Genomic DNA, 72,089 nt, shown 5'->3' with positions numbered 1-72,089 from the left:
AAGGCTGCAGCAGAACCAGGACCTTAAGGAGACAAGGAGCCCGTTGAAGGCTGCAGCAGAACCAGGACCTTAAGGAGACACGGAGCCCGTTGAAGGCTGCAGCAGAACCAGGACCTTAAGGAGACAAGGAGCCCGTTGAAGGCTGCAGCAGAACCAGGACCTTAAGGAGACACGGAGCCCGTTGAAGGCTGCAGCAGAACCAGGACCTTAAGGAGACAAGGAGCCCGTTGAAGGCTGCAGCAGAACCAGGACCTTAAGGAGACAAGGAGCCCGTTGAAGGCTGCAGCAGAACCAGGACCTTAAGGAGACAAGGAGCCCGTTGAAGGCTGCAGCAGAACCAGGACCTTAAGGAGACAAGGAGCCCATTGAAGGCTGCAGCAGAACCAGGACCTTAAGGAGACAAGGAGCCCGTTGAAGGCTTCAGCAGAACCAGGACCTTAAGGAGACAAGGAGCCCATTGAAGGATGCAGCAGAACCAGGACCTTAAGGAGACAAGGAGCCCGTTGAAGGATGCAGCAGAACCAGGACCTTAAGGAGACAAGGAGCCCGTTGAAGGATGCAGCAGAACCAGGACCTTAAGGAGACAAGGAGCCCGTTGAAGGCTGCAGCAGAACCAGGACCTTAAGGAGACAAGGAGCCCGTTGAAGGCTGCAGCAGAACCAGGACCTTAAGGAGACAAGGAGCCCGTTGAAGAACAGTCTGTGGTGTCCAGAAGAAACTACACAGAGTTCATGTGATGAGGCTCGTTGGTGTATTTCACCACATTTTGTCCTTTTTAGGGACGCTGGAGCCACCTGACACCTGGACAGGGTTCACCTGGATAGGGGTCTCCTGGACAGGGGTCACCTAGACAGGGGTCACCTAGACAGGGGTCACCTCGATAGGGGTCACCTCGATAGGGGTCACCTGGACAGGGTTCACCTGGATAAAGGTCACCTGGATAGGGGTCACCTGGACAGGGGTCACCTAGACAGGGGTCACCTGGACAGTGGTCACCTGGACAGGGTTCACCTGGACAGTGGTCACCTGGACAGGGGTCACCTGGATAGGGGTCACCTGGACAGGGTTCACCTGGATAGGGGTCACCTGGACAGGGTTCACCTGGATAAAGGTCACCTGGATAGGGTTCACCTGGACAGGGGTCACCAGTCCATCTCAGGGCTCACATAGAGACAGACAACCATTCACGCTCACATTCACACCTAGGGGCAATTCAGAGTCCAGTTGACCTGAGAAGCAGACTTTGGACTGTGGCAGGAAGCCGGAGAACCCGGAGGGAACCCACGCTGACACGGGAGAACATGCAGACTCCACGAAGGAGCGCCCAGACCGGGATGCCCTTGTGCCAGCCACCACAGCAACGTGATCCCATTTTGTTGATTCTTTTCACATGTTTTTCAGATTTTTTTGTTTTACATTATTATAGTTTAATGAATTATGATTATAAATGTGCCAAAATGAGTAAGTAAAATATCGGAAGATATCGGAAGCTGAAAGCTGTTCTTTCTCCAGGAGTGACATGGATGGAGCTGCTGATGAGTCTTAAGATGCACAGTTGTCGAGTTATTGAACTAACACACACACCTTTACTGTTGTTTGAGTCAAACACAAAGAAACCTCCCACAATACTCTCCTGGGTCTCACCTGGCTCCAGGTAGCTGCTGTCGTCCTCTGAGGTGCTGAAGTCCAGAGAGCGAGACAGAACAGCCACGAAGCCTTCTTTAAACTCCTCAAAGTTCACCTGAATGGACAAGACAATTCAATTCACTGTTTGGCCACTTGGGGGCAGAAGAACCAATTAGGATAAACCAACGAAACAAGGTTTAAATGTTTCTGAGCTATCACAGTTACCAGTGACTACTAACCAGTCACAGTGACCAGTAATAGTGACTACTAACCAGTCACAGTGACCAGTAATAGTGACTACTAACCAGTCACAGTGACTAGTAACCAGTGACCAGTAACAGTGACTAGTAACCAGTCACAGTGACCAGTAATAGTGACTACTAACCAGTCACAGTGACTAGTAACCAGTGACAGTGACAGTGACTACTAACCAGTCACAGTGACCAGTAATAGTGACTACTAACCAGTCACAGTGACTAGTAACCAGTGACCAGTAACAGTGACTAGTAACCAGTCACAGTGACCAGTAACCAGTGACCACTAATAGTGACTAGTGACCAGTCACAGTGACTAGTAACCAGTGACCAGTAACAGTGACTAGTAACCAGTCACAGTGACCAGTAACCAGTGACAGTGACCACTAATAGTGACTACTAACCAGTGACAGTGACCACTAATAGTGACTACTAACCAGTAACAGTGACCAGTAACCAGTAATAGTGACTAGTAACCAGTCAGTGACCAATAACCAGTGACAGTGACCAGTAACAGTGACTAGTGACCAGTCACAGTGACCAGTAACCAGTGACAGTGACCACTAATAGTGACTAGTGACCAGTCACAGTGACTAGTAATAGTGACTAGTGACCAGTCACAGTGACTAGTAATAGTGACTACTAACCAGTCACAGTGACCAGTAATAGTGACTACTAACCAGTCACAGTGACTAGTAACCAGTGACAGTGACCACTAATAGTGACTAGTGACCAGTCACAGTGACCAGTAATAGTGACTACTAACCAGTCACAGTGACCAGTAATAGTGACTACTAACCAGTCACAGTGACTAGTAACCAGTGACAGTGACAGTGACTACTAACCAGTCACAGTGACCAGTAATAGTGACTACTAACCAGTCACAGTGACTAGTAACCAGTGACCAGTAACAGTGACTAGTAACCAGTCACAGTGACCAGTAACCAGTGACCACTAATAGTGACTAGTGACCAGTCACAGTGACTAGTAACCAGTGACCAGTAACAGTGACTAGTAACCAGTCACAGTGACCAGTAACCAGTCACAGTGACCAGTAACCAGTGACAGTGACCACTAATAGTGACTACTAACCAGTGACAGTGACCACTAATAGTGACTACTAACCAGTAACAGTGACCAGTAACCAGTAATAGTGACCAGTAACCAGTCACAGTGACCAATAACCAGTGACAGTGACCAGTAACAGTGACCAGTAACCAGTGACAGTGACCACTAATAGTGACTAGTGACCAGTCACAGTGACTAGTAATAGTGACTACTAACCAGTAACAGTGACCAGTAACCAGTGACCAGTAATAGTGACTACTAACCAGTCACAGTGACCAGTAATAGTGACTACTAACCAGTCACAGTGACCAGTAACCAGTGACCACTAATAGTGACTAGTGACCAGTCACAGTGACCAGTAATAGTGACTAGTAACCAGTCAGTGACCAGTAATAGTGACTAGTGACCAGTCACAGTAACCAGTCACAGTGACCAGTAACAGTGACTAGTAACCAGTCAGTGACCAGTAATAGTGACTACTAACCAGTCACAGTGACCAGTAATAGTGACTAGTAACCAGTCAGTGACCAGTAATAGTGACTAGTGACCAGTCACAGTAACCAGTCACAGTGACCAGTAACAGTGACTAGTAACCAGTCACAGTGACCAGTAACCAGTCACAGTGACCAGTAATAGTGACTACTAACCAGTCACAGTGACCAGTCACAGTGACTACTAACCAGTCACAGTGACCAGTAACCAGTGACAGTGACCACTAATAGTGACTAGTGACCAGTCACAGTGACCAGTGACAGTGACCAGTAACAGTGACTACTAACCAGTGACAGTGACCAGTGACAGTGACTACTAACCAGTGACAGTGACCAGTGACAGTGACTACTAACCAGTGACAGTGACCAGTAACAGTGACTACTAACCAGTGACAGTGACCAGTGACAGTGACTACTAACCAGTGACAGTGACCAGTGACAGTGACCAGTAACAGTGACTACTAACCAGTGACAGTGACCAGTGACAGTGACTACTAACCAGTGACAGTGACCAGTGACAGTGACTACTAACCAGTGACAGTGACCAGTAACAGTGACTAGTAACCAGTCACAGTGACCAGTAACCAGTGACAGTGACCAGTAACAGTGACTAGTAACCAGTCACAGTGACCAGTGACAGTGACTACTAACCAGTGACAGTGACCAGTGACAGTGACCAGTAACAGTGACTAGTAACCAGTCACAGTGACCAGTAACCAGTGACAGTGACCAGTAACAGTGACTAGTAACCAGTCACAGTGACCAGTAACCAGTGACAGTGACCAGTAACAGTGACTAGTAACCAGTCACAGTGACCAGTGACCAGTAACAGTGACTACTAACCAGTGACAGTGACCAGTGACAGTGACTACTAACCAGTGACAGTGACCAGTCACAGTGACCAGTCACAGTTCCCAGTACCCAGTACCAATACCAGTGTAACCAGTACCTTGCTGTAGGCCCGTCCTCCCAGCAGCCGGCCCAGCAGCAGGTGGGCGTCCAGCTGCAGCTTCCTGCAGAGCGCCGTCAGCTCGTCTCGGTCCAGGAAGCCGCTGGCCGTCGTGTCGCAGCTGTCGAACTCCACCTTCAGCTGGGCGACGTGGTGGCTAAGCTCCGCCTCCTCCATCACCACATCACGCTGCAACCACATGCATGTGTGTAATATACATTATATACATGTATCATACTACATGTGCGTAATATACATTATATACATGTATCATACTACATGTGATTAATATACATTATATACATGTATCATACTACATGTGATTAATATACATTATATACATGTATCATACTACATGTGCGTAATATACATTATATACATGTATCATACTACATGTGATTAATATACATTATATACATGTATCATACTACATGTGATTAATATACATTATATACATGTATCATACTACATGTGTGTAATATACATTATATACATGTATCATACTACATGTGATTAATATACATTATATACATGTATCATACTACATGTGATTAATATACATTATATACATGTATCATACTACATGTGCGTAATATACATTATATACATGTATCATACTACATGTGATTAATATACATTATATACATGTATCATACTACATGTGCGTAATATACATTATATACATGTATCATACTACATGTGATTAATATACATTATATACATGTATCATACTACATGTGTGTAATATACATTATATACATGTATCACATGCATGTGTGTAATATACATTATATACATGCATATGATACATGTGTGTAATATACATTATATACATGTATCATACTACATGTGTGTAATATACATTATATACATGTATCATACTACATGTGTGTAATATACATTATATACATGCATATGATACATGTGTGTAATATACATTATATACATGTATCATACTACATGTGTGTAATATACATTATATACATGCATATGATGATGTTCTTCTCATTCTTCCCAACATCACTGGTTGTATATACATTATAGATTCCTAATATGTATATACACATTAGGAATCTATAATAATACATCTTTATTTATTATGTACTGTATATTAAGAGTACTTTCTTTAACTCAAGGATGCTAATACTTTTGTAAGACAGTACTTGTACTTGTAGCTGAACACTGTAGAAGTACAAAGAAGTTAATACCAAAGTACCACATAAAACTGTAACATTGATGACGTCACAGTCTGACGCCACGTGAGTCTCTCGCGAGCTGATGGAGCTTCACCATGGCAACGGAGCCGCGAGGAACAAAGGGCTCGCGGGGCAAAAACCACAACACAGACACGCACGCGCACAGACACGCGTGCACACGCACACAACTAGTTTTCTTACGGCGGGAAAAGTTCTCCTCCTCTTCCTCCTCTTCCTCCTCTTCCTCCTCTTCCTCCTCTTCCTCCTCTCCGGTTCCCCGTCACGGTTCCCCCTTGAACGTGCCGCTGGAGCTCCGGACAGTCCGCCGTTAACTCGCCGCCACGAACTGAGAGTAACGGACGGAGAGGTACTTCCGGCCGAGTGTTTCAAAATAAAACGTTTATTCCGGTCAGATTAAAATCCGAAATGTAATAATGTAAAATATTGAGAGCAACTCTCGGTCTGACTCTTGGTTTAAGACGTGATGACGTCACATTTTATCATATATCTTTTTGTATTTGCACAAGTACATGATGAATATACATCCCATAATATAAATAACTGTAATTTAGACAACATGGAAGTGCAGTGGGTTAATTCCCATGAAATAAATAAAATAAAGTAAAGTAACTACACAGACAAGATATGAAGGGTTACGTTTTATTTAATTGTCTAAACTTAAAGGGCAAAAGGTTTAAAGCAACACGTTTTAAAATTCACGATTATTCCTCTTGAAAAGACTATAAAACATTATTTATACAATATGTTGTTAAAGGTTTAGTGCATTTGTATTGTTTGGAAGGATAACATAAGAACACAATGTGTTTTTGAGTTTGTTTTGTTTGTTTTGAGTTTGAAGCGCAGATTCAACAACTTTATGTTTTAATCTGGCTTTTGTTTCTTTGTTATATAAATATAGTTTCCTGTTGTGTCCATTATTGATGACAAAATAAATTCAACTTCAATAGCTTTCTAAGTCTCTGAATCCTCTTGAATTCCAAACTTTCAAGAAATAATCGAGAATGAAATGTGATGAATAGAATATTAAGTAAGACCATTAAGGACAAATTCACTTTAAAAGGAATGTCGTAGAAAAAAAAAAATTGTAAACTAAAAGCCGCTGGAAATGTTTTTAAAAACAAAAAGGATCCACCACAGAAAAGATCCTGCATTCTGATTGGTTCTGACACCGGAGGAGCCCCACTTGGAGCCCCACTTGGAGCCCCACGTCGAGCCCCACTTGGAGCCCCACTTGGAGCCCCACGTCGAGCCCCACTTGGAGCCCCACTTGGAGCCCCACTTGGAGCCCCACGTCGAGCCCCACGTCGAGCCCCACTTGGAGCCCCACGTCGAGCCCCACTTGGAGCCCCACTTGGAGCCCCACGTCGAGCCCCACTTGGAGCCCCACTTGGAGCCCCACGTCGAGCCCCACTTGGAGCCCCACGTCGAGCCCCACTTGGAGCCCCACTTGGAGCCCCACTTGGAGCCCCACGTCGAGCCCCACGTCGAGCCCCACTTGGAGCCCCACTTGGAGCCCCACTTGGAGCCCCACTTGGAGCCCCACTTGGAGCCCCACTTGGAGCCCCACGTCGAGCCCCACGTCGAGCCCCACGTCGAGCCCCACTTGGAGCCCCACTTCGAGCCCCACTTGGAGCCCCACTTGGAGCCCCACTTGGAGCCCCACGTCGAGCCCCACTTGGAGCCCCACTTGGAGCCCCACTTGGAGCCCCACTTGGAGCCCCACTTGGAGCCCCACGTCGAGCCCCACGTCGAGCCCCACTTGGAGCCCCACTTGGAGCCCCACGTCGAGCCCCACTTGGAGCCCCACTTGGAGCCCCACGTCGAGCCCCACGTCGAGCCCCACGTCGAGCCCCACGTCGAGCCCCACTTGGAGCCCCACGTCGAGCCCCACTTGGAGCCCCACGTCGAGCCCCACTTGGAGCCCCACTTGGAGCCCCACTTGGAGCCCCACTTGGAGCCCCACTTGGAGCCCCACTTGGAGCCCCACTTGGAGCCCCACTTGGAGCCCCACGTCGAGCCCCACGTCGAGCCCCACGTCGAGCCCCACTTGGAGCCCCACTTGGAGCCCCACTTGGAGCCCCACTTGGAGCCCCACGTCGAGCCCCACTTGGAGCCCCACTTGGAGCCCCACTTGGAGCCCCACTTGGAGCCCCACTTGGAGCCCCACGTCGAGCCCCACGTCGAGCCCCACTTGGAGCCCCACTTGGAGCCCCACTTGGAGCCCCACTTGGAGCCCCACTTGGAGCCCCCACTTGGAGCCCCACTTGGAGCCCCACGTCGAGCCCCACGTCGAGCCCCACGTCGAGCCCCACTTGGGAGCCCCACGTCGAGCCCCACTTGGAGCCCCACTTGGAGCCCCACTTGGAGCCCCACTTGGAGCCCCACTTGGAGCCCCACTTGGAGCCCCACGTCGAGCCCCACGTCGAGCCCCACTTGGAGCCCCACTTGGAGCCCCACTTGGAGCCCCACTTGGAGCCCCACGTCGAGCCCCACGTCGAGCCCCACTTGGAGCCCCACGTCGAGCCCCACTTGGAGCCCCACTTGGAGCCCCACTTGGAGCCCCACGTCGAGCCCCACTTGGAGCCCCACTTGGAGCCCCACTTGGAGCCCCACTTGGAGCCCCACGTCGAGCCCCACTTGGAGCCCCACTTGGAGCCCCACGTCGAGCCCCACGTCGAGCCCCACTTGGAGCCCCACGTCGAGCCCCACTTGGAGCCCCACTTGGAGCCCCACTTGGAGCCCCACGTCGAGCCCCACGTCGAGCCCCACGTCGAGCCCCACGTCGAGCCCCACTTGGAGCCCCACTTGGAGCCCCACTTGGAGCCCCACTTGGAGCCCCACGTCGAGCCCCACTTGGAGCCCCACTTGGAGCCCCACTTGGAGCCCCACTTGGAGCCCCACTTGGAGCCCCACTTGGAGCCCCACGTCGAGCCCCACTTGGAGCCCCACGTCGAGCCCCACTTGGAGCCCCACTTGGAGCCCCACTTGGAGCCCCACTTGGAGCCCCACTTGGAGCCCCACGTCGAGCCCCACTTGGAGCCCCACTTGGAGCCCCACTTGGAGCCCCACTTGGAGCCCCACGTCGAGCCCCACGTCGAGCCCCACTTGGAGCCCCACTTGGAGCCCCACTTGGAGCCCCACGTCGAGCCCCACGTCGAGCCCCACGTCGAGCCCCACGTCGAGCCCCACGACGAGCCCCACTTGGAGCCCCACTTGGAGCCCCACTTGGAGCCCCACGTCGAGCCCCACGTCGAGCCCCACGTCGAGCCCCACGTCGAGCCCCACGTCGAGCCCCACTTGGAGCCCCACTTGGAGCCCCACTTGGAGCCCCACTTGGAGCCCCACTTGGAGCCCCACTTGGAGCCCCACTTGGAGCCCCACTTAGAGCCCCACTTAGAGCCCCACTTAGAGCCCCACGTCACCGGCTCTGACGCCATCGGTGCTGCTCAACGTGTCGTGTGATCGCGAGAGGATGAAACACGATTCAGTGAAGCCCACTGCTCCTTAATAACTAAGGTGACGTAAGATGCATCTGAGGCCTGGTGGTGCTTTAGGAACCAGTCCTGTGTGCTCCTCAGGTGGAGGTGAGATGCACCACCTGCCCGTTCCCTCAGTAGCAGATGATCATTATTTTCTGAAGCATATTGGTCATCTTGGGGAGCGGTAGAGCATAGACTACACAACACTATCCATCATGTACCCCGGCATCCTCATGGAGCTAAAGGTCCTGGTGCAGGTAGAACCGGTTGAGCTGACTTTAGTTGAGTCATTGGTCATCTTAACTGCCCTGCAGTGGGAGGAGGAGGTTCAGGTCAGGAAGGTCATCATCTGTTCAGATGATCATTACAATCATTCACATGTCATTAACCTTCTGGGTACAGAGAGGGCTGAAGGGAACGCTGGCAAAGCATTGGACGGTCACAACGAGACGGACATGTTGATCAGCAAATCAGATGATCAATAATCAAAGGGAACATTATTGAGGAATGGCAGCACAGTTGGGACGCAGGAGGACATCGGCTCTCCAGAAGGAAGTGGGCCCAGGTAGGAAGACCAGAGGAACATGTAGGAACCAGACTGAGGATCAATTATTATTAATATTAATGACCATATGTAATAGATTTACTATTATTATTATTAATCAGGAGAATACGACCCCTTCTCACTCAGAAGGCGGCACAGGTTCTGGTCCAGGTCCTGGTCATCTCACATCTAGACTACTGTAACTCCTCCTTCAGGTCTACCTGCTAATGTCATTCGACCTCTACAGCTACAGGTCTAACCTCACACCAGGACATGGTCTAACCTCACACCAGGACATGGTCTAACCTCACACCAGGACATGGTCTAACCTCACATCCAGGACATGGTCTAACCTCACACCAGGACATGGTCTAACCTCACACCAGGACATGGTCTAACCTCACATCCAGGACATGGTCTAACCTCACACCAGGACATGGTCTAACCTCACACCCAGGACATGGTCTAACCTCACACCCAGGACATGGTCTAACCTCACATCCAGGACCTGGTCTAACCTCACATCCAGGACATGGTCTAACCTCACATCCAGGACATGGTCTAACCTCACACCAGGACATGGTCTAACCTCACACCAGGACATGGTCTAACCCTACATCCAGGACATGGTCTAACCTCACACCCAGGACATGGTCTAACCTCACACCAGGACATGGTCTAACCTCACACCCAGGACATGGTCTAACCTCACACCAGGACATGGTCTAACCTCACACCAGGACATGGTCTAACCTCACACCCAGGACATGGTCTAACCTCACACCCAGGACATGGTCTAACCTCACACCCAGGACATGGTCTAACCTCACACCAGGACATGGTCTAACCTCACATCCAGGACATGGTCTAACCTCACACCAGGACATGGTCTAACCTCACACCAGGACATGGTCTAACCCTACATCCAGGACATGGTCTAACCTCACACCCAGGACATGGTCTAACCTCACACCAGGACATGGTCTAACCTCACACCCAGGACATGGTCTAACCTCACACCAGGACATGGTCTAACCTCACACCAGGACATGGTCTAACCTCACACCCAGGACATGGTCTAACCTCACACCCAGGACATGGTCTAACCTCACACCAGGACATGGTCTAACCTCACACCCAGGACATGGTCTAACCTCACACCCAGGACATGGTCTAACCTCACACCAGGACATGGTCTAACCTCACACCCAGGACATGGTCTAACCTCACACCAGGACATGGTCTAACCTCACATCAGGACATGGTCTAACCTCACACCCAGGACATGGTCTAACCTCACATCCAGGACATGGTCTAACCTCACACCAGGACATGGTCTAACCTCACACCCAGGACATGGTCTAACCTCACACCCAGAACATGGTCTAACCTCACACCCAGGACATGGTCTAACCTCACACCCAGGACATGGTCTAACCTCACACCAGGACATGGTCTAACCTCACACCCAGGACATGGTCTAACCTCACACCAGGACATGGTCTAACCTCACACCCAGGACATGGTCTAACCTCACACCCAGGACATGGTCTAACCTCACATCCAGGACATGGTCTAACCTCACACCAGGACATGGTCTAACCTCACACCAGGACATGGTCTAACCTCACACCCAGGACATGGTCTAACCTCACACCCAGGACATGGTCTAACCTCACACCCAGGACATGGTCTAACCTCACACCCAGGACATGGTCTAACCTCACACCCAGGACATGGTCTAACCTCACACCAGGACATGGTCTAACCTCACACCCAGGACATGGTCTAACCTCACATCCAGGACATGGTCTAACCTCACACCCAGGACATGGTCTAACCTCACACCCAGGACATGGTCTAACCTCACACCCAGGACATGGTCTAACCTAGCTAACGATTTTGTCAACATTTTAAAAGTTAAATGGTGTATTTAGCTGAAAGTATGCAGACATTGGACGGTTTTAAAGTTGAAAAAGTTTAAGCGGATTTTAAGTTTTCCTCCATTGGATCCCATTCATTTTTTATTCCATAAAGAAATTAATTATTTGAAGATGTGAAAAGATAAAACATATCAGAAGTAATAGCTGAAGGTTCTGTCAACATTTAAAAATGTTAATGGTGTCTTTAGTTGAAAGTATGAACATCTTATAACGTTTTTAAAGTTTAAGACTGTCTCTATTGTGATCCCATTTAAAATAAAAAACATGAAAAGATTTAAAATATGAACATTTGAAAAATTAGAAATATGACCGCATATGAAGGACTAGTGAATGTTTGAAATACGTACAGAAGAAATAGTGGAAGAATAATAAGTTGAAGAAAGATTGGATTGGGGTGAAGCAGTCCAACTAATTAATATTAATAACCATGTGTAATAGATTTACTATTATTATCAAGAGCTGCATTGTATAGAGAGAGCAGGGTGGAGGTGAGAAGATGGATTTAAAGGGTTCGATAACTCACACGCCATACAGCAGGTGGCGGTAATGCACCTTTGGGTGGATGCCTTGCGCCATAAAGCCTAAAAATAAGAAGAAGAAGAGGAGGGGGAGGAGGAAGTAGCCGTAGAAGAAGAAGAAGAAGAAGAAGAAGAGCTGCTAACCCTGACTGCCACACAGCGCAGCGGAGCTCCGGTGCACCAAACACACAGCAGCACGTTGGGGCGGAAGAGAAAGCAGCGCGAGGGGGAACACCGAGACCGGGGGGACGTCTGTGACGCGCCAGGTAAGCTCACCTGAGCGGCTGTTCGGGGCCCGGGTGTGTGTCAGCGGGGCGGCCTCCCTGGCTGACCCGGGCGGGTGGGTGTGTGTCAGCGGGGCCGCCTCCCTGGCTGACCCGGGCGGGTGGGTGTGTGTCAGCGGGGCGGCCTCCCTGGCTGACCCGGGCGGGTGGGTGTGTGTCAGCGGGGCGGCCTCCCTGGCTGACCCGGGCGGGTGGGTGTGTGTCAGCGGGGCGGCCTCCCTGGCTGACCCGGGCGGGTGGGTGTGTGTCAGCGGGGCGGCCTCCCTGGCTGACCCGGGCGGGTGGGTGTGTGTCAGCGGGGCGGCCTCCCTGGCTGACCCGGGCGGGTGGGTGTGTGTCAGCGGGGCCCCGCTCCTCCTCCGCCCCTCACCAGACTGCACTCTGAACCGCGCAGATATGCGGTTAACCCGCTGAACGTTGTCTGGAGGCATTGCCTCTTCAGGCGGCCATGAACATTGTGTGTCTGTGTGTGTGTGTGTGTGTGTGTGTGTGTGTCTGTGTGTCTGTGTCTGTGTGTCTGTGTGTCTGTGTGTGTGTGTGTGTGTCTGTGTGTCTGTGTGTCTGTGTGTCTGTGTGTGTGTGTGTGTGTGTCTGTGTGTCTGTGTGTGTGTGTGTGTCTGTGTCTGTGTGTCTGTGTGTGTGTGTGTGTGTCTGTGTGTCTGTGTCTGTGTGTGTGTGTCTGTGTGTCTGTGTCTGTGTGTGTCACACCATACATCTGGAGGTTTCTGAATGTGTGTGAAGTTTAACCAGGAGTGAGATGGTTAAATATTAAAGATGACGGTGCAGACCATGAAGAAGGCTTGTGTTGTTTATTGACCTCTAATAATGGCGTGTGTGTCCTCAGTGACCATGGTGGGCGAAAGCCGCAATGGGAACCTGCTGGTCCAGCTGGGCCCGAGGCTGCAGGCGTATCCAGAGGAGCTGATCCGCCAGCGCCGCAACCATGACGGACAGACGGAGTACCTGATTCGCTGGTGCCTCGTCACCATCGACGACGGCTCCGTCGGCGGAGCCGACGAGGCAGGCGGCGGCTCCGGGTCGGACGGGTCCGGCGGCTCCACGTCAGGAGAGAGCAAGCTGGAGAACATCCTGATGTGGATGTCCACTGAGGACGTGTACGCCAACTGCCCCGGCCTGCTGGGCAAGAGGAAAGCGGACGCGCAGGAGGCGCCGGACGGCGAGGCCTCCAACGGGAGCGCCACCGAGTTTCCCGTGGACGTCACCTTCGACGAGGTGGAGCTGTCGGACATGAAGGAGGACGTGAAGAACCTGGTGCGTCGAGCCAGAAAGCAGATGGCCAAGAAAAGCGACTTCTCCATCAGCATCACGCATACCATCCACGTGCTCAGCGCCTACGCCGGCATCGGGTCGCTGGTCGGCGTCTTCAAGGAGACCGGCGCCCTCAACCTGCTGATGGAGCTGCTGTGCAACAAGGAGACGCAGACCCGCCGCAGTGCCGGCAAGATGCTGCGAGCGCTCGCCTCACACGACGCAGGTAACCTCAAGCTGCTCTCTGATTGGCCGGCAGGTGTCTGACGAGGTCACGCGGACGCTCGATCAACAGATTGAATACAGCTTTGTTGTCTCCTGGTCTGGTACTGTGTTCGATCCTCTGTTAGACACAGATGCTGCTGTCAGATCTCTTTTGAAGCAGCTCTTCAGGTGCCGAGTCATCCTAGATCTGGTCTACGTGTCACAAACATATCAAACTACTAGTTATTATAACGACAGCAACAGTTGACTCTGTGTCCTCTTGTCTCTCTGACTCTGTGTCCTCTTGTCTCTGACTCTGTGTCCTCTTGTCTCTCTGACTCTGTGTCCTCTTGTCTCTGACTCTATGTCCTCTTGTCTCTGACTCTGTGTCCTCTTGTCTCTGACTCTGTGTCCTCTTGTCTCTCTGACTCTATGTCCTCTTGTCTCTGACTCTATGTCCTCTTGTCTCTCTGACTCTATGTCCTCTTGTCTCTGACTCTGTGTCCTCTTGTCTCTGACTCTGTGTCCTCTTGTCTCTCTGACTCTGTGTCCTCTTGTCTCTGACTCTGTGTCCTCTTGTCTCTCTGACTCTATGTCCTCTTGTCTCTGACTCTGTGTCCTCTTGTCTCTGACTCTGTGTCCTCTTGTCTCTCTGACTCTGTGTCCTCTTGTCTCTGACTCTGTGTCCTCTTGTCTCTCTGACTCTGTGTCTTCTTGTCTCTCTGACTCTATGTCCTCTTGTCTCTGACTCTGTGTCTTCTTGTCTCTCTGACTCTATGTCCTCTTGTCTCTGACTCTATGTCCTCTTGTCTCTGACTCTGTGTCCTCTTGTCTCTCTGACTCTGTGTCCTCTTGTCTCTGACTCTGTGTCCTCTTGTCTCTGACTCTGTGTCTTCTTGTCTCTCTGACTCTATGTCCTCTTGTCTCTGACTCTGTGTCCTCTTGTCTCTCTGACTCTGTGTCCTCTTGTCTCTGACTCTGTGTCCTCTTGTCTCTCTGACTCTGTGTCCTCTTGTCTCTGACTCTGTGTCCTCTTGTCTCTCTGACTCTGTGTCCTCTTGTCTCTCTGACTCTGTGTCCTCTTGTCTCTGACTCTGTGTCCTCTTGTCTCTGACTCTGTGTCTTCTTGTCTCTCTGACTCTGTGTCTTCTTGTCTCTCTGACTCTATGTCCTCTTGTCTCTGACTCTATGTCCTCTTGTCTCTGACTCTGTGTCCTCTTGTCTCTCTGACTCTGTGTCCTCTTGTCTCTGACTCTGTGTCCTCTTGTCTCTGACTCTGTGTCCTCTTGTCTCTCTGACTCTGTGTCCTCTTGTCTCTGACTCTGTGTCTTCTTGTCTCTCTGACTCTGTGTCCTCTTGTCTCTCTAACTCTGTGTCCTCTTGTCTCTGACTCTGTGTCCTCTTGTCTCTCTGACTCTGTGTCCTCTTGTCTCTCTGACTCTGTGTCCTCTTGTCTCTCTGACTCTATGTCCTCTTGTCTCTGACTCTGTGTCCTCTTGTCTCTCTGACTCTGTGTCCTCTTGTCTCTCTGACTCTGTGTCCTCTTGTCTCTGACTCTGTGTCCTCTTGTCTCTGACTCTGTGTCCTCTTGTCTCTGACTCTGTGTCCTCTTGTCTCTCTGACTCTGTGTCCTCTTGTCTCTCTGACTCTGTGTCCTCTTGTCTCTCTGACTCGGTGTCCTCTTGTCTCTCTGACTCTATGTCCTCTTGTCTCTGACTCTGTGTCCTCTTGTCTCTGACTCTGTGTCCTCTTGTCTCTCTGACTCTATGTCCTCTTGTCTCTGACTCTGTGTCCTCTTGTCTCTCTGACTCTGTGTCCTCTTGTCTCTCTGACTCTGTGTCCTCTTGTCTCTCTGACTCTATGTCCTCTTGTCTCTGACTCTGTGTCCTCTTGTCTCTCTGACTCTATGTCCTCTTGTCTCTGACTCTGTGTCCTCTTGTCTCTCTGACTCTGTGTCCTCTTGTCTCTGACTCTGTGTCCTCTTGTCTCTCTGACTCTGTGTCCTCTTGTCTCTGACTCTGTGTCCTCTTGTCTCTGACTCTGTGTCCTCTTGTCTCTCTGACTCTGTGTCCTCTTGTCTCTGACTCTGTGTCCTCTTGTCTCTCTGACTCTGTGTCCTCTTGTCTCTCTGACTCTGTGTCCTCTTGTCTCTGACTCTGTGTCCTCTTGTCTCTGACTCTGTGTCCTCTTGTCTCTGACTCTGTGTCCTCTTGTCTCTCTGACTCTGTGTCCTCTTGTCTCTCTGACTCTGTGTCCTCTTGTCTCTCTGACTCTGTGTCCTCTTGTCTCTCTGACTCTATGTCCTCTTGTCTCTGACTCTGTGTCCTCTTGTCTCTGACTCTGTGTCCTCTTGTCTCTGACTCTGTGTCCTCTTGTCTCTCTGACTCTGTGTCCTCTTGTCTCTGACTCTGTGTCCTCTTGTCTCTGACTCTGTGTCCTCTTGTCTCTCTGACTCTGTGTCCTCTTGTCTCTGACTCTGTGTCCTCTTGTCTCTCTGACTCTGTGTCCTCTTGTCTCTCTGACTCTGTGTCCTCTTGTCTCTCTGACTCTGTGTCCTCTTGTCTCTCTGACTCTATGTCCTCTTGTCTCTGACTCTGTGTCCTCTTGTCTCTCTGACTCTGTGTCCTCTTGTCTCTGACTCTGTGTCCTCTTGTCTCTGACTCTGTGTCCTCTTGTCTCTCTGACTCTGTGTCCTCTTGTCTCTCTGACTCTGTGTCCTCTTGTCTCTCTGACTCTGTGTCCTCTTGTCTCTCTGACTCTATGTCCTCTTGTCTCTGACTCTGTGTCCTCTTGTCTCTGACTCTGTGTCCTCTTGTCTCTCTGACTCTATGTCCTCTTGTCTCTGACTCTGTGTCCTATTGTCTCTCTGACTCTGTGTCCTCTTGTCTCTGACTCTGTGTCCTCTTGTCTCTCTGACTCTATGTCCTCTTGTCTCTGACTCTGTGTCCTCTTGTCTCTCTGACTCTATGTCCTCTTGTCTCTGACTCTGTGTCCTCTTGTCTCTCTGACTCTGTGTCCTCTTGTCTCTCTGACTCTATGTCCTCTTGTCTCTGACTCTGTGTCCTCTTGTCTCTGACTCTGTGTCTTCTTGTCTCTCTGACTCTGTGTCCTCTTGTCTCTGACTCTGTGTCCTCTTGTCTCTGACTCTGTGTCCTCTTGTCTCTGACTCTGTGTCCTCTTGTCTCTCTGACTCTGTGTCCTCTTGTCTCTCTGACTCTGTGTCCTCTTGTCTCTAACTCTGTGTCCTCTTGTCTCTGACTCTGTGTCCTCTTGTCTCTCTGACTCTGTGTCCTCGTGTCTCTCTGACTCTATGTCCTCTTGTCTCTCTGACTCTGTGTCCTCTTGTCTCTCTGACTCTGTGTCCTCTTGTCTCTCTGACTCTGTGTCCTCTTGTCTCTGACTCTATGTCCTCTTGTCTCTGATTCTGTGTCCTCTTGTCTCTGACTCTGTGTCCTCTTGTCTCTGACTCTGTGTCCTCTTGTCTCTCTGACTCTATGTCCTCTTGTTTCTGACTCCGTGTCCTCTTGTCTCTCTGACTCTGTGTCCTCTTGTCTCTCTGACTCTGTGTCCTCTTGTCTCTCTGACTCTGTGTCCTCTTGTCTCTCTGACTCTGTGTCCTCTTGTCTCTCTGACTCTGTGTCCTCTTGTCTCTGACTCTGTGTCCTCTTGTCTCTCTGACTCTGTGTCCTCTTGTCTCTCTGACTCTGTGTCCTCTTGTCTCTGACTCTGTGTCCTCTTGTCTCTCTGACTCTGTGTCTTCTTGTCTCTCTGACTCTATGTCCTCTTGTCTCTGATTCTGTGTCCTCTTGTCTCTGACTCTGTGTCCTCTTGTCTCTGACTCTGTGTCCTCTTGTCTCTCTGACTCTATGTCCTCTTGTTTCTGACTCTGTGTCCTCTTGTCTCTGACTCTGTGTCCTCTTGTCTCTGACTCTGTGTCCTCTTGTCTCTCTGACTCTGTGTCCTCTTGTCTCTGACTCTGTGTCCTCTTGTCTCTGACTCTGTGTCCTCTTGTTTCTGACTCTGTGTCCTCTTGTCTCTGACTCTGTGTCCTCTTGTCTCTCTGACTCTGTGTCCTCTTGTCTCTCTGACTCTGTGTCCTCTTGTCTCTCTGACTCTGTGTCCTCTTGTCTCTGACTCTGTGTCCTCTTGTCTCTCTGACTCTGTGTCTTCTTGTCTCTCTGACTCTATGTCCTCTTGTCTCTGATTCTGTGTCCTCTTGTCTCTGACTCTGTGTCCTCTTGTTTCTGACTCTGTGTCCTCTTGTTTCTGACTCTATGTCCTCTTGTCTCTGACTCTGTGTCCTCTTGTCTCTGACTCTGTCCTCTTGTCTCTGACTCTGTGTCCTCTTGTTTCTGACTCTATGTCCTCTTGTCTCTGACTCTGTGTCCTCTTGTCTCTGACTCTGTCCTCTTGTCTCTGACTCTGTGTCCTCTTGTCTCTCTGACTCTGTGTCCTCTTGTCTCTGACTCTGTGTCTTCTTGTCTCTCTGACTCTGTGTCCTCTTGTCTCTGACTCTGTGTCCTCTTGTCTCTGACTCTGTGTCTTCTTGTCTCTCTGACTCTGTGTCCTCTTGTCTCTGACTCTGTGTCCTCTTGTCTCTCTGACTCTGTGTCCTCTTGTCTCTCTGACTCTGTGTCCTCTTGTCTCTCTGACTCTGTGTCTTCTTGTCTCTCTGACTCTGTGTCCTCTTGTCTCTGACTCTGTCCTCTTGTCTCTGACTCTGTGTCCTCTTGTCTCTCTGACTCTATGTCCTCTTGTCTCTGACTCTGTGTCCTCTTGTCTCTGACTCTGTCCTCTTGTCTCTGACTCTGTGTCCTCTTGTCTCTGACTCTGTGTCCTCTTGTCTCTCTGACTCTGTGTCCTCTTGTCTCTGACTCTGTGTCCTCTTGTCTCTGACTCTGTGTCCTCTTGTCTCTCTGACTCTGTGTCCTCTTGTCTCTGACTCTGTGTCCTCTTGTCTCTGACTGTCCTCCACAGGAAGCCGGGCGTACGTCCTCCTGTCCCTCAGCCAGCAGGACGGCATCGAGCAGCACATGGACTTTGATAACCGCTACACTCTGCTGGAGCTGTTTGCTGAGACCACGTCCTCTGAGGAGCACGGCATCTCCTTTGAAGGGATCCACCTGCCGCAGGTAAGGTCCACCTGTACGTTCTTCATTCATTATATAGTCAATAATAATGTTCCTTAGCAAACTTTTGATTTCTTTGTTTAAAGGTTTGTAATGTGATGTGTTATATTTATTAGAAAAATATGATTGTACACTTTATTGACCCCGTGGGTAACTTCTTCTCTGCATTGACCATCCTTAGTTATTAAGGAGCAACTGGGGGTTCAGTGCCTTGCTCAAGGAACTCTGGGGAGAGCGGGGATCGAACCGGAGACCGTGTGGTTACGGGACGACCACTTTCCCCATGAGCCGATCATTATTTTAAAATGTATTATTATACAAATTATTCCTTGAATGTGTTATTATTATGATTATTGTTATTCATATTGTTATGATTAAAATGATGAGTAAAGATTATTATGAATATTGTTCCTATTGTTAATATTGTGTTATAATTATTAATATGATTATTGTTCTGGTTTTTGTCCCGTCTGGGCTCAGATTCCTGGGAAGCTGCTCTTCTCTCTGGTGAAGCGTTACCTGTGCGTGACGTCGCTGATGGACAAGCTCAACACGGCGGGGGTGGAGCCAAACTCTGACAGACAGGACACCAGCCCCTCTCCCGCCTCCTCCTCCAGTACCGCCCACCAAACTGATCAACTCCGCCTCCAGCGAGAGTTCGACTTCACCATGGCCATGGCCAACCTCATCTCAGAGCTGGTCCGTGTGATGGGCTGGGACCGGAACCGCCAGTCCCCGGATGGCTCCGCCCACAGCCCGGGAGGAGGCAGGGCCTGCAGGGAGGAGCCGGGGGAGGAAGCGCATCGCCCCGTCCTCAGGTCCATTTTCCAGCCTCGTTTCTGCGCCTCCCCCGTCATCCTGACCAACACCTTCACAGTAGCCGTTCCTGTCGCCTCCGCAGCCGCCGCCGTCGCCGCCACGGCACCAAAGAAGAAGACAGGAAATGGATACAAAATGCGCTCCGACTTCGCCAGCCGCTCGGCCTACGTGGAGTACGTCCAGGACAACCTGAAGAGCGGCATGATGGTTCGTATGCTGGAGGACTACGAGGAGGTCAGCGCCGGTGACGAAGGAGAGTTTCGCTACAGCAACGATGGCTCGCCACCTGTTCAGGTGAGGAAACTGTTAGACTAAATAAATAAATGTGTGTGTGTGTGTGGATAGATAGATGGCAAGCTAGAAGGGGCAAAGGGACTGGACCCAGGACCAGCTCCAGACACCTCCAGGTCCAAGTCACAAAGACTCCGGGGAGGAAGCAGAGTTAATAAGGTGCAATGGAGAGATGTAAATTCATCCATAAGGAGAGAGAGAAGAGGAGATAGGTGCTCAGTGTATCCTAAAACATCCCCCAGCAGCCTATAAGCCTATAGCAGCATATCAAGGGGCTGGACCAGGGCAAACCTGATTCAGCCCTAACTATAAGCACTATTAAAGAGGAAAGTCTTAAGTCTATTCTTAAATGAGGTGACTGTGTCTGCCTCCAGGACTGAAAGTGGAAGCTGGTTCCATAAAAGAGGAGCTTGATAACTGAAGGCTCTGGCTCCCATCCTACTTTTTAGGACTCTAGGAACCACAAGTAGCCCCACATTTAGTGAGCGCAGCTCTCTAGTGGGGCAATATGGTACTACAAGCTCCTTAAGATATGATGGTGCATCACCAATCAAGGCTTTGTAGGTGAGGAGAAGAATTTTAAATGTGATTCTTGATTTTACAGGGAGCCAGTGCAGAGCAGCTAATACAGGAGTCATGTGATCTCTTTTCTTAGTTTTTGTGAGTCCACGAGCTGCAGCATTCTGGATCAACTACAACATACAAATTGAGATTGATCTGATAAATAGGATTTAAACCAACTTAGTGCGGTACCTGAAATGCCAATCGACTGATCCAGTCTCTGTAATAGGATGTCATGATCAATGGTGTCGAACGCAGCACTAAGGTCTAATAATACCAGTACGGAGATGAGTCCTTTATCAGCACTAAGGTCTAATAATACCAGTACAGAGATGAGTCCTTTATCAGCACTAAGGTCTAACAAGACCAGTACAGAGATGAGTCCTTTATCAGCACTAAGGTCTAACAAGACCAGTACAGAGATGAGTCCTTTATCAGCACTAAGGTCTAACAAGACCAGCACGGAGATGAGTCCTTTATCAGCACTAAGGTCTAACAAGACCAGTACAGAGATGAGTCCTTTATCAGCACTAAGGTCTAACAAGACCAGTACAGAGATGAGTCCTTTATCAGCACTAAGGTCTAACAAGACCAGTACAGAGATGAGTCCTTTATCAGCACTAAGGTCTAACAAGACCAGTACAGAGATGAGTCCTTTATCTGGTGCATTAGGAGGTCTGTCTCTGTGCTGTTTTCTAAATCCTGACTGAAACTCCTCAAATAAACTATTCTGATGTAGAAAGTCACACAACTGATTTGCGACTACTTTCTCAAGGATCTTAGAGAGGAAGGGAAGGTTAGAGATCGGTCTGTAGTTAGCCAACACCTCTGGATTAAGAGTGGTCTTCTTCAGGAGAGGTTTAATTACAGCTACTTTGAAGGAATGTGGTACATGGCCTGTTAGCAAAGACACATTAACAATATCCAGCAGAGAGGTGCCAATTAAAGGCAACACGTCTTTAATCAGCCTCGTTGGGATGGGGTCTAAGAGACAGGTAGACGGTTTAGAAGTAGAAACCGTTGAGGACAATTGGTCTAGGTTAATGGGAGAAAAGCTATCCAAATATACACCAGGGCATACAGCCGTTTCCAAGGCCACTCCTCTTGATGACAGATCGGCAGTAGTTGAGGGCAAGAGATCATCAATCTTGCCTCTAATAGTTCAAATCTTTTCATTGAAGAAGTTCATGAAGTCATTACTACTGAGGTCTATAGGAATGCACGGCTCCACAGAGCTGTGACTCTCTGTCAGCCTGGCTACAGTGCTAAAGAGAACCCTGGGGTTGTTCTTATTTTTCTCTATTAATGATGAGTAATAGGCTGCTCTGGCATTACGGAGAGCCTTTTTATATGTTTTAAGACTATCTCTCCAAACTAAGCGTGATTCTTCCAGATTGGTGGAACGCCATATGCTTTCAAGCTTTCGTGAAGTTTGCTTTAGGTCGCGGGTCTGAGGGTTCTACCAGGGAGCAAACCTCCTTTGCCTCACTGTCTTCTTCAGAGGGGCTATCGAGTCTAGTGTCATTCTCTGTGAGCCTGTAGCACTATCGACAATATGATCAATCTGGGACGGACTAAAGTTAGCACAGGAGTCCTCCGTCACATTGAGACGTGGTATTGAATCAAATGCAGAAGGAATCTCTTCTTTAAATGTAGCTACAGCACTGTCAGTTAGACATCTGGTGTAGAAACTTTTGACTAACGGTGTACACTCCGGGAGTATAAACTCAAAAGTTATGAGGTAATGGTCAGTTGTAAGCGGGCTCGCCCTTCAATCAGATGACCGGCGGTTCGATCCCCGGCTCCGCTAGTCCATGTTGATGTGTCCTTGGGCAAAACTTCACCCCAAATGTCTCTACGGTGTGTGAATGTTAGTTACTGCTGACGGTCGCACCTGCATCATCAGTGTATGAATAGGTGAATAATGTCATGTAGTGTTATATTGCCTTGAGTGGTCGGAAGACTAGAAAATCAGTTCCATTACCATACAGACCATAATAACCTGGTTCTGTTCCCGTGATTCTTATACAGACCATAATAACCTTGAATTTGTTATGGAGATGAGAGGATCGTACTAACAGAATGTGTGTTTTACTTTTGGATCGTATCGGAGCCATGAGACTCTCTCCAGACCCTGACCCATGTCTGTGTTCAGGTGTACTGGAACTCCCTGTCCAGGACCTACTGGGTCCACTGGCAAATGGTGGAGATCCAGGGCGGCGGCAACAGCAGTCAGGCTGAGAAGGAGACGCAGGAGAAGGCGTCCACCCTGACGGAGACTCTCAAACTCACAGCTGGTAAGATCCTATCCCACCTGAAGTTTCAACCTGGCTCTGTGACTTCAGGAAGTGAACAGGTTTCTTGTTCTGCTCTCCCAGTGAGTCAGACGTTCTTTTCCAAGCCCCCCGGTGGTCTCTACTCCTTGCCCTACCTGTCCGAAGGTCTGAACCTGGAGACGCCGGCTCTGAGTCGGGCCGAGTGGTGGGAGATCCTCTTCTTCATCAAGAAGCTGGAGCTCAAACAGCAGCAGGACGTCAACGGCGTCCTGCTTCAAAGCCTCGATGACCAGGTGAGGAACACAGATGCCAAGGAGCATGCTGGGAAACTCAGGCTTTCGTCTTTGTTTTAGAGTCCCGTGTAGATCATTAAGTATTCAGGAAAATAAATAACAAGTGAAATTCACTGTAAAAAGTCTCTCACCTGTTTATAAAACACTGTCTGCCTGTCCTGAAGGAGGTGGAGCTGGACGATTCGTCTCTGATTGGTCTGTCGGTCCCTGGAGACGTGACTAAGAAGCTGCTTCACTACCTGAAGCAGAAGCTGCCGTCGTCGTGTCTGAACGACCTGCTTTGTTCTCACACCTTCTCCAAACACTACCTGAGAAGAGGAGGAGGGAGTCTGGAGGATGAAGAGCTGCTGGGTGAGGACACAAGGAGACGTCTATGTTTCTATATAAAGCAGTGAGGACACAAAGAGACGTCTATGTTTCTATATAAAGCAGTGACACAAAGAGACGTCTATGTTTCTATATAAAGCAGTGAGGACACAAAGAGACGTCTATGTTTCTATATAAAGCAGTGACACAAAGAGACGTCTATGTTTCTATATAAAGCAGTGACACAAGGAGACGTCTATGTTTCTATATAAAGCAGTGACACAAAGAGACGTCTATGTTTCTATATAAAGCAGTGAGGACACAAAGAGACGTCTATGTTTCTATATAAAGCAGTGACACAAGGAGACGTCTATGTTTCTATATAAAGCAGTGACACAAAGAGACGTCTATGTTTCTATATAAAGCAGTGAGGACACAAAGAGACGTCTATGTTTCTGTATAAAGCAGTGACACAAAGAGACGTCTATGTTTCTATATAAAGCAGTGACACAAAGAGACGTCTATGTTTCTATATAAAGCAGTGACACAAAGAGACGTCTATGTTTCTATATAAAGCAGTGACACAAAGAGACGTCTATGTTTCTATATAAAGCAGTGAGGACACAAAGAGACGTCTATGTTTCTATATAAAGCAGTGACACAAAGAGACGTCTATGTTTCTATATAAATCAGTGACACAAAGAGACGTCTATGTTTCTATATAAAGCAGTGAGGACACAAAGAGACGTCTATGTTTCTATATAAAGCAGTGACACAAAGAGACGTCTATGTTTCTATATAAAGCAGTGAGGACACAAAGAGACGTCTATGTTTCTATATAAAGCAGTGAGGACACAAAGAGACGTCTATGTTTCTATATAAAGCAGTGAGGACACAAAGAGACGTCTATGTTTCTATATAAAGCAGTGACACAAAGAGACGTCTATGTTTCTATATAAAGCAGTGACACAAGGAGACGTCTATGTTTCTATATAAAGCAGTGACACAAAGAGACGTCTATGTTTCTATATAAAGCAGTGACACAAAGAGACGTCTATGTTTCTATATAAAGCAGTGACACAAAGAGACGTCTATGTTTCTATATAAAGCAGTGACACAAAGAGACGTCTATGTTTCTATATAAAGCAGTGACACAAAGAGACGTCTATGTTTCTATATAAAGCAGTGACACAAAGAGACGTCTATGTTTCTATATAAAGCAGTGACACAAAGAGACGTCGATGTTTCTATATAAAGCAGTGAGGACACAAAGAGACGTCTATGTTTCTATATAAAGCAGTGAGGACACAAGGAGACGTCTATGTTTCTATATAAAGCAGTGAGGACACAAAGAGACGTCTATGTTTCTATATAAAGCAGTGACACAAGGAGACGTCTATGTTTCTATATAAAGCAGTGACACAAAGAGACGTCTATGTTTCTATATAAAGCAGTGAGGACACAAAGAGACGTCTATGTTTCTATATAAAGCAGTGACACAAGGAGACGTCTATGTTTCTATATAAAGCAGTGACACAAAGAGACGTCTATGTTTCTATATAAAGCAGTGACACAAAGAGACGTCTATGTTTCTATATAAAGCAGTGACACAAAGAGACGTCTATGTTTCTATATAAAGCAGTGACACAAAGAGACGTCTATGTTTCTATATAAAGCAGTGACACAAAGAGACGTCTATGTTTCTATATAAAGCAGTGAGGACACAAAGAGACGTCTATGTTTCTATATAAAGCAGTGACACAAAGAGACGTCTATGTTTCTATATAAAGCTGTGACACAAGGAGACGTCGATGTTTCTATATAAAGCAGTGACACAAAGAGACGTCTATGTTTCTATATAAAGCAGTGAGGACACAAAGAGACGTCTATGTTTCTATTTAAAGCTGTGACACAAGGAGACGTCTATGTTTCTATATAAAGCAGTGAGGACACAAAGAGACGTCTATGTTTCTATATAAAGCAGTGACACAAGGAGACGTCTATGTTTCTATATAAAGCAGTGACACAAGGAGACGTCTATGTTTCTATATAAAGCAGTGAGGACACAAAGAGACGTCTATGTTTCTATATAAAGCAGTGACACAAAGAGACGTCTATGTTTCTATATAAAGCAGTGACACAAAGAGACGTCTATGTTTCTATATAAAGCAGTGACACAAGGAGACGTCTATGTTTCTATATAAAGCAGTGAGGACACAAAGAGACGTCTATGTTTCTATATAAAGCAGTGACACAAAGAGACGTCTATGTTTCTATATAAAGCAGTGACACAAAGAGACGTCTATGTTTCTATATAAAGCAGTGACACAAAGAGACGTCTATGTTTCTATATAAAGCAGTGACACAAAGAGACGTCTATGTTTCTATATAAAGCAGTGACACAAAGAGACGTCTATGTTTCTATATAAAGCAGTGACACAAAGAGACGTCTATGTTTCTATATAAAGCAGTGAGGACACAAAGAGACGTCTATGTTTCTATATAAAGCAGTGACACAAAGAGACGTCTAGTGTTTCTATATAAAGCAGTGACACAAAGAGACGTCTATGTTTCTATATAAAGCAGTGACACAAAGAGACGTCTATGTTTCTATATAAAGCAGTGACACAAAGAGACGTCTATGTTTCTATATAAAGCAGTGACACAAAGAGACGTCTATGTTTCTATATAAAGCAGTGACACAAAGAGACGTCTATGTTTCTATATAAAGCAGTGACACAAAGAGACGTCTATGTTTCTATATAAAGCAGTGAGGACACAAAGAGACGTCTATGTTTCTATATAAAGCAGTGACACAAAGAGACGTCTATGTTTCTATATAAAGCAGTGAGGACACAAAGAGACGTCTATGTTTCTATATAAAGCAGTGACACAAAGAGACGTCTATGTTTCTATATAAAGCAGTGACACAAAGAGACGTCTATGTTTCTATATAAAGCAGTGACACAAAGAGACGTCTATGTTTCTATATAAAGCAGTGACACAAAGAGACGTCTATGTTTCTATATAAAGCAGTGACACAAAGAGACGTCTATGTTTCTATATAAAGCAGTGACACAAAGAGACGTCTATGTTTCTATATAAAGCAGTGACACAAAGAGACGTCTATGTTTCTATATAAAGCAGTGAGGACACAAAAGAGACGTCTATGTTTCTATATAAAGCAGTGACACAAAGAGACGTCTATGTTTCTATATAAAGCAGTGACACAAAGAGACGTCTATGTTTCTATATAAAGCAGTGACACAAAGAGACGTCTATGTTTCTATATAAAGCAGTGACACAAAGAGACGTCTATGTTTCTATATAAAGCAGTGACACAAAGAGACGTCTATGTTTCTATATAAAGCAGTGACACAAAGAGACGTCTATGTTTCTATATAAAGCAGTGACACAAAGAGACGTCTATGTTTCTATATAAAGCAGTGACACAAAGAGACGTCTATGTTTCTATATAAAGCAGTGACACAAAGAGACGTCTATGTTTCTATATAAAGCAGTGACACAAAGAGACGTCTATGTTTCTATATAAAGCAGTGACACAAAGAGACGTCTATGTTTCTATATAAAGCAGTGACACAAAGAGACGTCTATGTTTCTATATAAAGCAGTGAGGACACAAGAGACGTCTGTGTTTCTATATAAAGCAGTGACACAAAGAGACGTCTATGTTTCTATATAAAGCAGTGAGGACACAAAGAGACGTCTATGTTTCTATATAAAGCAGTGACACAAAGAGACGTCTATGTTTCTATATAAAGCAGTGACACAAAGAGACGTCTATGTTTCTATATAAAGCAGTGAGGACACAAAGAGACGTCTATGTTTCTATATAAAGCAGTGACACAAGGAGACGTCTATGTTTCTATATAAAGCAGTGACACAAAGAGACGTCTATGTTTCTATTTAAAGCAGTGACACAAAGAGACGTCTATGTTTCTATTTAAAGCCGTGAGGACACAAAGAGACGTCTATGTTTCTATATAAAGCAGTGACACAAAGAGACGTCTATGTTTCTATATAAAGCAGTGACACAAAGAGACGTCTATGTTTCTATATAAAGCAGTGACACAAAGAGACGTCTGTGTTTCTATATAAAGCAGTGACACAAAGAGACGTCTGTGTTTCTATATAAAGCAGTGACACAAAGAGACGTCTGTGTTTCTATTTAAAGCAGTGACACAAAGAGACGTCTATGTTTCTATTTAAAGCCGTGAGGACACAAAGAGACGTCTATGTTTCTATATAAAGCAGTGACACAAAGAGACGTCTATGTTTCTATATAAAGCAGTGACACAAAGAGACGTCTATGTTTCTATATAAAGCAGTGACACAAAGAGACGTCTATGTTTCTATATAAAGCAGTGACACAAAGAGACGTCTGTGTTTCTATATAAAGCAGTGACACAAAGAGACGTCTGTGTTTCTATTTAAAGCAGTGACACAAAGAGACGTCTATGTTTCTATATAAAGCAGTGAGGACACAAAGAGACGTCTATGTTTCTATATAAAGCAGTGACACAAAGAGACGTCTATGTTTCTATATAAAGCAGTGAGGACACAAAGAGACGTCTGTGTTTCTATATAAAGCAGTGACACAAAGAGACGTCTATGTTTCTATATAAAGCAGTGAGGACACAAAGAGACGTCTATGTTTCTATATAAAGCAGTGACACAAAGAGACGTCTATGTTTCTATATAAAGCAGTGACACAAAGAGACGTCTATGTTTCTATATAAAGCAGTGAGGACACAAAGAGACGTCTATGTTTCTATATAAAGCAGTGACACAAGGAGACGTCTATGTTTCTATATAAAGCAGTGACACAAAGAGACGTCTATGTTTCTATTTAAAGCAGTGACACAAAGAGACGTCTATGTTTCTATTTAAAGCCGTGAGGACACAAAGAGACGTCTATGTTTCTATATAAAGCAGTGACACAAAGAGACGTCTATGTTTCTATATAAAGCAGTGACACAAAGAGACGTCTATGTTTCTATATAAAGCAGTGACACAAAGAGACGTCTGTGTTTCTATATAAAGCAGTGACACAAAGAGACGTCTGTGTTTCTATTTAAAGCAGTGACACAAAGAGACGTCTATGTTTCTATTTAAAGCCGTGAGGACACAAAGAGACGTCTATGTTTCTATATAAAGCAGTGACACAAAGAGACGTCTATGTTTCTATATAAAGCAGTGACACAAAGAGACGTCTATGTTTCTATATAAAGCAGTGACACAAAGAGACGTCTATGTTTCTATATAAAGCAGTGACACAAAGAGACGTCTGTGTTTCTATATAAAGCAGTGACACAAAGAGACGTCTGTGTTTCTATTTAAAGCAGTGACACAAAGAGACGTCTATGTTTCTATATAAAGCAGTGAGGACACAAAGAGACGTCTATGTTTCTATATAAAGCAGTGACACAAAGAGACGTCTATGTTTCTATATAAAGCAGTGAGGACACAAAGAGACGTCTATGTTTCTATATAAAGCAGTGAGGACACAAAGAGACGTCTGTGTTTCTATATAAAGCAGTGACACAAGGAGACGTCTATGTTTCTATATAAAGCAGTGACACAAAGAGACGTCTATGTTTCTATTTAAAGCAGTGACACAAAGAGACGTCTATGTTTCTATATAAAGCAGTGACACAAAGAGACGTCTATGTTTCTATTTAAAGCAGTGACACAAAGAGACGTCTATGTTTCTATTTAAAGCCGTGAGGACACAAAGAGACGTCTATGTTTCTATTTAAAGCAGTGACACAAAGAGACGTCTATGTTTCTATTTAAAGCAGTGACACAAAGAGACGTCTATGTTTCTATTTAAAGCAGTGAGGACACAAAGAGACGTCTATGTTTCTATATAAAGCAGTGACACAAAGAGACGTCTATGTTTCTATATAAAGCAGTGACACAAAGAGACGTCTATGTTTCTATATAAAGCAGTGACACAAAGAGACGTCTATGTTTCTATATAAAGCAGTGACACAAGGAGACGTCTATGTTTCTATATAAAGCAGTGAGGACACAAAGAGACGTCTATGTTTCTATATAAAGCAGTGACACAAAGAGACGTCTATGTTTCTATATAAAGCAGTGACACAAAGAGACGTCTATGTTTCTATTTAAAGCCGTGAGGACACAAAGAGACGTCTATGTTTCTATATAAAGCAGTGACACAAAGAGACGTCTATGTTTCTATTTAAAGCAGTGACACAAAGAGACGTCTATGTTTCTATTTAAAGCCGTGAGGACACAAAGAGACGTCTATGTTTCTATTTAAAGCAGTGACACAAAGAGACGTCTATGTTTCTATTTAAAGCAGTGAGGACACAAAGAGACGTCTATGTTTCTATATAAAGCAGTGACACAAAGAGACGTCTATGTTTCTATATAAAGCAGTGACACAAAGAGACGTCTATGTTTCTATATAAAGCAGTGACACAAAGAGACGTCTATGTTTCTATATAAAGCAGTGACACAAAGAGACGTCTGTGTTTCTATTTAAAGCAGTGACACAAAGAGACGTCTATGTTTCTATATAAAGCAGCGTCCATGAGTCTGTTTTGTTTCCAGCTGAAAGCTCTCTGGGTTCGTCCAGCCTGGGAGGAGAAGGAGGACAGAACTCATCCTCTTCGTCATCGGCCTCTTCCTCAGCGATGGGTTCCGTCTCCAAAAAAGCAAAGAAGGAACCGCCCGCTGACGCCGGCTGCGGCAGCCCGGAGACGGAGAACGAGCTTCTTTCAGAGGACGACAGCAAATACCCCGAGGACCTGGAGGACAAGATGAAAGGTAGGAGACTTCGATTAGCTACGTCCATGAATTGTGGTTGTCGGGACCGTCTGTGGACTTGCTGTCCTGTCCTCCCTTAGTGTTCAACAACCCGCGGGTCCAGGGCAAGAAGACGGTGCTGGAGAAGCTGGGGGAGGTGGTGGACATTCTGAAGAAGGCGGGGTCGGGCTCAGACCCAGATCAGCAGTTGGCCACTGTCCTCTTCCTCACCAGGCTGGTACAGGAGATGGGAGCCCAGGAGAAGAACTCCATGAGGAGCGATTCTGCCCAGACCATCCGGTGAGGAACCATCACGCTCCAGGACATACACGGCGCCGGAGGGTGGTTCAAGTCTCCTGGGAAGTCGTGTGTTCCAGAAAATAGACCATTTCTCTTTGGCGTATAGGACCGTTATTAATCCTGATAAGTTCTTATGATGTGTTCAGGCTCTGCTCAGTGAACATGAGTACTCGCTGAAGGTAAATATTAACGCTCAGGTGTAATCTAGGTGTAGTGTTGGTGATGAACTAGAATGAATCCAGGTGTTTTACATGAATATAAAATAGATATTAGTTTTAACTAACGCGCTCTCGGCTTATTATTACATTTCATGAAGCACATTTCTGAAACGGTCTGTCCTCCGTCAGGGACAAGGTGCTGAAGCTGCTGGTGGAGCTGCTGGCCTCGTCCTCCAAAGACCTGGTGATCGGCACGCTGAGACTCACTCGCCTCCTCATGCTGAAGTACGAGTGGAGGGTTTCCTTCGCTACCGAGGGCGGAGTCAAAGCCGTCCTGTCCTGCATGCAGGAGTTCTCCACCGCCGCTCACGTCCAGCAGCTGGCGCTCGCAGTGAGACCCCTTCCCCATGTCTACTGAAGTCTAAGGGTTAAAGGTCCAAGTCCTAAAAGCTACTAGAAACCCCTCAGCCTTTCCGCTGCATTCTGAGAGACCTGCTAGAGAGAGACCCTAGCTGCTAGAGAGAGACCCTAGAAACCTGCTAGAGAGAGACCTGCTAGAGAGAGACCCTAGAGACCTACTAGAGAGAGACCGTAGAAACCTGCTAGAGAGAGACCCTAGAGACCTGCTAGAGAGAAACCCTAGAGACCTGCTAGAGAGAGACCCTAGAGACCTGCTAGAGAGAGACCCTAGCTGCTAAAGAGACCCTAGAAACCTGCTAGAAAGAGACCCTAGCTGCTAGAGAGACCCTAGAAAGAGACCCTAGCTGCTAGAGAGAGACCATAGAAACCCGCTAGAAAGAGACCCTAGCTGCTAGAGAGAGACCCTAGAAACCTGCGAGAGAGAGACCTTAGCTGCTAGAGAGACCCTAGAAACCTGCTAGAGAGAAACCCTAGCTGCTAAAGAGAGACCCTAGAAACCTGATAGAGAGAGACCCTAGCTGCTAGAGACACCCTAGAAACCTGCTAGAGAGAAACCCTAGCTGCTAAAGAGACCCTAGAAACCTGCTAGAAAGAGACCCTAGCTGCTAAAGAGACCATAGAAACCTGCTAGAAAGAGACCCTAGCTGCTAAAGAGACCCTAGAGACCTGCTAGAGAGAGAGAGAGAGAGAGAGAGAGAGAGAGAGAGAGAGAGAGAGAGAGATAACCACCATCAATATAACACTTGGCTGAGGCAGCCAATCAAATGAAGCTGTTCTACATTAGCTCTGTTGATGGTGGTGGTGGTGATGATGATGATGATGATGATGATGTTTTCAGACCCTGAAGGTGATCTCTGGAGCCAGTAAACACGACCTGCGCAGCGTCGGTTCCAGCCTCCCGCTCTCCGAGTCCGGCACTCAGATGATGTTGGAGCTCTTCTCCAGCATCGGCTCGGCTACGCCTGAAGGCTCACGAGGCCTGCTGGGAGCCGTCCCCGCCGCCATCGACCTCATGCTGCAGACTAAAGGGTAACTTCCTGCCCGCACGGCTCAGCCGCCGGTGTCTCGGACCTCTTTGTTAATGCTCGTCCTCTGTGCAGCTGCATGCTGTCGGTGCGTAACGGCCTGCTGGTCGTCATCATGCTCATCTCCAACCACAAGAGCCTGGCGGAGCAGCTGGTGGCCGCCGGCGTCACCGCCGTCCTCAAGAAGTGTCTGACGCTGTCCAGAGCCGAGACCATGCTGGCCATCATCGCCCTCAACCACATCTCCATGGTGCACAAGCTGGAGAGCAAAGGTCCTGGTCCTCTATAGACCTCGGTGTAGTCCTGGTCCTCTATAGACCTGTGTGTGTGTGTGTGTGTGTGTGTGTGTGTGCATATATATTGAGTCGTTCTTCTTCTGTGGTGCTCAGAGTGCCGTGAGCAGCTGGACTTGAAGGACACAGAGCTGCAGATGTTGGTGGTGAGTCTGAAGGAGCTGACGACCACCAGAGAGGTGATCCACACTCTGGAGCAGCTGCTGTGTGACGACGCCTCCCAGCTGGAGGAGGAGCGCAGCCAGGTACTGGTCCACTTGTGGACTGGGTCATGTTGGTGGGGGGACCTCCGTTGGGTCAGCATTACATGAGGATGTCGATGATGTCATTCCAGGTGACTCGCAGTCGGGACACCTATCAGGATCTGGTCCGGCTGATGGAGCAGCACCGAGCCGACCGAGCCGTCCAGCTGTCCATCCTCAGGTACTGAGTGACCCCGACGATGACGATGGTGATGATGAGCTGGTCTAATTGGCTCTTGGTTTCCTGCAGGATCCTGAACAAGTTCCTGGACCACTACCAGGAGGACACGCTGCCGTGGCACGAGAGCATCGAGCCCTGTCTGTCCTCCATGACGGCCTTCATCAACGACAGAGAGGTGGGTTCGGACCGGAGGACTGGGATGGGGGTCGCCGAGGCCGTTCGGGGTGTCCCGCTAACCTCCGGTCATTGGTTGTTCAGGTGGTCCAGCTGTTTGTCCGCTTCCTGTGCCGGCTGGCGTCCCTGAACAAGGATTACACGGTGGTGATGTGCCGCCTGGGCACCAAAGAGGTTCTGGTGAAGGCTCTGGACAAACACAGCACCAACCTGCTGCTGGGCCCCGAGCTCAGGGACCTCATCAGCGACTGTGAGAAGTACGCCAGCCTCTACAAGAAGATGACCACGAGCGTGCTGGCCGGATGCATCCAGGTACGGAACCACAGAACGCCTTGAAGGTTTTGGAGTCTTCTCAAGGGACGAGAACCGTGAGGGTCCTTCATTATTTTATGAGGAAAAAAGTTAATTATTGAAGAAAAGAATCCGCATTTCTTTATTTATTCTTGAATGTAAACAAATAGTTCTTCTTGTGTCGTAAAATCGATCAACTTCATCCTCAGCTCATCGATGATCTCTGTGATTATCTCTCATGATCAGACTCCGTATTACATTTCATTTAACTGAATGAAATGCTTTTATCCAACGCAATCGGCTACGGGGAGCAATTCAGGGTTAAGCGTCTCGCTCAAGGAGACATCGACTTGGGCCGTGAGCGGGGATCGAACCGCCGATCCTCTGATTGAAGGACGACCTGCTCACCACTGAGCCGCAGTCGACCCACTAACGTTACCTTTTACAGAGAGAGGAGCTTTGAGACAAGGACGTCTCAATCCGGGAATAAAGTACCGATAGCAGAACCGGCAACTCTGGACCTCATCAATACTAACAGGTTCTACTAGTTCAGGACCAGTTTCTGGGGGGGCGTCACTAGCCCTCAGTAGTAAGGTTCAGCTCAGAAAGGAGTCGAGATTTAAACAAAATGTTCAGTGAAATGAGATTAACAGTTTTTAATTGGTTAATCCAGTCTTTCTGGCCACATTAGTGAATTAATTAAATTAAATGAGTGACTCCTTGTTTCGTGCAGCTGGTGTCTGTCAGCTGCTCCGTGTGGTCCAATGGGGTATTACAGTGGTATGAATGAAAAATACTACGAACTATACTTCCCGTTTCCTGTCAGATGGTGTTGGGTCAGATAGAGGAGCATCGTCGCAGCCATCAACCAATCAACATCCCCTTCTTTGACGTGTTCCTCAGGAATCTCTGCCAAGGTCGGTTCACAGTCAACCGTCAATGTTTGTGACTGAACATCTGATGAAGTTGTAAATACTGTAATTTAATATGAAGATACTGTGTTGTGTTCAGGCTCCAGCGTGGAGCTCAAGGAGGACAAGTGCTGGGAGAAGGTGGAAGTTTCGTCCAATCACCATCGAGCTAACAAGCTGACCGACAAGAACCCCAAAACCTACTGGGAGTCCAACGGCTGCACCGGTTCACACTTCATCAACATCTACATGCACAAAGGAGTCGTCATCAGGTACAAGATGCTGCTACGACCATCTGATGCTGAACACCTGCTTCCTTCAAGAGTGTAGCTGAGGACTAGACACAAAGAATATACCTGAAGAATATTTAGATTATAATGAAGAATATTAAAATACATGAAGAATATACATAAATAATATTACAATTATATGTGAAGAATACACATGAAGAATATTCAAACGATGAACCTTTGTTGTGTCTTCAGACAACTGGCCATTCAGGTCGCCAGCGAGGACTCGAGCTACATGCCGGCCAGAGTTCTGGTTCTGGGAGGACACGACCCGACCAATATCAACACAGAGCTGAACACGGTGAGCCTCCTCCTCCTCATCCTCTCTGATGAAGGCTCAGTCTGTGGGACGCCCAAACTCACCAACAACATGGATGTGATGATGTGAAATCAAATTAATAACTCTCTGTGTGTGTGTGTGTGCAGGTGAATGTGACTCCATCGGCCAGTCGCGTGGTTCTCGTGGAGAACATGACCAGGTTTTGGTCCATCATCCAGATCAGGGTGAAGAGATGTCAGCAGGTCCGTAATAACCCCTCCCTCAACCCACTGACTCCTCCCCCCCATCCACTGACTCCTCCCCCCATCCACTGACTCCTCCCTCCATCCACTGACCCCCTCCATCACCCGGCCTCCTCCCCATCCACTGACTCCTCCCTCCATCCACTGACTCCTCCCTCCATCCACTGACTCCTCCCTCAATCCACTGACTCCTCCCTCCATCCACTGACTCCTCCCTCAATCCACTGAGTCCTCCCTCCATCCACTGACTCCTCCCTCCATCACCCGGCCTCCTCCCCATCTACTTACCCCTCTCTCCATTGACTGACCCCTCCCATCGACTGACCCCACCTATTGACTGACCCCTCCCATCAACTGACTCCTCCTATTGACTGACCCCTCCCATCAACTGACCCCACCTATTGACTGACCCCTCCCATCGACTGAACCCTCCCATCAACTGACCCCACCTATTGACTGACCCCTCCCATCAACTGACCCCACCTATTGACTGACCCCTCCCATCAACTGACTCCTCCTATTGACTGACCCCTCCCATCAACTGACCCCACCTATTGACTGACCCCTCCCATCGACTGAACCCTCCCATCAACTGACCCCACCTATTGACTGACCCCTCCCATCTACTGACCCCTCCCATCAACTGACCCCACCTATTGACTGACCCCTCCCATCAACTGACTCCTCCTATTGATTGACCCCTCCCATCAACTGACCCCACCTATTGACTGACCCCTCCCATCGACTGAACCCTCCCATCAACTGACCCCACCTATTGACTGACCCCTCCCATCGACTGAACCCTCCCATCAACTGACCCCACCTATTGACTGACCCCTCCCATCTACTGACCCCTCCCATCAACTTACCCCACCTATTGACTTACCCCACCTATTGACTGACCCCTCCCGTCGACTGACCCCTCCCATCGACTGACCCCACCTATTGACTGACCCTCCCATCTACTGACCCCTCCCATCAACTTACCCCACCTATTGACTGACCCCTCCTGTTGACTGACCCCTCCTATTGACTGACCCCTCCCGTCAACTGACCCCACCTATTGACTGACCCCTCCTATCTACTGACCCCACCTATTGACTGACCCCCTCCCGTCGACTGACCCTTCCCGTCGACTGACCCCTCCTGTTGACTGACCCCTCCTATTGACTGACCCCTCCCATCGACTGACCCCACCTATTGACTGACCCCTCCCATCGACTGACCCCTCCCATCAACTTACCCCACCTATTGACTGACCCCTCCTATCTACTGACCCCACCTATTGACTGACCCCCTCCCGTCGACTGACCCTTCCCGTCGACTGACCCTTCCCGTCGACTGACCCCTCCCATCGACTGACCCCTCCCATCGACTGACCCCTCCCATCTACTGACCCCACCTATTGACTGACCCCTCCCATCGACTGACCCCTCCTGTTGACTGACCCCTCCCATCGACTGACCCCACCTATTGACTGACCCCTCCCATCAACTTACCCCTCCCATCTACTGACCCCTCCCATCGACTGACCCCTCCCATCGACTGACCCTACCTATTGACTGACCCCTCCCATCGACTGACCCCACCTATTGACTGACCCCTCCCATCTACTGACCCCACCTATTGACTGACCCCTCCCATCTACTGACTCCTCCCATCGACTGACCCCTCCCATCGACTGACCCCTCCTGTTGACTGATCCCTCCCATCGACTGACCCCTCCTGTTGACTGACCCCTCCTATTGTCTGACCCCTCCCATCGACTGACCCCTCCCATCGACTGACCCCTCCCATCGACTGACCCCTCCTGTTGACTGACCCCTCCTATTGACTGACCCCTCCTGTTGACTGACTCCTCCCATCGACTGACCCCTTCTGTTGACTGACCCCTCCTATCGACTGACCCCTCCTGTTGACTGACTCCTCCTATCGACTGACCCCTCCTGTTGACTGACTCCTCCTATCGACTTACCCCTCCTGTTGACTGACTCCTCCCATCGACTGACCCCTCCTGTTGACTGACTCCTCCCATCGACTGACCCCTCCCATCGACTGACCCCTCCCATCGACTGACCCCTCCTGTTGACTGACCCCTCCTATTGACTGACCCCTCCTGTTGACTGACTCCTCCCATCGACTGACCCCTTCTGTTGACTGACCCCTCCTATCGACTGACCCCTCCTGTTGACTGACTCCTCCTATCGACTGACCCCTCCTGTTGACTGACTCCTCCTATCGACTTACCCCTCCTGTTGACTGACCCCTCCTATCGACTGACCCCTCCTGTTGACTGACTCCTCCTATCGACTTACCCCTCCTGTTGACTGACTCCTCCCATCGACTGACCCCTCCTGTTGACTGACTCCTCCTATCGACTTACCCCTCCTGTTGACTGACTCCTCCCATCGACTGACCCCTCCTGTTGACTGACCCCTCCCATCGACTGACCCCTCCTGTTGACTGACCCCTCCTGTTGACTGACCCCTCCTATCGACTGACCCCTCCTGTTGACTGACTCCTCCTATCGACTGACCCCTCCTGTTGACTGACCCCTCCCATCGACTGACCCCACCTATTGACTGACCCCTCCCATCTACTGACCCCTCCTGTTGACTGACCCCTCCCATCGACTGACCCCTCCTGTTGACTGACTCCTCCTATTGATTGACCCCTCCTGTTGACTGACCCCTCCCATCGACTGACCCCTCCTGTTGACTGACTCCTCCTATTGACTGACCCCACCTATTGACTGACCCCTCCCATCGACTGACCCCACCTATTGACTGACCCCTCCCATCTACTGACCCCACCTATTGACTGACCCCTCCCATCTACTGACCCCTCCCATCGACTGACCCCTCCTGTTGACTGACCCCTCCTGTTGACTGACCCCTCCTGTTGACTGACCCCTCCTATTGACTGACCCCTCCCATCGACTGACCCCTCCCATATACTGACCCCTCCCATCAACTGACCCCTCCTGTTGACTGACCCCTCCTATTGACTGACCCCTCCTGTTGACTGACTCCTCCCATCGACTGACCCCTCCTGTTGACTGACCCCTCCTATCGACTGACCCCTCCTGTTGACTGACTCCTCCTATCGACTGACCCCTCCTGTTGACTGACTCCTCCTATTGACTTACCCCTCCTGTTGACTGACTCCTCCTATCGACTTACCCCTCCTGTTGACTGACTCCTCCCATCGACTGACCCCTCCTGTTGACTGACCCCTCCCATCGACTGACCCCTCCTGTTGACTGACCCCTCCTGTTGACTGACCCCTCCCATCGACTGACCCCTCCTGTTGACTGACTCCTCCCATCAACTTACCCCACCTATTGACTGACCCCACCTATTGACTGACCCCTCCCATCTACTGACCCCTCCTGTTGACTGACCCCTCCTGTTGACTGACTCCTCCTATCGACTGACCCCTCCTGTTGACTGACTCCTCCTATCGACTGACCCCTCCTGTTGACTGACTCCTCCCATCAACTTACCCCACCTATTGACTGACCCCACCTATTGACTGACCCCTCCCATCGACTGACCCCTCCTGTTGACTGACTCCTCCCATCAACTTACCCCACCTATTGACTGACCCCACCTATTGACTGACCCCTCCCATCTACTGACCCCACCTATTGACTGACCCCTCCTATCGACTGACCCCTCCTGTTGACTGACTCCTCCTATCGACTGACCCCTCCTGTTGACTGACTCCTCCTATCGACTGACCCCTCCTGTTGACTGACCCCTCCCATCAACTGACCCCTCCTGTTGACTGACCCCTCCTGTTGACTGACCCCTCCCATCGACTGACCCCTCCTGTTGACTGACTCCTCCTATTGACTGACCCCTCCTATCGACTGACCCCTCCTCTCTCTGGCAGGGAGGTATTGATACTCGAGTCCACGGTTTCGAGGTTCTTGGTCCGAAGCCGACGTTCTGGCCGGTGTTCAAGGAGCAGCTGTGCTGTCGGACTTACCTGTTCTACAGCACCAAGGCCCACACCTGGTGCCAAGAGGTGATGGAGGACAAGACGCAGCTGCTGCAGCTCTTCAACAAGTAAATACTTAATACCGCTGTTAATAGCACTGTAATAACACTGCTAATACTGCTGTTGCACACTAAACGTTGTGTGTTCAGGCTGAACAGCTCTCTGAGACACGAGCAGATGTTTGCTGATCGTTTCCTGCCGGACGCCGAGGCGTCTGAAGCTCTGGGTCGAACCTGCTGGGAGGCTCTGATCACCCCTATCGTCCACAGCATCACACTTTCAGGTACACACACACACACACACACACACACACAGAGCATAGGTACACGCAATGACTACTTAAACCTGAACTCTGTCCTCACAAAGATGGCTCTCCCAGCTCTCTCACACACAATTTGCCTTCTCTGTTTACCCAGAATCCTTAGCGTCCAGCCCTTTGTCCTGGCTGCTCAGTGAGTATCTGGCCAACACCGAGTCGACCCGGCGCTGTAAAGGCCGTGCGGCCATCTTTAACTCCAGAGTGAGGCGCCTCACACACCTGCTGGTCCACGTGGACACGAGCCGGGTGGACGGCGAGGAGCTCAAACCGCCGGTCAAATCAAGTGAGTGACGCGGTGATGTCACTGTTTCAGCGGACGGTAACATGTGAACAATCATGAACAGTGTGGATGTCTAAAGAGTTTCTTTTGTTTTCAGAAGGCCTCAACCGAAGCAAAGAGCTGAAGAGTAAGTAGCAGCTGAGGTCAGAGGTCAATCTGCTGTTTGTTTACATTCTGTCACACGTCCACGTGAGGACAGGAAGCCGTTGCCAAGGGTCCTCAGTCACTCCCTAAAGTATTGTAGTGGATTACTAATACCACAGTGTGGAAAAACTTCACACAAGCAAACAAGTTAGTCAATAATAACAATAATAATTAAAGCTCGCTCATTCGCGCCAGTCGTGGGCGCCGGCGGGACGTTTTACCGTTTGACACGTAACGATGATTTTCTTATGCCAGTAGGTGGCGCTTCGACTGAGTGAAATTAGGCTTGTCGATATCCTCAGACCGTGACTTGTAACAAGCAGGACAAGTTTGGGGCAGATTGGAGTCCAGTTGAGCCAGTAGGGGGCGCTGTGACAATGTGAACATATACATGCATCATCTCTTATTTTGACAAGCCGACTTCAACGAAGAGCGACTTCCTCAAGACAATCTACCGTTGTAACGTTTGTCTTCCAGACGGTAAAGAGGGGAAGAACAAAGAAACGGCCGCAGCCTCTTCCTCCTCCTCCTCGGCCAAGCCCAAGGTTAAGGGCAGCAGCAGCATTGCAGGCATCGCCCTCTGTTGGCAGGGAGTGGTACAGCGCCAGGTAACAAACCCAGACGGGTACCTGGAGGGGGAACTTCTCAAATGCCTCTCTGTTCACACCTGTGTGGTGTCCTCTCCCTCAGGTGAAGAGTTTTCTGGAGTCCAGCTGCAGCCTGCCGGACTTCGTGGAGTGCTACCGGACCCTGTACCTGCGGCTGAAGAACGCCATGGAGGAGCTGTTCGGACAGCAGACCGCCTTCGTGCTCGCCCTGCGACACGGCTTCTCCACCGCCCTGCTGCAGCTGTCCATCCTCAGAGCCATGCACGTGAGTAACTTTCCCCTGGGTCAGAGCTGCAAGGAGGTGACCACAAGTATAGAGTATAAAACCATCTTGGCGTGTGTGTGTATGTGTGTCCAGGTGAGCGAGCGCTTCTCCCAGTACATCGACTCCACCATTCAGGCGAGCGGCATGGCGTCGGGCGGGGTTCAGACTCTGGAGCGTCTGCAGCAGTTCTTGGAGCCGATGCTCTTCCTGTCGGGTCTGGAGCTCGCCAACACCTTCGAGCACTTCTACAGGTGCGAGTGACGCCAGCACGGCCGCCGGCCCACCGTCAGTCTGAGAAGCCATCGGGACTCACTAATCCCTCTGTTCTGCCTCTCAGGTACTATCTGGGCGACCGGCTGCTGGCTCAGGGGAACGTGTGGCTGGAGAGCGCCGTGGTGGATCAGATCGGCAGCTGCTTCCCGAGTCGGTTCCCTCAGCAGATGTTGAAGAACCTGAGTGAGTCGGCTGAGCTGCAGCAGGAGTTCCACCTGTACCGCCTGCAGCAGCTGGACCGATGCCTGCAGGAGCACGACCAGGTCGGCAAAAACCCACAGAACCTTCTGCGGGTGCTTTTAGTTTGACCTGATACCGAAACAGGAGAACCGGTTCTTGATGCAGTTTTTCCTTTTGTTGTTTCTGCAGATGATGGAGGAGGAGTGGGCGGAGTCAGAGGAGGAGGTGGAGGTCCAGGTTCTGGTCCTGTCTCCACGCTGCTGGGCCGTGTCCTCACTTTGCTTCCTGGACGAACCCACCAAACACTTTCCAGAAGAACTATGCTCCTACCTGAACCAGTTCACCCAGTTCTACACTCACAGTCAGTAACTAGTTCACCCAGTTCTACACTCACAGTCAGTAACTAGTTCACCCAGTTCTACACTCAGTCAGTAACCAGTTCACCCAGTTCTACACTCAGTCAGTAACCAGTTCACCCAGTTCTACACTCAGTCAGTAACCAGTTCACCCAGTTCTACACTCAGTCAGTAACCAGTTCACCCAGTTCTACACTCAGTCAGTAACCAGTATGAGGAGTCTGGCTGTGTGTCTCCAGTCAGTAACCAGTATAACCAGTATGCCTGTCTCCAGTCAGTAACCAGTATAACCAGTATGCCTGCCTCCAGGTCAATCCATGATGGGTTTGAGCCACTGGAAACCTCGCCGTCTCCAGTGGACTTGGCTCGGTCACGCTGAGCTTCAGTTCGGCTGCTGGAAGCTTCACGTCTCCACTCTGCAGATGTTCATCCTGCTGCAGCTCAACAGCCACCAGGTGACAGACAATATAATAGATGTATAACATGATATATCATGTATAACATGATGTATAACATGATATGTAACATGATGTATGATCTATAACATGATATATAACATGATATATGATGTGTAACATGATATATGATGTGTAACATGATGTGTAACATGATGTGTAACATGATGTATACCATGATATATGATGTATAACGTGATATATTATACATAAGATGATATCTAATCAGTGGTGATGCGTTCACTGACCCTCGCTCTCTGCAGGAGGTTCCAGTGGACGCTCTGCTGCAGGCAACTGGCCTCTCAGCTGCCGTCCTGCTGCACGCTCTGCTGCCGCTCATCGCAGAGGAAGGACCGCTGACCTGCAGCCAGCCGGAGGAGCACTGCCAAGGTCAGACTCCTCCTCCTGCTCCTCTTCCTCCTCTTCCTCCTTTTCCCTAACCCGCCCATCTGCTCTTAGGTGTGTTGCAGTTGAACCAACAGGTGGCGTCTCGCAGCGTGGGCGGCGTGCCGGCGTCCGTCCGGCTGCTGCCCAGACAGACATACCTGAACGTGGACGAGGACGCCGCCGGCACTCTGGAGAGGAAGAGGAACTACATCTACTGTCTAATCGTCCACATCATGAAGCGGGAGAAGGAGATGCACATCGACAACCTCGTCTTTAAGGTCGGTGTGCCCCCGGAGCATCATGGGCGGTGTAGTTCTAAAGCCGTTGGCTCACGTGGTCCTCGCATGGCTCCGCCCTCTCCAGGTGCTGGACTCCTGTCAGAAACGGGAAGCGTGCGGCGGGCGCTTCGGCTGCAGCACCGGCGACGTGCTCTCCTGCATCATGCACGTCATCGGCAGAGGCTGCGTCCGCCGCAACGAGGACAACCCGCACATCCTGGAGTTCCTGCCGGAGGACCCGTCTACGCCGCAGAAGGGCCAGGCACAGTTCTCCTTCGGCGGGGCCGAGATCAGGAAGGACGCCGTAGCTGACGGCGGGGCCGACATCAGGTGTGACCTCTGACCTCTGAGGGTCAACTCTGTTGTTGTTGCTAAAAGAAGCTTCCTGTTTGTGTCTCGTCTCTCCGTGGTTTCCCGTTTGTCCCTGAAAGCAGCCTGTGATGTGGTGCCAAAGTAAAGCAACCGCAGTAACAAGGAGATGTTCTTTAATTGGTACCGAACCACATGGCTCAAGTGTTGCTTCTGTTCTATCAGGGAGAAGCAGATCTGAGTTATTGTTGCTGCACCGTTATTATTATTATCTATGTGACGTTCTGACGCATTCAAACAAAAGACACGTCCTGTAAAACAGACAAAATGTAAAATGTCTAATTTTCTACAAAGAGAAAATAAAGAAAATATTTAAACTTTGCTTGTCTTTTGACTTCTTTGGAATAATTAAGATCATTATTAATTTAAATCTCCATAAAGCATGAACATTTGTATTTCAACCAAATAACATTTTAAATATAAACTAAATTCGTAAAATATCCAGAATTATTAGTAATGTATGTGAAAGATATCCGTATTTTCTCTATTAATATTTAATTTCTTTGAGGTGACGTCACAATGTAAGTTGAAGCAGCTGCACACTGATGTGTTCAGGGTCTCCTGTCTTTCTGAGCTTCCTATGTGCTGCATGACTTGTTTACATGTAGTTCCTCAAGCTTCCTCCTCCGGTGGGTCACTTCCTGTACCTGACGGGGCTCCACCACGTCCTCTGTTCTTGGAGCAGTCGTGTCTTATTTCATATCATATAATGTAGTAACCCTCTTATAAAAGCTACTGTGTGTGTTGCAGTCTGATGTCGGCACCTCGGCGGTTCGAGGACGGTGTTCTGGACGCGGTTCTCTTCTCGATGGGTCGGACAATGACGCATGAGGAAGTCCGTCAATTGATGCAGAGGACTGTCCAACAGGTCAGTTCTCTCAATAAAGTTGTGTTTGAATGGATGTCTGAGAGACGAGAACGCAGTTCAAAACAAAAACAACCACAGAGACTCAAAACAACCACAAAGAGAATCAAAACAAGAGTCAAAACAACTAGGAGACTCAAAACAACCACAAAGTGACTCAAAACAAGAGTCAAAACAACTAGGAGACTCAAAACAACCACAAAGTGACTCAAAACAACCACAAAGAGACTCAAAACAAGAGAGTCAAAACAACTCCAAGAGACTCCAAGGTGTGTTTAGGCTACAGGCAGACGGGTGACGTTGTTCCCTCTGTCCTCTCAGGTATCGGGGACTCTGAGTCTGGACCTGGACCGAGCCGAGCACCTCCTGGTCCACTGCAGGTGGAACGTGGACCTGCTGGTTCAGCGCTACACCGACGACCCCGACACCCTCGTCATGGCCGCCGGACTCAAGAGCCGGAACCCTCAGCCGAGCCCCGCCTCCACCTGCCCAGTCTGCCTGGGGCCCCGCCCCCCTCCTACAGAGCCGGTCCCCTCACTCAGCTGCATGCACTACTGCTGCAGGGTGAGACGCACACATACACACACACACACACACACATGCACCAAAAATGTAGCATATGTCCACATGGCATCCCTAAACGTAGTCTATTTTTATATATATATATTAGGGGGCGCTGCATCAATCGCTCAATATTTGTATTTTTAGCCTTTTTTCACATTTTGAGGAGTCGTGGAATGACTCCTGGAGATTAAACCCGATTCATTCCAAATTCAGTAAATGGAAGTTGTTTTTACTCGGCCATACATTATCTAATCTGCTCCATATTTCTCATGTCATGACATACTGACCCTGAAGACATCCATATGATCATTTTTAATTCTAGTCATAGCGCCACCTAGTGGCAACATTAAGTTACATGTTTTCTACTCTTATACTCTTCTCCTCACAGATTAATCAGATCCCTCTCAGAATGTGTCAGAATAGACTTAAAACCTTGATAATGTAACTCGACTCCACATCATCAGATCCATGCTAGATTCCACATGTCTGATGAGACTCCAGGCCTGAAGACATGTGCAGTAAACATTTTAAATATAGTCGTAGTGCCACCTACTGGTAACAGGAAGTAAAATGTTCTATACTTTGGCTTGCTCTTCTTAGTAGGTAAATCAGATCGACATCAAATGGAAGACGTTCATGATGCCAGCACAAGCATAACAAAGCATGTTATACATCATGGATCGTGTAACACTGTTGCCGTGGCAACCCATTAATAATAATAATAATAATCCATTTAATTTATATAGTGCTTTTCAAGATACTCAAAGACACTTTACATTATACACCATAGACACAGTTACGGGGAGCAATGCAGGGTTAAGTGTCTTGCTCAAGGACACATCGACTAGGGCGGGGATTGAACTGCCAACCCCTTGATTGAAAGACGGGCATGCTAACCACTGACCCATAGTCGCCCCACATTTTTCGCATATAACAACGAAGGGGCTTTGGAGGGACTAAACATGCTCGATATGCAACTAAACTTGGCACACACATTTAAAGTCAAAGATGTAGTTACCTAATAGGATTTTAATTCTTCAAAATGGTGATTCGGCTCGATAGCGCCCCCTACAAATATTAATTCAAGCAGCCCCAGTGCTACGTTTGACCTGCATCTATTTTTTCATGCTTTGGTCTAATGAACTCCTCCTTGGTAAATCATCGGACAGACTTCACATTTGCTCAGTACAATCTAAAAACCTTAATGATTCAAACTAAGCAAAATGTTGTTTAGTAAAAGGCTGTTACCATGGCAACGCACTCTTTGCCATGAAGACAAACATGTTTTTGGGGGCTAAAAATGCTCAAAACACACCCAAACTTAGTACACACATACTGTCTTAAATGTAGTTGTATGATATGATATGATTTATTTTAATCCTTCAAAATGGCAATAACTCTCTTGTGGATCATGCTCTAAATCAGGGGTGGGCAAACTACAGCCCGCATACCGCTGGAAAGGGATCACCGTAATGGAAAGAGATCACCGTAATGTACCGCATACCGCTGGAAAGAGATCACCGTAATGTACCGCATACCGCTGGAAAGAGATCACCGTAATGTACCGCATACCGCTGGAAAGAGATCACCGTAATGTACCGCATACCGCTGGAAAGAGATCACCGTAATGTACCGCATACCGCTGGAAAGAGATCACCGTAATGTACCGCATACCGCTGGAAAGAGATCACCTAATGTACCACATACCGCTGGAAAGAGATCACCGTAATGTACCGCATACCGCTGGAAAGAGATCACCGTAATGTACCACATACCGCTGGAAAGAGATCACCTTAATGTACCGCATACCGCTGGAAAGAGATCACCTTAATGTACCGCATACCGCTGGAAAGAGATCACCGTAATGTACCGCATACCGCTGGAAAGAGATCACCTTAATGTACCGCATACCGCTGGAAAGAGATCACCGTAATGTACCGTATACCGCTGGAAAGAGATCACCGTAATGTACCGTATACCGCTGGAAAGAGATCACCGTAATGTACCGTATACCGCTGGAAAGAGATCACCGTAATGTACCGCATACCGCTGGAAAGAGATCACCGTAATGTACCGTATACCGTTGGAAAGAGATCACCGTAATGTACCGCATACCGCTGGAAAGAGATCACCGTAATATACTGCATACCGCTGGAAAGAGATCACCGTAATGTACCGCATACCGCTGGAAAGAGATCACCGTAATGTACCGCATACCGCTGGAAACAGAGATTTCCGTAATGTACTGCATACCGCTGGAAAGAGATCACCGTAATGTACCGCATACCGCTGGAAACAGAGATCACCGTAATGTACCGCATACCGCTGGAAAGAGATCACCGTAATGTACCGCATACCGCTGGAAACAGATCACCGTAATGTACCGCATACCACTGGAAAGAGATTACCGTGGACGCTAGGTCAGACGGTCGCAGACACTCGGCCGTGTGAGCCGGCGTGCAGCAAATACCCCGATCAATGCTGCTCGCAGCTTTAATTATTGATTGTTTGTTGATCATTGATTGGTTATTGTGTGCTGCAGTCTTGCTGGCAGGAGTACCTCACGGCGAGGATCGAGCAGAACCTGGTGATGAACTGCAACTGTCCCATCACAGACTGCCGGGCTCAGCCCACGTCGCTGTTCTTCCTCAGCATCCTCACCGACAAGGACACCATCGCCAAGGTAACCGCCACCAACCCCCACATCGCAGAAGAGAACCAATGGATCCTTCAATCTGAGGGATCCATTAGTTCCTGATTGATCAGCAGCCTGTAAATCAATACATGATGTTGCTGTCAAATCTGGACCTAAACCAATGCCCCCCCCCCCCCCCCTCAGTATGAGAGTGCCTTGCTCAGAGGCTACGTGGAGTGCTGCTCCAACCTGACGTGGTGCACCAACCCTCAGGGCTGTGATCAGATCCTGTGTAAGGAGAACATGGGCAGCATGGGGACCTGCTCCTCCTGCTGCTGGTCCTCCTGCTTCAGCTGCAACTTCCCCGAGGTCAGAGGTCACACACACACACATAAAGACACACACATATACACACACACACATAAACACACACATATATATATATACACACACACATATACACACACATAAACACACACACATATATTTATATATATATATATATATATACATACATACATACACAAACAGCCCAATATCACAAATTTACAATCTGTAGACATACGACATCCCTGTCCCACACATGCACACACACACACATATATATATATATATATATGCACACACACGCATACACATTATCAGAACAATATAACAGGCACTCTGGGAGCATCAGCAAGTTAACATACAGAATATAAATCTGTTTGAAAAATATTCTGAACAGGTCTAGCACAAAAAAAACCAGCTGTAATTTACTGTGCAGGAGACTTTTAGTCTGTAAAGCCTCTGAAACATAAAGCAGTGACACTGACCCGCCGCCATCTTTGTAGTCCGCTCCGTTTCATACAAATGGACGGAGCGTCTTGAGGCTCATACGCGCCGTCTTTCGTTGTGTTTCTAAGGCCGCTCCTCAGACCTCTTCCTGTTCATTGTTCCTGTGTTCATTGTTCCTGTGTTCATTGTTCCCGTGTTCATTGTTCCTGTGTTCATTGTTCCTGTGTTCATTGTTCCTGTGTTCATTGTTCCTGTGTTCATTGTTCCTGTGTTCATTGTTCCTGTGTTCATTGTTCCTGTGTTCATTGTTCCCGTGTTCATTGTTCCCGTGTTCATTGTTCCTGTGTTCATTGTTCCTGTGTTCATTGTTCCTGTGTTCCATTGTTCATGTGTTCATTTTTCCTGTGTCCATTGTTCCCGTGTTCATTGTTCCCGTGTTCATTGTTCATGTGTTCATTGTTCCTGTGTTCATTGTTCCTGTGTTCCATTGTTCATGTGTTCCATTGTTCCCGTGTCCATTGTTCCCGTGTTCATTGTTCATGTGTTCATTGTTCATGTGTTCATTGTTCCTGTGTTCATTGTTCCTGTGTTCATTGTTCCTGTGTTCATTGTTCATGTGTTCATTGTTCCCGTGTTCATTGTTCCCGTGTTCATTGTTCCCGTGTTCATTGTTCCCGTGTTCATTGTTCCCGTGTTCATTGTTCCTGTGTTCATTGTTCCTGTGTTCCATTGTTCCTGTGTTCCATTGTTCCTGTGTCCATTGTTCCCGTGTTCATTGTTCATGTGTTCATTGTTCATGTGTTCATTGTTCATGTGTTCATTGTTCATGTGTTCATTGTTCCCGTGTTCATTGTTCCTGTGTTCATTGTTCCTGTGTCCATTGTTCCTGGGTCCATTGTTCCCGTGTTCATTGTTCATGTGTTCATTGTTCCCGTGTTCATTGTTCCTGTGTTCCATTGTTCATGTGTTCATTGTTCCTGTGTTCATTGTTCCTGTGTCCATTGTTCCTGTGTCCATTGTTCCTGTGTTCATTGTTCATGTGTTCCATTGTTCCTGTGTTCATTGTTCCTGTGTTCATTGTTCATGTGTTCATTGTTCCTGTGTTCATTGTTCCTGTGTTCATTGTTCCTGTGTTCCATTGTTCATGTGTCCATTGTTCATGTGTTCATTGTTCCTGTGTTCATTGTTCATGTGTTCATTGTTCCTGTGTTCATTGTTCCTGTGTTCATTGTTCCTGTGTTCCATTGTTCATGTGTTCCATTGTTCATGTGTTCCATTGTTCATGTGTTCCTGTTTTCATATATATATATGTACATACACACATGTATGTATGTACATATATATATGTGTATGTATATATACACACACACACACACACACTCTGAGGTGTGTATGCCCCCCCCCCAGGCCCACTACCCGGCCAGCTGCAGCCACATGTCCCAGTGGATGGATGACGGAGGCTACTATGAAGGGATGAACATGGAGGCTCAGAGCAAACACCTCGCCAAGCTCATCTCCAAACGCTGCCCCAGCTGCCAGGCGCAGATCGAGAAGAACGAAGGCTGCCTGCAGTACGTAGCCCACCTGGGGGGGAAGGAGGAGGATGATGATGATGATGATGAAGGTTATGGTGGTGATGGTTTATCCCTTTGTCCAGTATGACCTGTGCCAAGTGTAACCATGGCTTCTGCTGGCGGTGCCTGAAACCATGGAAACCAACACACAAAGATTACTACAACTGCTCCGCCATGGTATGTCCACACACTTCCTGCTCACCTGACGATGACATCATCAACATACATATATGAGGTCACCGTTGAACCAGTCCGTCAGTTCCATATATATGATCTCTGTATTTAATCGAATTTATCTCTCTAGCTCTTCTTTTTACAAAGAAGAACAGACCATAATAAAATACTTGTCTTGTTTAATTCCACGTTTGTTGTTCCAGGTGAGTAAAGCAGCCCGGCAGGAAAAGAAGTTCCAGGATTATAATGAGAGATGCACCTTCCACCACCAGGCCAAGGTATTCATATATATATATATATATATATATATATATATATATATATATATATATATATATATATATATATATATATGTATGTATGTATGTATATATATATGTATATATATATATGTGTATGTATGTATGTATATATGTATGTATGTATATATATTAATTATTAGGGCTGGGCGCGTTAACGCAGCAATCCACACCGACAATAATTGCAGCACTGAAGAGGTCTCAGGGAATCTGGTTTCTGTTGCAGGACTTTGCGATCCACCTGGAGATCAAATTGTCGTCCATAAATGAAGCTCTTCAAATGAAGTCTTTGACATTCGTCATCGACGCCTGTAAAGTCCTCGCTCAGGCTCGTAAGGTAACACCGCCATCTTCATCATCATCATCATCATCATTTTCATCGTCAGACTGTTATGATCCTCCTGCTGACAGATCTTTGCTGAAGCCACATGGGTTTATTTTGCCCACATCACTGTCTGCAGGTGCTGGCCTACTCCTGCGTCTACAGCTACTACAACCAGGAGACGGAGAAGATGGACGTGATGGAGCAGCAGACGGAGGCTCTGGACCTGCACACCAACGCCCTGCAGATCCTGCTGGGTGAGACACTCATTATTCAAAACCGTTTCTGATGTTCAGACTGGTCTCACTGGTGTTGACTGGTACTGTCTGTGTCCTCAGAGGAGACTCTGCTGCAGTGTACCGACCTGGCCTCCTGTGTCCGGTTGCTGAAACCAGAACACCTGAACACGGGACTGGAACTGATCCGACGCATCCAGGAGCGCCTTCTGGCCATCCTGCAGCACTCCACTCAGGTAAGTCTCAAGAAGGGCTGAAACCAGTATGAAACCAGAGTAAAGAAGGGCTGAAACCAGTATGAAACCAGAGTAAAGAAGGGCTGAAACCAGTATGAAACCAGAGTAAAGAAGGGCTGAAACCAGTATGAAACCAGAGTAAAGAAGGACTGAAACCAGTATGAAACCAGAGTAAAGAAGGACTGAAACCAGTATGAAACCAGAGTAAAGAAGGGCTGAAACCAGTATGAAACCAGAGTAAAGAAGGGCTGAAACCAGTATGAAACCAGAGTAAAGAAGGACTGAAACCAGTATGAAACCAGAGTAAAGAAGGACTGAAACCAGTATGAAACCAGAGTAAAGAAGGACTGAAAGTCCAGCGTTAAACTAACTTCCTGTATAATGTAATAATTATTTTATTATTATTATTATTTATTTTTGTAACAATACAAACCACCAGTTTAGCCTTACCAGTCCAGACCAGTTTACTTCCAGTACCAGTTTTCTGTGTTTCTGTCTGCTCCAGGACTTCAGGGTGGGTTATCAGTCCAAGAGCAGCCAGGAACCAGAATCCACTCAGGCCTCCAACCTGTCCAACAACATGGACGCCAACAAAGTGTGAGTACGACACCAGACCAGAGCGCCTGGTACCAGACGACCTGGTACCAGACGACCTGGTACCAGAGCGCCTGGTACCAGAGTAGCTTGAACCAGACAACCTGGTACCAGAGTAGCTTGAACCAGATAACTTGGTACCAGAGTAGCTTGAACCAGACAACCTGGTACCAGAGTAGCTTGAACCAGATAACTTGGTACCAGAGTAGCTTGAACCAGATAACTTGGTACCAGAGTAGCTTGAACCAGACAACCTGGTACCAGAGTAGCTTGAACCAGAGTAGCTTGAACCAGACAACCTGGTACCAGAGTAGCTTGAACCAGACAACCTGGTACCAGAGTAGCTTGAACCAGATAACCTGGTACCAGAGTAGCTTGAACCAGATAACTTGGTACCAGAGTAGCTTGAACCAGACAACCTGGTACCAGAGTAGCTTGAACCAGATAACTTGGTACCAGAGTAGCTTGAACCAGATAACTTGGTACCAGAGTACCTGGTACCAGAGTAGCTTGAACCAGACAACCTGGTACCAGAGTAGCTTGAACCAGATAACCTGGTACCAGAGTAGCTTGAACCAGATAACCTGGTACCAGAGTAGCTTGAACCAGACAACCTGGTACCAGAGTAGCTTGAACCAGATAACCTGGTACCAGAGTAGCTTGAACCAGATAACTTGGTACCAGAGTAGCTTGAACCAGATAACCTGGTACCAGAGTAGCTTGAACCAGATAACCTGGTACCAGAGTAGCTTGAACCAGACAACCTGGTACCAGAGTAGCTTGAACCAGACAACCTGGTACCAGAGTAGCTTGAACCAGATAACCTGGTACCAGAGTAGCTTGAACCAGATAACCTGGTACCAGAGTAGCTTGAACCAGACAACCTGGTACCAGAGTAGCTTGAACCAGATAACCTGGTACCAGAGTACCTGGTACCGGAGATCCGGGAACCAGGGATCCTGAATCAGAGATCCTGGAACCAGAGAACCTGAAACCAGAGATCCTGGAAATCAGAGAACCTGAAACCAGAGAACCTGAAACTAGAGATCCTGGAAATTAGAGAAGGAGGTAAATTGGAGGTAAATTACAAAGTGGTGAAAGTGTTGTCGAGGCGATGGAGCTCCAGTAGGGTTTAGAAGCTCAGATTCTTCTCATATCAGAATTATTATTATTATTATTATTATTATTATTATTATTATTGTCTCCACCAGATCTTTGTTGTCTTCATCTTGAGATAAAGAAGGTTTCTGGTCCTTTGATGTCACGGTCTCATTGAAGGTGTAGAGAATAGTCTATATGTAATCTGTCGATGAAGACTACGACCGGTTTGTGTCTCAGGTCGGAGTCCGGCGACTCGGACAACAACAACTACGGCGGTGAGGAGGCCGGCGAGGACGAGGAGGACGACGAGGAGTACGTCCCCGAGTGGCACGAGGACTACGACGAGGACGACGTTGACGAGGACGACTTCTTCTCCGACGACGACGAGTCTGAGAACCTGGAGAGGGACTTCAGCCCCTTTGACTGAACCACGGCCACGCCCCCTTCTTCCCCTGAAGCCCCACCCACCGCCAACACTGCTGCGCTCGCTTTCCACTTCCTGTATTTCACCTTCTGTGTTTCCATGAAATCAAAGTACGGAACGAGACGAGGGTCATGTGAAGAAAAAAGAGTTTAATATTTAAATTCTTAGTTTAGTCTTTAAATTATGAGAATTAATTATAAATACTATAAGTTTAGTTTTAGCTTTAAAGCCTGTTTGAACCACTTTGAACAAGGTGAGCTTAAATATAGTTTAAACAATTTGAAAAGTCTAAAACCAGTTTAAAATGTTAAAAACAGATTAAATCAGTTTAACACAGATTTAAAATGAGGATTGGGTTAAAATAGCAGAGTTCCAACTTTACCTCTTCTGGACTGAACCCGGTTCTGGATCCGGTGGTGGCGGTCCTGGATCTCCTGTTGCTTTGTGATTATTGATCCGGAGTTATTGATCATCACACGCTGGGCCTTGATTATTTTTACCACACAAGCTTTTTTTACGTGTTTGTAGAGTCAGATGTTTCTGAGCATCTAAGAGGAGGAGCCTCTGGAGGAGGAGCCTCTGGGGTATCACTGCAATAACGGTCCACGGAACTGGGTCCACAGGGCCAGCTCATTCCAGACTCTGAGATGTGGGTCTGAGTCCAGACTCTGAGATGTGGGTCTGGTCCAGACTCTGAGATGTGGGTCTGAGTCCAGACTCTGAGATGTGGGTCTGGTCCAGACTCTGAGATGTGGGTCTGAGTCCAGACTCTGAGATGTGGGTCTGGTCTAGACTCTGAGATGTGGGTCTGGTCCAGACTCTGAGATGTGGGTCTGGTCCAGACTCTGAGATGTGGGTCTGGTCCAGACTCTGAGATGTGGGTCTGAGTCCAGACTCTGAGATGTGGGTCTGGTCCAGACTCTGAGATGTGGGTCTGAGTCCAGACTCTGAGATGTGGGTCTGGTCCAGACTCTGAGATGTGGGTCTGAGTCCAGACTCTGAGATGTGGGTCTGGTCCAGACTCTGAGATGTGGGTCTGGTTCCGTGTTTGTTGATGTTCTATAAAGTTCTTCTGGTTTCTGTCGAGCAACTTCAGCATCAAACTAAATAAAAGCTTTTTCTGCTGCAGAACGACTCTTTATTTAATTGTATATATCTCAAACTACTCAGAGTTTATTTAATTGTATTCCTATTTAACGTCTGTTTATTGTATTTATATTTAACGACTTAGTTTAATTTATTATATTTATATTTAACGACTGAATTGTTTTTATTGTATTTATATTTTTATAGTTTAATTTCTTATATATATATTTAACGATTCTTGAGTTTATTTTATTATATTTATATTTAACGACTGAGTTTAATTTATTATATTTATATATATATATATATATATGTTTATATATATGTGTATATATATATATTTATATGATATTTTATTATATATTTATACACCTACATTTTATATGTTTATACACCTACATTTTATATATATATATACACATATATTTATAATATTATATATATGTGTATATATATATATATATATATATATATATATATATATATATATATATACACACCTCTGAACATGTTCAAACTAACAGCTCTACCAGGCAGTCAATTTTGTACCACGCTTACACCCCTGTGATCTTAGTTAAGGATCCAATGGAAAGGTAACCCCTGTGATCTTAGTTAAGGATCCAATGGAAAGGTAACCCCTGTGATCTTAGTTAAGGATCCAATGGAAAGGTAACCCCTGTGATCTTAGTTAAGGATCCAATGGAAAGGTAACCCCTGTGATCTTAGTTAAGGATCCAATGGAAAGGTAACCCCTGTGATCTTAGTTAAGGATCCAATGGAAAGGTAACCCCTGTGATCTTAAGGATCCAATGGAAAGGTAACCCCTGTGATCTTAGTTAAGGATCCAATGGAAAGGTAACCCCTGTGATCTTAGTTAAGGATCCAATGGAAAGGTAACCCCTGTGATCTTAGTTAAGGATCCAATGGAAAGGTAACCCCTGTGATCTTAAGGATCCAATGGAAAGGTAACCCCTGTGATCTTAGTTAAGGATCCAATGGAAAGGTAACCCCTGTGATCTTAGTTAAGGATCCAATGGAAAGGTAACCCCTGTGATCTTAGTTAAGGATCCAATGGAAAGGTAACCCCTGTGATCTTAGTTAAGGATCCAATGGAAAGGTAACCCCTGTGATCTTACTTAAGGATCCAATGGAAAGGTAACCCCTGTGATCTTAGTTAAGGATCCAATGGAAAGGTAACCCCTGTGATCTTAGTTAAGGATCCAATGGAAAGGTAACCCCTGTGATCTTAGTTAAGGATCCAATGGAAAGGTAACCCCTGTGATCTTAAGGATCCAATGGAAAGGTAACCCCTGTGATCTTAGTTAAGGATCCAATGGAAAGGTAACCCCTGTGATCTTAGTTAAGGATCCAATGGAAAGGTAACCCCTGTGATCTTAGTTAAGGATCCGATGGAAAGGTAACCCCTGTGATCTTACTTAAGGATCCAATGGAAAGGTAACCCATGTGATCTTACTTAAGGATCCAATGGAAAGGTAACCCATGTGATCTTAGTTAAGGATCCAATGGAAAGGTAACCCATGTGATCTTACTTAAGGATCCAATGGAAAGGTAACCCATGTGATCTTAGTTAAGGATCCAATGGAAAGGTAACCCATGTGATCTTACTTAAGGATCCAATGGAAAGGTAACCCCTGTGATCTTACTTAAGGATCCAATGGAAAGGTAACCCCTGTGATCTTAAGGATCCAATGGAAAGGTAACCCCTGTGATCTTAAGGATCCAATGGAAAGGTAACCCCTGTAATCTTAGTTAAGGATCCAATGGAAAGGTAACCCCTGTGATCTTACTTAAGGATCCAATGGAAAGGTAACCCCTGTGATCTTACTTAAGGATCCAATGGAAAGGTAACCCCTGTGATCTTACTTAAGGCTCCAATGGAAAGGTAACCCATGTGATCTTACTTAAGGATCCAATGGAAAGGTAGCCCATGTGATCTTAGTTAAGGATCCAATGGAAAGGTAACCCCTGTGATCTTAGTTAAGGATCCAATGGAAAGGTAACCCCTGTGATCTTAGTTAAGGATCCAATGGAAAGGTAACCCCTGTGATCTTAGTTAAGGATCCAATGGAAAGGTAACCCCTGTGATCTTAGTTAAGGATCCAATGGAAAGGTAACCCCTGTGATCTTAAGGATCCAATGGAAAGGTAACCCCTGTGATCTTAGTTAAGGATCCAATGGAAAGGTAACCCCTGTGATCTTAGTTAAGGATCCAATGGAAAGGTAACCCCTGTGATCTTAAGGATCCAATGGAAAGGTAACCCCTGTGATCTTAGTTAAGGATCCAATGGAAAGGTAACCCCTGTGATCTTAGTTAAGGATCCAATGGAAAGGTAACCCCTGTGATCTTAGTTAAGGATCCAATGGAAAGGTAACCCCTGTGATCTTAAGGATCCAATGGAAAGGTAACCCCTGTGATCTAGTTAAGGATCCAATGGAAAGGTAACCCCTGTGATCTTAGTTAAGGATCCTATGGAAAGGTAACCCCTGTGATCTTAGTTAAGGATCCAATGGAAAGGTAACCCCTGTGATCTTAGTTAAGGATCCAATGGAAAGGTAACCCCTGTGATCTTAGTTAAGGATCCAATGGAAAGGTAACCCCTGTGATCTTAGTTAAGGATCCAATGGAAAGGTAACCCCTGTGATCTTAGTTAAGGATCCAATGGAAAGGTAACCCCTGTGATCTTAGTTAAGGATCCAATGGAAAGGTAACCCCTGTGATCTTAAGGATCCAATGGAAAGGTAACCCCTGTGATCTTAAGGATCCAATGGAAAGGTAACCCCTGTGATCTTAGTTAAGGATCCAATGGAAAGGTAACCCCTGTGATCTTAGTTAAGGATCCAATGGAAAGGTAACCCCTGTGATCTTAGTTAAGGATCCGATGGAAAGGTAACCCCTGTGATCTTACTTAAGGATCCAATGGAAAGGTAACCCATGTGATCTTACTTAAGGATCCAATGGAAAGGTAACCCATGTGATCTTAGTTAAGGATCCAATGGAAAGGTAACCCCTGTGATCTTAGTTAAGGATCCAATGGAAAGGTAACCCCTGTGATCTTAGTTAAGGATCCAATGGAAAGGTAACCCATGTGATCTTACTTAAGGATCCAATGGAAAGGTAACCCCTGTGATCTTACTTAAGGATCCAATGGAAAGGTAACCCCTGTGATCTTAAGGATCCAATGGAAAGGTAACCCCTGTGATCTTAAGGATCCAATGGAAAGGTAACCCCTGTAATCTTAGTTAAGGATCCAATGGAAAGGTAACCCCTGTGATCTTACTTAAGGATCCAATGGAAAGGTAACCCCTGTGATCTTACTTAAGGATCCAATGGAAAGGTAACCCCTGTGATCTTACTTAAGGCTCCAATGGAAAGGTAACCCATGTGATCTTACTTAAGGATCCAATGGAAAGGTAGCCCATGTGATCTTAGTTAAGGATCCAATGGAAAGGTAACCCCTGTGATCTTAGTTAAGGATCCAATGGAAAGGTAACCCCTGTGATCTTAGTTAAGGATCCAATGGAAAGGTAACCCCTGTGATCTTAGTTAAGGATCCAATGGAAAGGTAACCCCTGTGATCTTAGTTAAGGATCCAATGGAAAGGTAACCCCTGTGATCTTAAGGATCCAATGGAAAGGTAACCCCTGTGATCTTAGTTAAGGATCCAATGGAAAGGTAACCCCTGTGATCTTAGTTAAGGATCCAATGGAAAGGTAACCCATGTGATCTTAGTTAAGGATCCAATGGAAAGGTAACCCCTGTGATCTTAGTTAAGGATCCAATGGAAAGGTAACCCCTGTGATCTTAGTTAAGGATTCAATGGAAAGATAACCCCTGTGATCTTAGTTAAGGATCCAATGGAAAGGTAACCCCTGTGATCTTAGTTAAGGATCCAATGGAAAGGTAACCCCTGTGATCTTAGTTAAGGATTCAATGGAAAGGTAACCCCTGTGATCTTAGTTAAGGATCCGATGGAAAGGTAACCCCTGTGATCTTAGTTAAGGATCCAATGGAAAGGTAACCCCTGTGATCTTAGTTAAGGATCCAATGGAAAGGTAACCCCTGTGATCTTAGTTAAGGATCCAATGGAAAGGTAACCCCTGTGATCTTAGTTAAGGATCCAATGGAAAGGTAACCCCTGTGATCTTAGTTAAGGATCCAATGGAAAGGTAACCCCTGTGATCTTAGTTAAGGATCCAATGGAAAGGTAACCCCTGTGATCTTAGTTAAGGATTCAATGGAAAGATAACCCCTGTGATCTTAGTTAAGGATCCAATGGAAAGGTAACCCCTGTGATCTTAGTTAAGGATCCAATGGAAAGGTAACCCCTGTGATCTTAGTTAAGGATTCAATGGAAAGGTAACCCCTGTGATCTTAGTTAAGGATCCGATGGAAAGGTAACCCCTGTGATCTTAGTTAAGGCTTCAATGGAAAGGTAACCCCTGTGATCTTAGTTAAGGATCCAATGGAAAGGTAACCCCTGTGATCTTAGTTAAGGATCCAATGGAAAGGTAACCCCTGTGATCTTAGTTAAGGATCCAATGGAAAGGTAACCCCTGTGATCTTAAGGATCCAATGGAAAGGTAACCCCTGTGATCTTAGTTAAGGATCCAATGGAAAGGTAACCCCTGTGATCTTAGTTAAGGATCCAATGGAAAGGTAACCCCTGTGATCTTAGTTAAGGATTCAATGGAAAGGTAACCCCTGTGATCTTAGTTAAGGATCCGATGGAAAGGTAACCCCTGTGATCTTAGTTAAGGATCCAATGGAGGATCCGATGGAAAGGTAACCCCTGTGATCTTAGTTAAGGATCCAATGGAAAGGTAACCCCTGTGATCTTAGTTAAGGATTCAATGGAAAGGTAACCCCTGTGATCTTAGTTAAGGATCGGATCCAATGGAAAGGTAACCCCTGTGATCTTAGTTAAGGATCCAATGGAAAGGTAACCCCTGTGATCTTAGTTAAGGATCCAATGGAAAGGTAACCCCTGTGATCTTAGTTAAGGATCCAATGGAAAGGTAACCCCTGTGATCTTAAGGATCCAATGGAAAGGTAACCCCTGTGATCTTAGTTAAGGATCCAATGGAAAGGTAACCCCTGTGATCTTACTTAAGGATCCAATGGAAAGGTAACCCCTGTGATCTTAGTTAAGGATTCAATGGAAAGGTAACCCCTGTGATCTTAGTTAAGGATTCAATGGAAAGGTAACCCCTGTGATCTTAGTTAAGGATCCAATGGAAAGGTAACCCCTGTGATCTTAGTTAAGGATCCAATGGAAAGGTAACCCCTGTGATCTTACTTAAGGATCCAATGGAAAGGTAACCCCTGTGATCTTAGTTAAGGCATTACAAAAGTCATACCAAAAATACCTCACCTTTGTGCAAAGCCAGGTACAGTGTAGGAAGGAGCCTCTACACTACATCTGAAGCACATTTCTGTCAGGTCTGGGTTCATGTGGCTTCTGTGGGGTGAGGTACAGTCGATGAAGAACATGATAATGCACAAATCTGTACCGTGCATTAGCCATTAATGACAAACGGTTCTGGCACAAGTCGGACCAGAGGTGTTCATCAATTGCTATATTCAAGTCTGATCCTGGATCGGTGTAATCCTGGTTTTGGGCCCTCATTCAGTACATTTTAGAAATAAATATGTACCCATTTCTCTCATGAAGCAATTGTTCCACATTAGTTAACACAGGTAAAGTCATTTCAGGGCCCAGGTTGGTCCTCAAAAAAGATCTTAACTGGAGGTAACAAAAGAAAGTTCATACTTTGTCTTCAGTTCTTCAAAAGACATGAGACGTCCTTTATCAAAGCAATCTTACAGGTGCTGGATTGCCCTTTCATGACAAGTCTTCAGAATATTATTACAAGTTAATTTAGTCTTAGAGGTGTTTTTGGTGACAGTCTAACATTTAGCCCAAGATTTCTTTTAACTTCATGCCATATTTTAATGAAATGTTTCAACATAGGATTATCTGTCCTGTTGGATATGGTTTAGGAGTTCCATTTATAAATAAAATCACTGTAAGTTCCTTCTTTCAGAGGATGAAGTCCAATTTGTATCCAAGAGGGGCAGCATCACCGTCAAAGAATGCAAAAAAATATATCATCTGGGCCCCTAAATAATATATGTTTTAATTGGGCAGTCGAAAACCTCCTAGATTATAGTCCCATGTTAGTTTGGGATTTTACTAACGTGTTTGTTGAGTGTTTAAAAAAGGTTTCCATTGAGCCTTATATGATTCCTACAGCTCATCTGTGATTATGAATAATAACCTGTAGGCCCCATCCTCCCTGTTCTTTAGGTAGTTGTAAGGTTTTGAGATGGACCCGGGGTCGTTTCACTGTCCAAATATACCTCGATAACATCTTGTCCCATTCATGAAATTGGTTTTGGTTGATCTCTGTTGGTAGAGTTTGAAGTAGATAAAGTAGTCTGGGCAGTATATTAATTTTAATGCATTCAATCCTCGCAGTGAAACTTAGGAAAGGAATTAAATTCCATATTGCTATGTCTTCCTTAATTTTCCTTAATAGTGGATCATAGTTATATTCTGCAAGTTTAGAGATCTTTTGTAATATTGATGCCCAGATATTTGAAGGATGTTAATTGCCATGCGATGGCATATTAATTTTCAATTTCTCTTGGAGGGCTATAGTTATATGAAAGTAGCTGGGTTTTACCCACGTTAATCTTGTATCCTGATAATTTACCATACTGTTCAAATGACTGCATCAGTTTAGGTAGAGAGTATGTTGGTTGCGCCACGTGGATCAAGATGTCATCTGCGTACCTTTAGTAGTGATTACTCTAATATCTTCATTATGTCTAATATATTGAGCAAGTGGCTCCAAAGACCGTCTTGTACCTCTTTCTAGATTTAAATTGTTTGATAAATATCCATTGACTTTAATCCTGGTGGTGGGTTTATCATATAATGCCTGAATTGTTTTAATAATTGTGTCATTTAGACCAAATGAAGGACTCTCTAAAGAAAAGTCCAGTTAACAGAGTCAAAAGCCTTTTCAGCATCTACACTTATCACTATTGCTTCTATCTTATTTTTTTGTATATGATCCATAATGTGTAGTGTCCTTCGTATATTATCTTGTGTGTATAAACCCTGTCTGATCATTATGTATCAGCATTTATAAAAACTCTAATCGTCTTGCCATAATGGAAGTGTATAATCTATATTTAAAACCGATATTGGTCCAAATGATCCACATTTTGATCCTTTTCTTCTTTCATAGCTGAGATAATTGCTTGTTTCTGGGTTTTAAAGCCCAGTTCAGGGGGAAGTATCACCGGGATCAGCTCGTTTTAGATTACCTATACCACTCTGCCGTATGACCATATTATATTTATTTTTAACGACTCTTGAGTTTATTTTATTATATTTATATTTAACAACTCTTGAGTTTATTTAATTATATTTATATTTAACGACTGAATTTATTTAATTATATTTATATTTAAAGACTGAATTCATTTGTACTATCTTCATATTTAACGACTGAGTTTATTTTATTATATTTAATCTTATTTATCTTCGTCAGGACAATAAGATGCAGTGACTGTTTCCACCGCAGAGCGCTGTGGCGCCTCGTCTGCCATTAAAACCCACGAAGAAGAAGCGGCGGCAGCAGTACCAGAAGAAGAAGAAGCAGCAGAAGAAGAAGAAGAAGAAGAAGAACGTCGTAGCTTCGTGGCGTTTTGAGCAGCTTTAAACTGTTTTATTTAATATAAATACATCAGCTTTAAACGGTATTTATATAAATACATTAGTTTACTAAAGTTAACCGACGTCTTTGTGTTGATGCGCCGTGAGTTCACTGCGTCACTTCCGGGTTTGAGGACATGAGACCCATGCGGACCCGACCCCACATGGGACCCCTCGACATGGGGGGTTGGGGTCCCCCTCCGCCGGGGGGTTGGGGTCCCCCTCCGCACCCGGAAGACTGGGGCCCTCCTCCGCCCGGAGGGTGGCCTCTGCCGCCTGAGGAATGGGGTCCACCTCCGCCCGGAGGGTGGGGGCCTCCGCCCCCCGGAGGGTGGGGTCCGAGAGAGTCCGGCGGGTGGGGTCCGAGAGGACCATCCCCGCCCCCGGGCTGGGGGCTTCACCTCGAGGACTGGAGACCCCCCCACCCCGAAGACTGGAGACCGCCCCACCCCGAGGACTGGAGAGCCCCCCACCCGGATGACTGGAGAGCCCCCCACCCCGAGGACTGGAGACCCCCTCACCCCGAGGACTGGAGACCCCCTCACCCCGAGGACTGGAGAGCCCCCCACCCCGAGGACTGGAGACCTCCGGGCTGGGGACCCCCTGACTGGGGGCTCGAGCCTGTTCCACCCGGACCCATACTGCCCGTGCCACCGGTTCCTCCCCCAGACCCCGCGGCCTACGGACCGGTGCCCGTCCCCCCTCCACTGGGCTACCTGAGCTTCCCCCCCCCCGGCTGGACAGGACAGGTGAGCAGGTCCTCCACCGGTCCTCCGTTCACGTATTGATGGTATTGGATGATTGATGAGCTTCTCTGTGTTCAGGCCGTGGTGGAGGAGGCCATGCTCAACCCACCGCCGGATCAGCCTGAGTGGGTGAGTACCTCAGAGACCTGGTCCCTGTACAAGGATGAGGTTTCAACATACCCAGTTTATCTTCTGGTCATCAGGTTTAACTAGGAACCAGACCCCTCTAAACCGTCTTACTGGTTTAACTAGCAACCAGACCCCTCTAAACCGTCTTACTGGTTTAACTAACGACCAGACCCCTCTAAACCGTCTTACTGGTTTAACTAACGACCAGACCCCTCTAAACCGTCTTACTGGTTTAACTAGCAACCAGACCCCTCTAAACCGTCTTACTGGTTTAACTAACGACCAGACCCCTCTAAACCGTCTTACTGGTTTAACTAGCAACCAGACCCCTCTAAACCGTCTTACTGGTTTAACTAGCAACCAGACCCCTCTAAACCGTCTTACTGGTTTAACTAGGAACCAGACCCCTCTAAACCGTCTTACTGGTTTAACTAACGACCAGACCCCTCTAAACCGTCTTACTGGTTTAACTAACAACCCAGACCCCTCTAAACCGTCTTACTGGTTTAACTAGGAACCAGACCCCTCTAAACCGTCTTACTGGTTTAACTAACGACCAGACCCCTCTAAACCGTCTTACTGGTTTAACTAGCAACCAGACCCCTCTAAACCGTCTTACTGGTTTAACTAGCAACCAGACCCCTCTAAACCGTCTTACTGGTTTAACTAGGAACCAGACCCCTCTAAACCGTCTTACTGGTTTAACTAGGAACCAGACCCCTCTAAACCGTCTTACTGGTTTAACTAACAACCCAGACCCCTCTAAACCGTCTTACTGGTTTAACTAGGAACCAGACCCCTCTAAACCGTCTTACTGGTTTAACTAACAACCCAGACCCCTCTAAACCGTCTTACTGGTTTAACTAGGAACCAGACCCCTCTAAACCGTCTTACTGGTTTAACTAACGACCAGACCCCTCTAAACCGTCTTACTGGTTTAACTAGCAACCAGACCCCTCTAAACCGTCTTACTGGTTTAACTAGGAACCAGACCCCTCTAAACCGTCTTACTGGTTTAACTAGCAACCAGACCCCTCTAAACCGTCTTACTGGTTTAACTAGGAACCAGACCCCTCTAAACCGTCTTACTGGTTTAACTAGGAACCAGACCCCTCTAAACCGTCTTACTGGTTTAACTAACAACCCAGACCCCTCTAAACCGTCTTACTGGTTTAACTAGGAACCAGACCCCTCTAAACCGTCTTACTGGTTTAACTAACGACCAGACCCCTCTAAACCGTCTTACTGGTTTAACTAGCAACCAGACCCCTCTAAACCGTCTTACTGGTTTAACTAGGAACCAGACCCCTCTAAACCGTCTTACTGGTTTAACTAGCAACCAGACCCCTCTAAACCGTCTTACTGGTTTAACTAGCAACCAGACCCCTCTAAACCGTCTTACTGGTTTAACTAGGAACCAGACCCCTCTAAACCGTGTTACTGGTTTAACTAACGACCAGACCCCTCTAAACCGTGTTACTGGTTTAACTAACGACCAGACCCCTCTAAACCGTCTTACTGGTTTAACTAACGACCAGACCCCTCTAAACCGTCTTACTGGTTTAACTAATGACCAGACCCCTCTAAACCGTCTTACTGGTTTAACTAGCAACCAGACCCCTCTAAACCGTCTTACTGGTTTAACTAGCAACCAGACCCCTCTAAACCGTCTTACTGGTTTAACTAATGACCAGACCCCTCTAAACCGTCTTACTGGTTTAACTAACGACCAGACCCCTCTAAACCGTCTTACTGGTTTAACTAATGACCAGACCCCTCTAAACCGTCTTACTGGTTTAACTAATGACCAGACCCCTCTAAACCGTCTTACTGGTTTAACTAGCAACCAGACCCCTCTAAACCGTCTTACTGGTTTAACTAATGACCAGACCCCTCTAAACCGTCTTACTGGTTTAACTAACGACCAGACCCCTCTAAACCGTCTTACTGGTTTAACTAACGACCAGACCCCTCTAAACCGTCTTACTGGTTTAACTAATGACCAGACCCCTCTAAACCGTCTTACTGGTTTAACTAGCAACCAGACCCCTCTAAACCGTCTTACTGGTTTAACTAATGACCAGACCCCTCTAAACCGTCTTACTGGTTTAACTAGCAACCAGACCCCTCTAAACCGTCTTACTGGTTTAACTAGCAACCAGACCCCTCTAAACCGTCTAACTGGTTTAACTAACGACCAGACCCCTCTAAACCGTCTTACTGGTTTAACTAACGACCAGACCCCTCTAAACCGTCTTACTGGTTTAACTAGGAACCAGACCCCTCTAAACCGTCTTACTGGTTTAACTAACAACCCAGACCCCTCTAAACCGTCTTACTGGTTTAACTAGGAACCAGACCCCTCTAAACCGTCTTACTGGTTTAACTAACGACCAGACCCCTCTAAACCGTCTTACTGGTTTAACTAGCAACCAGACCCCTCTAAACCGTCTTACTGGTTTAACTAGCAACCAGACCCCTCTAAACCGTCTTACTGGTTTAACTAGGAACCAGACCCCTCTAAACCGTCTTACTGGTTTAACTAGGAACCAGACCCCTCTAAACCGTCTTACTGGTTTAACTAACAACCCAGACCCCTCTAAACCGTCTTACTGGTTTAACTAGGAACCAGACCCCTCTAAACCGTCTTACTGGTTTAACTAACGACCAGACCCCTCTAAACCGTCTTACTGGTTTAACTAGCAACCAGACCCCTCTAAACCGTCTTACTGGTTTAACTAGGAACCAGACCCCTCTAAACCGTCTTACTGGTTTAACTAGCAACCAGACCCCTCTAAACCGTCTTACTGGTTTAACTAACGACCAGACCCCTCTAAACCGTCTTACTGGTTTAACTAACGACCAGACCCCTCTAAACCGTCTTACTGGTTTAACTAACAACCAGACCCCTCTAAACCGTCTTACTGGTTTAACTAACGACCAGACCCCTCTAAACCGTCTTACTGGTTTAACTAATGACCAGACCCCTCTAAACCGTCTTACTGGTTTAACTAACGACCAGACCCCTCTAAACCGTCTTACTGGTTTAACTAACGACCAGACCCCTCTAAACCGTCTTACTGGTTTAACTAACGACCAGACCCCTCTAAACCGTCTTACTGGTTTAACTAACGACCAGACCCCTCTAAACCGTCTTACTGGTTTAACTAACGACCAGACCCCTCTAAACCGTCTTACTGGTTTAACTAGCAACCAGACCCCTCTAAACCGTCTTACTGGTTTAACTAGGAACCAGACCCCTCTAAACCGTCTTACTGGTTTAACTAGGAACCAGACCCCTCTAAACCGTCTTACTGGTTTAACTAACGACCAGACCCCTCTAAACCGTCTTACTGGTTTAACTAGGAACCAGACCCCTCTAAACCGTCTTACTGGTTTAACTAGGAACCAGACCCCTCTAAACCGTCTTACTGGTTTAACTAACAACCCAGACCCCTCTAAACCGTCTTACTGGTTTAACTAACGACCAGACCCCTCTAAACCGTCTTACTGGTTTAACTAGGAACCAGACCCCTCTAAACCGTCTTACTGGTTTAACTAACGACCAGACCCCTCTAAACCGTCTTACTGGTTTAACTAACGACCAGACCCCTCTAAACCGTGTTACTGGTTTAACTAACGACCAGACCCCTCTAAACCGTCTTACTGGTTTAACTAACGACCAGACCCCTCTAAACCGTCTTACTGGTTTAACTAGGAACCAGACCCCTCTAAACCGTGTTACTGGTTTAACTAACGACCAGACCCCTCTAAACCGTGTTACTGGTTTAACTAACGACCAGACCCCTCTAAACCGTGTTACTGGTTTAACTAATGACCAGACCCCTCTAAACCGTGTTACTGGTTTAACTAACGACCAGACCCCTCTAAACCGTCTTACTGGTTTAACTAACGACCAGACCCCTCTAAACCGTCTTACTGGTTTAACTAACGACCAGACCCCTCTAAACCGTCTTACTGGTTTAACTAATGACCAGACCCCTCTAAACCGTCTTACTGGTTTAACTAACGACCAGACCCCTCTAAACCGTCTTACTGGTTTAACTAACGACCAGACCCCTCTAAACCGTCTTACTGGTTTAACTAACAACCAGACCCCTCTAAACCGTCTTACTGGTTTAACTAACGACCAGACCCCTCTAAACCGTCTTACTGGTTTAACTAACGACCAGACCCCTCTAAACCGTCTTACTGGTTTAACTAACGACCAGACCCCTCTAAACCGTCTTACTGGTTTAACTAATGACCAGACCCCTCTAAACCGTCTTACTGGTTTAACTAACGACCAGACCCCTCTAAACCGTCTTACTGGTTTAACTAGGAACCAGACCCCTCTAAACCGTCTTACTGGTTTAACTAACGACCAGACCCCTCTAAACCGTCTTACTGGTTTAACTAATGACCAGACCCCTCTAAACCGTCTTACTGGTTTAACTAGCAACCAGACCCCTCTAAACCGTCTTACTGGTTTAACTAACGACCAGACCCCTCTAAACCGTCTTACTGGTTTAACTAATGACCAGACCCCTCTAAACCGTCTTACTGGTTTAACTAGCAACCAGACCCCTCTAAACCGTCTTACTGGTTTAACTAGGAACCAGACCCCTCTAAACCGTGTTACTGGTTTAACTAACGACCAGACCCCTCTAAACCGTCTTACTGGTTTAACTAACGACCAGACCCCTCTAAACCGTCTTACTGGTTTAACTAGGAACCAGACCCCTCTAAACCGTCTTACTGGTTTAACTAGGAACCAGACCCCTCTAAACCGTCTTACTGGTTTAACTAACGACCAGACCCCTCTAAACCGTCTTACTGGTTTAACTAACGACCAGACCCCTCTAAACCGTCTTACTGGTTTAACTAATGACCAGACCCCTCTAAACCGTCTTACTGGTTTAACTAACGACCAGACCCCTCTAAACCGTCTTACTGGTTTAACTAACGACCAGACCCCTCTAAACCGTCTTACTGGTTTAACTAACGACCAGACCCCTCTAAACCGTCTTACTGGTTTAACTAACGACCAGACCCCTCTAAACCGTCTTACTGGTTTAACTAACGACCAGACCCCTCTAAACCGTCTTACTGGTTTAACTAACAACCAGACCCCTCTAAACCGTCTTACTGGTTTAACTAGCAACCAGACCCCTCTAAACCGTCTTACTGGTTTAACTAGGAACCAGACCCCTCTAAACCGTCTTACTGGTTTAACTAGGAACCAGACCCCTCTAAACCGTCTTACTGGTTTAACTAACGACCAGACCCCTCTAAACCGTCTTACTGGTTTAACTAACGACCAGACCCCTCTAAACCGTCTTACTGGTTTAACTAGCAACCAGACCCCTCTAAACCGTCTTACTGGTTTAACTAGCAACCAGACCCCTCTAAACCGTCTTACTGGTTTAACTAGGAACCAGACCCCTCTAAACCGTCTTACTGGTTTAACTAACAACCCAGACCCCTCTAAACCGTCTTACTGGTTTAACTAGGAACCAGACCCCTCTAAACCGTCTTACTGGTTTAACTAACGACCAGACCCCTCTAAACCGTCTTACTGGTTTAACTAGCAACCAGACCCCTCTAAACCGTCTTACTGGTTTAACTAGGAACCAGACCCCTCTAAACCGTCTTACTGGTTTAACTAGGAACCAGACCCCTCTAAACCGTCTTACTGGTTTAACTAACAACCCAGACCCCTCTAAACCGTCTTACTGGTTTAACTAGGAACCAGACCCCTCTAAACCGTCTTACTGGTTTAACTAACGACCAGACCCCTCTAAACCGTCTTACTGGTTTAACTAGCAACCAGACCCCTCTAAACCGTCTTACTGGTTTAACTAGGAACCAGACCCCTCTAAACCGTCTTACTGGTTTAACTAGGAACCAGACCCCTCTAAACCGTCTTACTGGTTTAACTAACGACCAGACCCCTCTAAACCGTCTTACTGGTTTAACTAGGAACCAGACCCCTCTAAACCGTCTTACTGGTTTAACTAGGAACCAGACCCCTCTAAACCGTCTTACTGGTTTAACTAACAACCCAGACCCCTCTAAACCGTCTTACTGGTTTAACTAACGACCAGACCCCTCTAAACCGTCTTACTGGTTTAACTAGGAACCAGACCCCTCTAAACCGTCTTACTGGTTTAACTAACGACCAGACCCCTCTAAACCGTCTTACTGGTTTAACTAACGACCAGACCCCTCTAAACCGTGTTACTGGTTTAACTAACGACCAGACCCCTCTAAACCGTCTTACTGGTTTAACTAACGACCAGACCCCTCTAAACCGTCTTACTGGTTTAACTAGGAACCAGACCCCTCTAAACCGTGTTACTGGTTTAACTAACGACCAGACCCCTCTAAACCGTGTTACTGGTTTAACTAACGACCAGACCCCTCTAAACCGTGTTACTGGTTTAACTAATGACCAGACCCCTCTAAACCGTGTTACTGGTTTAACTAACGACCAGACCCCTCTAAACCGTCTTACTGGTTTAACTAACGACCAGACCCCTCTAAACCGTCTTACTGGTTTAACTAACGACCAGACCCCTCTAAACCGTCTTACTGGTTTAACTAATGACCAGACCCCTCTAAACCGTCTTACTGGTTTAACTAACGACCAGACCCCTCTAAACCGTCTTACTGGTTTAACTAACGACCAGACCCCTCTAAACCGTCTTACTGGTTTAACTAACAACCAGACCCCTCTAAACCGTCTTACTGGTTTAACTAACGACCAGACCCCTCTAAACCGTCTTACTGGTTTAACTAACGACCAGACCCCTCTAAACCGTCTTACTGGTTTAACTAACGACCAGACCCCTCTAAACCGTCTTACTGGTTTAACTAATGACCAGACCCCTCTAAACCGTCTTACTGGTTTAACTAACGACCAGACCCCTCTAAACCGTCTTACTGGTTTAACTAGGAACCAGACCCCTCTAAACCGTCTTACTGGTTTAACTAACGACCAGACCCCTCTAAACCGTCTTACTGGTTTAACTAATGACCAGACCCCTCTAAACCGTCTTACTGGTTTAACTAGCAACCAGACCCCTCTAAACCGTCTTACTGGTTTAACTAACGACCAGACCCCTCTAAACCGTCTTACTGGTTTAACTAATGACCAGACCCCTCTAAACCGTCTTACTGGTTTAACTAGCAACCAGACCCCTCTAAACCGTCTTACTGGTTTAACTAGGAACCAGACCCCTCTAAACCGTGTTACTGGTTTAACTAACGACCAGACCCCTCTAAACCGTCTTACTGGTTTAACTAACGACCAGACCCCTCTAAACCGTCTTACTGGTTTAACTAGGAACCAGACCCCTCTAAACCGTCTTACTGGTTTAACTAGGAACCAGACCCCTCTAAACCGTCTTACTGGTTTAACTAACGACCAGACCCCTCTAAACCGTCTTACTGGTTTAACTAACGACCAGACCCCTCTAAACCGTCTTACTGGTTTAACTAACGACCAGACCCCTCTAAACCGTCTTACTGGTTTAACTAATGACCAGACCCCTCTAAACCGTCTTACTGGTTTAACTAACGACCAGACCCCTCTAAACCGTCTTACTGGTTTAACTAATGACCAGACCCCTCTAAACCGTCTTACTGGTTTAACTAATGACCAGACCCCTCTAAACCGTCTTACTGGTTTAACTAATGACCAGACCCCTCTAAACCGTCTTACTGGTTTAACTAGCAACCAGACCCCTCTAAACCGTCTTACTGGTTTAACTAATGACCAGACCCCTCTAAACCGACCCCTCTAAACCGTCTTACTGGTTTAACTAATGACCAGACCCCTCTAAACCGTCTTACTGGTTTAACTAATGACCAGACCCCTCTAAACCGTCTTACTGGTTTAACAGGACACGATCTAATACAACATAAAGAACTATTCAGTAACTTCAGACTTTAAAAATACTCAACGGTGCTTTCGTCCACAAACATGAAATAAAAGTAACTTATGACTCACTGAATCTATGACAACCAACGTTACTATGGAAACAAGTCAGTGTCTTGAGGAGCAGCTTTTATCCACATGTAATATAAATAAATATTTAATGTTATGAACCCAGACACGAGGGCTTGATGGTCCGACGTTTGGGAATTCCTCAACACGTACAAATACTGGTTATTTCTTATATGGTGGACGGCGGTAATTAACTGTTTCCATGGCGATAAGCCACGCCTCCTCTCCGGTGCTTCCAGTGCTAATGATCACAAATAGTTCGGCGAGTAAAACAACGCGAAAGTTCGCTTTTGAAGGAGAGCGAACAGACACCTTCAAAATAAAAGCTCAGGACCTTTTTAAGAAAAGGTGATCATATGTCTTTCAAGCAGTCGTGGTCCACATCCAATGTGGTCTAACCGGTCCACATCCAATGTGGTCTAACCGGTCCACATCCAATGTGGTCTAACCGGTCCACATCCAATGTGGTCTAACCGGTCCACATCCAATGTACTCTAACTGGTCCACATCCAATGTGCTCTAACTGGTCCACATCCAATGTGGTCTAACTGGTCCACATCCAATGTGGTCTAACCGGTCCACATCCAATGTGCTCTAACCGGTCCACATCCAATGTGCTCTAACTGGTCCACATCCAATGTGCTCTAACTGGTCCACATCCAATGTGCTCTAACTGGTCCACATCCAATGTGCTCTAACTGGTCCACATCCAATGTGCTCTAACTGGTCCACATCCAATGTGGTCTAACTGGTCCACATCCAATGTGGTCTAACCGGTCCACATCCAATGTGGTCTAACCGGTCCACATCCAATGTGGTCTAACCGGTCCACATCCAATGTGGTCTAACCGGTCCACATCCAATGTGGTCTAACCGGGTCACATCCAATGTGGTCTAACCGGGTCACATCCAATGTGGTCTAACCGGTCCACATCCAATGTGGTCTAACCGGTCCACATCCAATGTGGTCTAACCGGTCCACATCCAATGTACTCTAACCGGTCCACATCCAATGTACTCTAACTGGTCCACATCCAATGTGGTCTAACCGGTCCACATCCAATGTGCTCTAACCGGTCCACATCCAATGTGCTCTAACCGGTCCACATCCAATGTGCTCTAACCGGTCCACATCCAATGTGCTCTAACCGGTCCACATCCAATGTGCTCTAACCGGTCCACATCCAATGTGCTCTAACCGGTCCACATCCAATGTACTCTAACTGGTCCTACTGGTCATCAGGTTTAACTAACCCTCCTGGAGTATTTGTGGCATCAGTACTGAGAGGTCCAGGTCTTCAGCAGGATCACGTGTCGATGTGGTCTGTTTTTCAGATCAAAGCCTTGATTTCAGCTCCGGTTTCTGAGTCGACTCCGGGGGAAAGTAAGAATCCCACCGAGGAGCCGTCCGTCACTAAAACACCGGTGGCTGACCCCGCCGCCGCCCCGAGACCCAAACCTGAACCCGCCAAGATCAACAGAGCTCTGGGTCTTCTGGGGAAACGCACATTTGATAAGTGAGTTTG

The 72,089-nt window shown here is 47.0% G+C and overlaps 3 protein-coding genes across 5 annotated transcripts in view; 2 read left to right on the top strand and 1 right to left on the bottom strand.

The window, feature by feature from the left end:
* Positions 1-5,953, bottom strand: part of ninl (ninein-like) — a 30,333-nt gene extending 24,380 nt beyond the window's left edge. Inside the window, exons 1-3 of the mRNA XM_034552442.1 lie at positions 5,786-5,953; positions 4,389-4,577; positions 1,645-1,741 (exon numbers count right to left, since the gene is read on the bottom strand). Coding sequence (XP_034408333.1) covers positions 1,645-1,741; positions 4,389-4,565 — 274 coding nt within the window. The 5' untranslated portion in view covers positions 4,566-4,577; positions 5,786-5,953. The remainder of the gene's footprint in view (positions 1-1,644; positions 1,742-4,388; positions 4,578-5,785) is intronic.
* A 6,235-nt stretch (positions 5,954-12,188) lies between these two features.
* LOC117743818 (cullin-9) lies at positions 12,189-53,971 on the top strand. Of its 2 annotated transcripts, none has more exons than XM_034551694.1 (45): positions 12,189-12,355; positions 13,218-13,868; positions 18,824-18,978; positions 19,456-20,088; positions 22,802-22,943; positions 23,025-23,215; positions 23,380-23,566; positions 30,125-30,340; positions 30,421-30,619; positions 30,967-31,168; positions 32,036-32,226; positions 32,298-32,494; positions 32,612-32,760; positions 32,850-32,938; positions 33,008-33,113; positions 33,197-33,424; positions 34,230-34,320; positions 34,415-34,586; positions 34,800-34,905; positions 35,031-35,126; positions 39,024-39,199; positions 39,281-39,414; positions 39,548-39,733; positions 39,828-39,857; positions 40,352-40,482; positions 40,565-40,747; positions 40,841-40,998; positions 41,085-41,283; positions 41,390-41,561; positions 41,866-42,011; positions 42,275-42,401; positions 42,471-42,676; positions 42,762-43,006; positions 43,796-43,913; positions 44,232-44,474; positions 47,017-47,157; positions 47,314-47,478; positions 49,291-49,454; positions 49,541-49,634; positions 49,835-49,909; positions 50,157-50,267; positions 50,392-50,509; positions 50,591-50,724; positions 51,230-51,321; positions 52,657-53,971. In XM_034551694.1, exons 2-45 carry the CDS (start codon positions 13,223-13,225, stop codon positions 52,844-52,846), a joined length of 7,734 nt encoding a protein of 2,577 aa, XP_034407585.1. In that variant the 5' UTR covers positions 12,189-12,355; positions 13,218-13,222; the 3' UTR covers positions 52,847-53,971. The 2 variants fall into 2 exon arrangements, with proteins under 2 accessions (XP_034407585.1, XP_034407584.1); XM_034551693.1 differs by having other exon boundaries at positions 12,247-12,355; positions 34,397-34,586.
* Positions 53,972-61,579: 7,608 nt separating this feature from the next.
* The window catches only part of si:dkeyp-121d4.3 (microtubule-associated protein 1B), a 43,488-nt gene continuing 32,978 nt past the window's right edge, over positions 61,580-72,089 (top strand). Inside the window, exons 1-3 of one of the 2 annotated variants that reach the window (XM_034552251.1) lie at positions 61,580-62,426; positions 62,502-62,552; positions 71,899-72,080. In XM_034552251.1, the coding sequence (XP_034408142.1) occupies positions 61,815-62,426; positions 62,502-62,552; positions 71,899-72,080 (845 nt within the window). In that variant the 5' untranslated portion in view covers positions 61,580-61,814. The remainder of the gene's footprint in view (positions 62,427-62,501; positions 62,553-71,898; positions 72,081-72,089) is intronic. The other variant, XM_034552252.1, reaches the window with a different exon arrangement.

The sequence above is a fragment of the Cyclopterus lumpus genome, chromosome 15, assembly GCF_009769545.1.
Source record: "Cyclopterus lumpus isolate fCycLum1 chromosome 15, fCycLum1.pri, whole genome shotgun sequence".
Taxonomy (NCBI): domain Eukaryota; kingdom Metazoa; phylum Chordata; class Actinopteri; order Perciformes; family Cyclopteridae; genus Cyclopterus; species Cyclopterus lumpus.
The sequence above is the reverse complement of the archived record's forward strand: the minus strand, read 5'-3'. Positions and strand labels throughout refer to the sequence as shown.

Coding starts and splice junctions, on each gene's coding strand:
- LOC117743818 (XM_034551693.1), top strand. CDS start 13,223: ATGGTGGGCGAAAGCCGCAATGGGAACCTGCTGGTCCAGCTGGGCCCG. Junction 32,495..32,611: donor GCACAAGCTGGAGAGCAAAG/GTCCTGGTCCTC, acceptor TGTGGTGCTCAG/AGTGCCGTGAGCAGCTGGAC. Junction 49,635..49,834: donor ACTACAACTGCTCCGCCATG/GTATGTCCACAC, acceptor TTGTTGTTCCAG/GTGAGTAAAGCAGCCCGGCA.